The sequence below is a fragment of the Taudactylus pleione genome, unplaced genomic scaffold (assembly GCF_031769625.1).
Source record: "Taudactylus pleione unplaced genomic scaffold, aTauple2 ptg001147l, whole genome shotgun sequence".
Lineage (NCBI taxonomy): Eukaryota > Metazoa > Chordata > Amphibia > Anura > Myobatrachidae > Taudactylus > Taudactylus pleione.
The window spans coordinates 669,242-741,330 of record NW_028285548.1 but is presented as its reverse complement, the minus strand read 5'-3'; positions in this window follow the sequence as shown (position 1 = coordinate 741,330).

The window sequence follows — 72,089 nt, the reverse complement described above, 5'->3', positions numbered from 1 at the left end:
AGAGGCAAAAATGCTTCAGTGAACAACATATAACTATTACATAACAATTTAATATTAAAACAATACTGCGGCAATGTACAAATAATATAGACAATGCACGACGGTAATATAAGCACATTATACTGTGTCATACAGTAAAAAGTGTATAACATATAACAATGTTAAACATAAAGCTAATATGCAGCAGATAACATTTCATAACAGTGATACATGAACATTTTACATAGGGACAAAATGCTATGTCAGATAACATTAGGTAAATATGATGCCAAACAATGTAATAAAGCGTCGTAATGCAGCGGTAAAGTACACCAATTTAGCCGGAATCTTTCATTGACCGCTGTTTGGTCTCCACCATGATGCTGAGAGTTAAATGGCTGGCCTTCTCCACTGCTGATGTTGTCTACAGTCAAGATGGAACGTAGGAGTCTTTTGCTAAGAAGATAGAGACATCAGTCATTTGCAAAGGAATGACACGGTTCACTACATGGGACCCCATGGAGCTCCGAGATCAGTAGGATGAAAGTGCTGGATGATCAAAGCAATATACAGCATTTTGGCAGGAAGTGTCTGCTTGATGACGTCCATTAGTAGCACTTACCTGCCAGAAGAAGGATCATTCCGTGAGGTTTGCCCCATCGCTGGATCTATAGCAGGTACATTTGCAATGTTTCTTCTATTTGGTAAGCCTCAATCTGTAAAGAATGAGACTCAGCTAGTCAGGAAACACCATTTTTAATTTAAACCATTTTCGAGCCAATCAGTGAATCAGGACCCTTTACTCCAACCCAACAATGTATAAACACAATACATAATTTTACTGAACACTATTTTTGCATAAGATAACAGTGTATTAACTTAATATGTAACAATGCTATATACAGAGGCAAAAATGCTTCAGTGAACAACATATAACTATTACATAACAATTTAATATTAAAACAATACTGCGGCAATGTACAAATAATTTAGACAATGCACGACGGTAATATAAGCACATTATACTGTGTCATACAGTAAAAAGTGTATAACATATAACAATGTTAAACATAAAGCTAATATGCAGCAGATAACATTAAATAACAGTGATACATGAACATTTAATATAGGACAAAATGCTATGTCAGATAACATTATGTAAATATGATGCCAAACAATGAAATAAAGCGTCGTAATGCAGCGGTAAAGTACACCAATTTATCCGGAATATTTCTTTGACCGCTGTTTGGTCTCCACCATGATGCTGAGAGTTAAATGGCTGGCCTTCTTCTCCACTGCTCATGTTGTCTACAGTCAAGATGAAACGTAGGAGTCTTTTGCTAAGAAGATAGTGACATCAGTCATTTGCAAAGGAATGACACGGTTCACTACATGGGACCCCATGGAGCTCCAAGATCAGTAGGATGAAAGTGCTGGACGATCAAAGCAATATACAGCATTTTGGCAGGAAGTGTCTGCTTGATGACGTCCAATAGTAGCACTTACCTACCAGAAGAAGGATCATTCCGTGAGGTTTGCCCCATCGCTGGATCTATAGCAGGTACATTTGCAATGTTTCTTCTATTTGGTAAGCCTCAATCTGTTAAGAATGAGGCTCAGCTAGTCTGGAAACACCATTTTTAATTTAAACCATTTTCGAGCCAATCAGTGAATCAGGACCCTTTACTCCAACCCAACAATGTATAAACACAATACATAATTTTACTGAACACTATTTTTGCATAAGATAACAGTGTATTAACTTAATATGTAACAATGCTATATACAGAGGCAAAAATGCTTCAGTGAACAACATATAACTATTACATAACAATTTAATATTAATACAATACTGCGGCAATGTACAAATAATATAGACAATGCAAGACGGTAATATAAGCACATTATACTGTGTCATACAGTAAAAAATGTATAACATATAACAATGTTAAACATAAAGCTAAAATGCAGCAGATAACATTTCATAACAGTGATACATGAACATTTAATATAGGACAAAATGCTATGTCAGATAACATTATGTAAATATGATGCCAAACAATGTAATAATGCTTCGTAATGCAGCTGTAAAGTACACCAATTTAGCCGGAATCTTTCTTTGACTGCTGTTTGGTCTCCACCATGATGCTGAGAGTTAAATGGCTGGCCTTATTCTCCACTGCTGATGTTGTCTACAGTCAAGATGAAACATAGGAGTCTTTTGCTAAGAAGATAGCGACATCAGTCATTTGCAAAGGATTGACACGGTTCACTACATAGGACCCCATGGAGTTCCGGGATCTGTATGATGAAAGTGCTGGATGATCAAAGCAATATACAGCATTTTGGCAGGAAGTGTCTGCTTGATGATGTCCATTAGTAGCACTTACCTGTCAGAAGAAGGATCATTCCGTGAGGTTTGCCCCCATCGCTAGTTCTATAGCAGGTACATTTGCACTGTTTCTTCTTTTTGGTAAGCCTCAATCTGTAAAGACTGAGGCTCAGATAGTCGGGAAACACCATTCTTAGTTTAAACCATTTTCGAGCCAATCAGTGAATCAGGACCCTTTACTCCAACCCAACAATGTATAAACACAATACATAATTTTACTGAACACTATTTTTGCATAAGATAACAGTGTATTAACTTAATATGTAACAATGCTATATACAGAGGCAAAAATGCTTCAGTGAACAACATATAACTATTACATAACAATTCAATTTTAAAACAATACTGCGGCAATGTACAAATAATATAGACAATGCACGATGGTAATATAAGCACATTATACTGTGTCATACAGTAAAAAGTGTATAACATATAACAATGTTAAACATAAAGCTAAAATGCAGCAGATAACATTTCATAACAGTGATACATGAACATTTAATATAGGAGAAAATGCTATGTCAGATAACATTATGTAAATATGATGCCAAACAATGAAATAAAGCGTCGTAATGCAGCGGTAAAGTATACCAATTTAGCCGGAATCTTTCTTTGACCGCTGTTTGGTCTCCACCATGATGCTGAGAGTTAAATGGCTGGCCTTCTTCTCCACTGCTGATGTTGTCTACAGTCAAGATGAAACGTAGGAGTCTTTTGCTAAGAAGATAGCGACATCAGTCATTTGCAAAGGATTGACACGGTTCACTACATAGGACCCCATGGAGTTCCGGGATCTGTAGGATGAAAGTGCTGGATGATCAAAGCAATATACAGCATTTTGGCAGGAAGTGTCTGCTTGATGATGTCCATTAGTAGCACTTACCTGTCAGAAGAAGGATCATTCCGTGAGGTTTGCCCCCATCACTAGTTCTATAGCAGGTACATTTGCACTGTTTCTTCTTTTTGGTAAGCCTCAATCTGTAAAGACTGAGGCTCAGATTGTCGGGAAACACCATTCTTAATTTAAACTATTTTCGAGCCAATCAGTGAATCAGGACCCTTTACTCCAACCCAACAATGTATAAACAAAATACATAATTTTACTGAACACTATTTTTGCATAAGATAACAGTGTATTAACTTAATATGTAACAATGCTATATACAGAGGCAAAAATGCTTCAGTGAACAACATATAACTATTACATAACAATTTAATATTAAAACAATACTGCGGCAATGTACAAATAATATAGACAATGCACGACGGTAATATAAGCACATTATACTGTGTCATACAGTAAAAAGTGTATAACATATAACAATGTTAAACATAAAGCTAATATGCAGCAGATAACATTTCATAACAGTGATACATGAACATTTTACATAGGGACAAAATGCTATCTCAGATAACATTAGGTAAATATGATGCCAAACAATGTAATAAAGTGTCGTAATGCAGCGGTAAAGTACACCAATTTAGCCGGAATCTTTCTTTGACCGCTGTTTGGTCTCCACCATGATGCTGAGAGTTAAATGGCTGGCCTTCTCCACTGCTGATGTTGTCTACAGTCAAGATGGAACGTAGGAGTCTTTTGCTAAGAAGATAGAGACATCAGTCATTTGCAAAGGAATGACACGGTTCACTACATGGGACCCCATGGAGCTCCGAGATCAGTAGGATGAAAGTGCTGGATGATCAAAGCAATATACAGCATTTTGGCAGGAAGTGTCTGCTTGATGACGTCCATTAGTAGCACTTACCTGCCAGAAGAAGGATCATTCCGTGAGGTTTGCCCCATCGCTGGATCTATAGCAGGTACATTTGCAATGTTTCTTCTATTTGGTAAGCCTCAATCTGTAAAGAATGAGGCTCAGCTAGTCAGGAAACACCATTTTTAATGTAAACCATTTTCGAGCCAATCAGTGAATCAGGACCCTTTACTCCAACCCAACAATGTATAAACACAATACATAATTTTACTGAACACTATTTTTGCATAAGATAACAGTGTATTAACTTAATATGTAACAATGCTATATACAGAGGCAAAAATGCTTCAGTGAACAACATATAACTATTACATAACAATTTAATATTAAAACAATACTGCGGCAATGTACAAATAATTTAGACAATGCACGACGGTAATATAAGCACATTATACTGTGTCATACAGTAAAAAGTGTATAACATATAACAATGTTAAACATAAAGCTAATATGCAGCAGATAACATTAAATAACAGTGATACATGAACATTTAATATAGGACAAAATGCTATGTCAGATAACATTATGTAAATATGATGCCAAACAATGAAATAAAGCGTCGTAATGCAGCGGTAAAGTACACCAATTTAGCCGGAATCTTTGTTTGACCGCTGTTTGGTCTCCACCATGATGCTGAGAGTTAAATGGCTGGCCTTCTTCTCCACTGCTGATGTTGTCTACAGTCAAGATGAAACGTAGGAGTCTTTTGCTAAGAAGATAGTGACATCAGTCATTTGCAAAGGATTGACACGGTTCACTACATAGGACCCCATGGAGTTCCGGGATCTGTAGGATGAAAGTGCTGGATGATCAAAGCAATATACAGCATTTTGGCAGGAAGTGTCTGCTTTATGACGTCCATTAGTAGCACTTACCTGCCAGAAGAAGGATCATTCCGTGAGGTTTGCCCCATCGCTGGATCTATAGCAGGTACATTTGCAATGTTTCTTCTATTTGGTAAGCATCAATCTGTAAAGAATGAGGCTCAGCTAGTCAGGAAACACCATTTTTAATTTAAACCATTTTCGAGCCAATCAGTGAATCAGGACCCTTTACTCCAACCCAACAATGTATAAACACAATACATAATTTTACTGAACACTATTTTTGCATAAGATAACAGTGTATTAACTTAATATGTAACAATGCTATATACAGAGGCAAAAATGCTTCAGTGAACAACATATAACTATTACATAACAATTTAATATTAAAACAATACTGCGGCAATGTACAAATAATATAGACAATGCACGACGGTAATATAAGCACATTATACTGTGTCATACAGTAAAAAGTGTATAACATATAACAATGTTAAACATAAAGTTAAAATGCAGCAGATAACATTTCATTACAGTGATACATGAACATTTTACATAGGGACAAAATGCTATGTCAGATAACATTAGGTAAATATGATGCCAAACAATGTAATAAAGTTTCGTAATGCAGCGGTAAAGTACACCAATTTAGCCGGAATCTTTCTTTGACCGCTGTTTGGTCTCCACCATGATGCTGAGAGTTAAATGGCTGGCCTCCTTCACTGCTGATGTTGTCTACAGTCAAGATGGAACGTAGGAGTCTTTTGCTAAGAAGATAGTGACATCAGTCATTTGCAAAGGAATGACACGGTTCACTACATGGGACCCCATGGAGCTCCGAGATCAGTAGGATGAAAGTGCTGGACGATCAAAGCAATATACAGCATTTTGGCAGGAAGTGTCTGCTTGATGACGTCCAATAGTAGCACTTACCTGCCAGAAGAAGGATCATTCCGTGAGGTTTGCCCCATCGCTGGATCTATAGCAGGTACATTTGCAATGTTTCTTCTATTTGGTAAGCCTCAATCTGTTAAGAATGAGGCTCAGCTAGTCAGGAAACACCATTTTTAATTTAAACCATTTTCGAGCCAATCAGTGAATCAGGACCCTTTACTCCAACCCAACAATGTATAAACACAATACATAATTTTACTGAACACTATTTTTGCATAAGATAACAGTGTATTAACTTAATATGTAACAATGCTATATACAGAGGCAAAAATGCTTCAGTGAACAACATATAACTATTACATAACAATTTAATATTAATACAATACTGCGGCAATGTACAAATAATATAGACAATGCAAGACGATAATATAAGCACATTATACTGTGTCATACAGTAAAAAATGTATAACATATAACAATGTTAAACATAAAGCTAAAATGCAGCAGATAACATTTCATAACAGTGATACATGAACATTTAATATAGGACAAAATGCTATGTCAGATAACATTATGTAAATATGATGCCAAACAATGTAATAATGCTTCGTAATGCAGCTGTAAAGTACACCAATTTAGCCGGAATCTTTCTTTGACTGCTGTTTGGTCTCCACCATGATGCTGAGAGTTAAATGGCTGGCCTTATTCTCCACTGCTGATGTTGTCTACAGTCAAGATGAAACATAGGAGTCTTTTGCTAAGAAGATAGCGACATCAGTCATTTGCAAAGGATTGACACGGTTCACTACATAGGACCCCATGGAGTTCCGGGATCTGTATGATGAAAGTGCTGGATGATCAAAGCAATATACAGCATTTTGGCAGGAAGTGTCTGCTTGATGATGTCCATTAGTAGCACTTACCTGTCAGAAGAAGGATCATTCCGTGAGGTTTGCCCCCATCGCTAGTTCTATAGCAGGTACATTTGCACTGTTTCTTCTTTTTGGTAAGCCTCAATCTGTAAAGACTGAGGCTCAGATAGTCGGGAAACACCATTCTTAGTTTAAACCATTTTCGAGCCAATCAGTGAATCAGGACCCTTTACTCCAACCCAACAATGTATAAACACAATACATAATTTTACTGAACACTATTTTTGCATAAGATAACAGTGTATTAACTTAATATGTAACAATGCTATATACAGAGGCAAAAATGCTTCAGTGAACAACATATAACTATTACATAACAATTCAATTTTAAAACAATACTGCGGCAATGTACAAATAATATAGACAATGCACGATGGTAATATAAGCACATTATACTGTGTCATACAGTAAAAAGTGTATAACATATAACAATGTTAAACATAAAGCTAAAATGCAGCAGATAACATTTCATAACAGTGATACATGAACATTTAATATAGGGACAAAATGCTATGTCAGATAACATTAGGTAAATATGATGCCAAACAATGTAATAAAGCGTCGTAATGCAGCTGTAAAGTACACCAATTTAGCCGGAATCTTTCTTTGACTGCTGTTTGGTCTCCACCATGATGCTGAGAGTTAAATGGCTGGCCTTCTTCTCCACTGCTGATGTTGTCTACAGTCAAGATGGAACGTAGGAGTCTTTGGCTAAGAAGATAGAGACATCAGTCATTTGCAAAGGAATGACACGTTTCACTACATGGGACCCCATGGAGCTCCGAGATCAGTAGGATGAAAGTGCTGGACGATCAAAGCAATATATAGCATTTTGGCAGGAAGTGTCTGCTTGATGACGTCCATTAGTAGCACTTACCTGCCAGAAGAAGGATCATTCCGTGAGGTTTGCCCCATCGCTGGATCTATAGCAGGTACATTCGCAATGTTTCTTCTATTTGGTAAGCCTCAATCTGTAAAGATTGAGGCTCAGCTAGTCAGGAAACACCATTTTTAATTTAACCCATTTTCGAGCCAATCAGTGAATCAGGACCCTTTACTCCAACCCAACAATGTATAAACACAATACATAATTTTACTGAACACTATTTTTGCATAAGATAACAGTGTATTAACTTAATATGTAACAATGCTATATACAGAGGCAAAAATGCTTCAGTGAACAACATATAACTATTACATAACAATTTAATATTAAAACAATACTGCGGCAATGTACAAATAATATAGACAATGCACAACGGTAATATAAGCACATTATACTGTGTCATACAGTAAAAAGTGTATAACATAACAATGTTAAACATAAAGCTAATATGCAGCAGATAACATTAAATAACAGTGATACATGAACATTTTACATAGGGACAAAATGCTATGTCAGAAAACATTATGTAAATATGATGCCAAACAATGTAATAAAGTGTCGTAATGCAGCGGTAAAGTACACCAATTTAGCCGGAATCTTTCTTTGACCGCTGTTTGGTCTCCACCATGATGCTGAGAGTTAAATGGCTGGCCTTCTTCACTGCTGATGTTGTCTACAGTCAAGATGGAACATAGGAGTCTTTTGCTAAGAAGATAGAGACATCAGTCATTTGCAAAGGAATGCCACGGTTCACTACATGGGACCCCATGGAGCTCCGAGATCAGTAGGATGAAAGTGCTGGATGATCAAAGCAATATACAGCATTTTGGCAGGAAGTGTCTGCTTGATGACGTCCATTAGTAGCACTTACCTGCCAGAAGAAGGATCATTCCGTGAGGTTTGCCCCATCGCTGGATCTATAGCAGGTACATTTGCAATGTTTCTTCTATTTGGTAAGCCTCAATCTGTAAAGAATGAGGCTCAGCTAGTCAGGAAACACCATTTTTAATGTAAACCATTTTCGAGCCAATCAGTGAATCAGGACCCTTTACTCCAACCCAACAATGTATAAACACAATACATAATTTTACTGAACACTATTTTTGCATAAGATAACAGTGTATTAACTTAATATGTAACAATGCTATATACAGAGGCAAAAATGCTTCAGTGAACAACATATAACTATTACATAACAATTTAATATTAAAACAATACTGCGGCAATGTACAAATAATTTAGACAATGCACGACGGTAATATAAGCACATTATACTGTGTCATACAGTAAAAAGTGTATAACATATAACAATGTTAAACATAAAGCTAATATGCAGCAGATAACATTAAATAACAGTGATACATGAACATTTAATATAGGACAAAATGCTATGTCAGATAACATTATGTAAATATGATGCCAAACAATGAAATAAAGCGTCGTAATGCAGCGGTAAAGTACACCAATTTAGCCGGAATCTTTCTTTGACCGCTGTTTGGTCTCCACCATGATGCTGAGAGTTAAATGGCTGGCCTTCTTCTCCACTGCTGATGTTGTCTACAGTCAAGATGAAACGTAGGAGTCTTTTGCTAAGAAGATAGTGACATCAGTCATTTGCAAAGGATTGACACGGTTCACTACATAGGACCCCATGGAGTTCCGGGATCTGTAGGATGAAAGTGCTGGATGATCAAAGCAATATACAGCATTTTGGCAGGAAGTGTCTGCTTTATGACGTCCATTAGTAGCACTTACCTGCCAGAAGAAGGATCATTCCGTGAGGTTTGCCCCATCGCTGGATCTATAGCAGGTACATTTGCAATGTTTCTTCTATTTGGTAAGCATCAATCTGTAAAGAATGAGGCTCAGCTAGTCAGGAAACACCATTTTTAATTTAAACCATTTTCGAGCCAATCAGTGAATCAGGACCCTTTACTCCAACCCAACAATGTATAAACACAATACATAATTTTACTGAACACTATTTTTGCATAAGATAACAGTGTATTAACTTAATATGTAACAATGCTATATACAGAGGCAAAAATGCTTCAGTGAACAACATATAACTATTACATAACAATTTAATATTAAAACAATACTGCGGCAATGTACAAATAATATAGACAATGCACGACGGTAATATAAGCACATTATACTGTGTCATACAGTAAAAAGTGTATAACATATAACAATGTTAAACATAAAGCTAATATGCAGCAGATAACATTTCATTACAGTGATACATGAACATTTTACATAGGGACAAAATGCTATGTCAGATAACATTAGGTAAATATGATGCCAAACAATGTAATAAAGTTTCGTAATGCAGCGGTAAAGTACACCAATTTAGCCGGAATCTTTCTTTGACCGCTGTTTGGTCTCCACCATGATGCTGAGAGTTAAATGGCTGGCCTTCTTCACTGCTGATGTTGTCTACAGTCAAGATGGAACGTAGGAGTCTTTTGCTAAGAAGATAGTGACATCAGTCATTTGCAAAGGAATGACACGGTTCACTACATGGGACCCCATGGAGCTCCGAGATCAGTAGGATGAAAGTGCTGGACGATCAAAGCAATATACAGCATTTTGGCAGGAAGTGTCTGCTTGATGACGTCCAATAGTAGCACTTACCTGCCAGAAGAAGGATCATTCCGTGAGGTTTGCCCCATCGCTGGATCTATAGCAGGTACATTTGCAATGTTTCTTCTATTTGGTAAGCCTCAATCTGTTAAGAATGAGGCTCAGCTAGTCAGGAAACACCATTTTTAATTTAAACCATTTTCGAGCCAATCAGTGAATCAGGACCCTTTACTCCAACCCAACAATGTATAAACACAATACATAATTTTACTGAACACTATTTTTGCATAAGATAACAGTGTATTAACTTAATATGTAACAATGCTATATACAGAGGCAAAAATGCTTCAGTGAACAACATATAACTATTACATAACAATTTAATATTAATACAATACTGCGGCAATGTACAAATAATATAGACAATGCAAGACGGTAATATAAGCACATTATACTGTGTCATACAGTAAAAAATGTATAACATATAACAATGTTAAACATAAAGCTAAAATGCAGCAGATAACATTTCATAACAGTGATACATGAACATTTAATATAGGACAAAATGCTATGTCAGATAACATTATGTAAATATGATGCCAAACAATGTAATAATGCTTCGTAATGCAGCTGTAAAGTACACCAATTTAGCCGGAATCTTTCTTTGACTGCTGTTTGGTCTCCACCATGATGCTGAGAGTTAAATGGCTGGCCTTATTCTCCACTGCTGATGTTGTCTACAGTCAAGATGAAACATAGGAGTCTTTTGCTAAGAAGATAGCGACATCAGTCATTTGCAAAGGATTGACACGGTTCACTACATAGGACCCCAGGGAGTTCCGGGATCTGTATGATGAAAGTGCTGGATGATCAAAGCAATATACAGCATTTTGGCAGGAAGTGTCTGCTTGATGATGTCCATTAGTAGCACTTACCTGTCAGAAGAAGGATCATTCCGTGAGGTTTGCCCCCATCGCTAGTTCTATAGCAGGTACATTTGCACTGTTTCTTCTTTTTGGTAAGCCTCAATCTGTAAAGACTGAGGCTCAGATAGTCGGGAAACACCATTCTTAGTTTAAACCATTTTCGAGCCAATCAGTGAATCAGGACCCTTTACTCCAACCCAACAATGTATAAACACAATACATAATTTTACTGAACACTATTTTTGCATAAGATAACAGTGTATTAACTTAATATGTAACAATGCTATATACAGAGGCAAAAATGCTTCAGTGAACAACATATAACTATTACATAACAATTCAATTTTAAAACAATACTGCGGCAATGTACAAATAATATAGACAATGCACGATGGTAATATAAGCACATTATACTGTGTCATACAGTAAAAAGTGTATAACATATAACAATGTTAAACATAAAGCTAAAATGCAGCAGATAACATTTCATAACAGTGATACATGAACATTTAATATAGGGACAAAATGCTATGTCAGATAACATTAGGTAAATATGATGCCAAACAATGTAATAAAGCGTCGTAATGCAGCTGTAAAGTACACCAATTTAGCCGGAATCTTTCTTTGACTGCTGTTTGGTCTCCACCATGATGCTGAGAGTTAAATGGCTGGCCTTCTTCTCCACTGCTGATGTTGTCTACAGTCAAGATGGAACGTAGGAGTCTTTGGCTAAGAAGATAGAGACATCAGTCATTTGCAAAGGAATGACACGTTTCACTACATGGGACCCCATGGAGCTCCGAGATCAGTAGGATGAAAGTGCTGGACGATCAAAGCAATATATAGCATTTTGGCAGGAAGTGTCTGCTTGATGACGTCCATTAGTAGCACTTACCTGCCAGAAGAAGGATCATTCCGTGAGGTTTGCCCCATCGCTGGATCTATAGCAGGTACATTTGCAATGTTTCTTCTATTTGGTAAACCTCAATCTGTAAAGAATGAGGCTCAGCTAGTCAGGAAACACCATTTTTAATTTAAACCATTTTCGAGCCAATCAGTGAATCAGGACCCTTTACTCCAACCCAACAATGTATAAACACAATACATAATTTTACTGAACACTATTTTTGCATAAGATAACAGTGTATTAACTTAATATGTAACAATGCTATATACAGAGGCAAAAATGCTTCAGTGAACAACATATAACTATTACATAACAATTTAATATTAAAACAATACTGCGGCAATGTACAAATAATATAGACAATGCACAACGGTAATATAAGCACATTATACTGTGTCATACAGTAAAAAGTGTATAACATAACAATGTTAAACATAAAGCTAATATGCAGCAGATAACATTAAATAACAGTGATACATGAACATTTTACATAGGGACAAAATGCTATGTCAGAAAACATTATGTAAATATGATGCCAAACAATGTAATAAAGTGTCGTAATGCAGCGGTAAAGTACACCAATTTAGCCGGAATCTTTCTTTGACCGCTGTTTGGTCTCCACCATGATGCTGAGAGTTAAATGGCTGGCCTTCTTCACTGCTGATGTTGTCTACAGTCAAGATGGAACATAGGAGTCTTTTGCTAAGAAGATAGAGACATCAGTCATTTGCAAAGGAATGACACGGTTCACTACATGGGACCCCATGGAGCTCCGAGATCAGTAGGATGAAAGTGCTGGACGATCAAAGCAATATACAGCATTTTGGCAGGAAGTGTCTGCTTGATGACGTCCATTAGTAGTACTTACCTGCCAGAAGAAGGATCATTCCGTGAGGTTTGCCCCATCGCTGGATCTATAGCAGGTACATTTGCAATGTTTCTTCTATTTGGTAAACCTCAATCTGTAAAGAATTAGGCTCAGCTAGTCAGGAAACACCATTTTTAATTTAAACCATTTTCGAGCCAATCAGTGAATCAGGACCCTTTACTCCAACCCAACAATGTATAAACACAATACATAATTTTACTGAACACTATTTTTGCATAAGATAACAGTGTATTAACTTAATATGTAACAATGCTATATACAGAGGCAAAAATGCTACAGTGAACAACATATAACTATTACATAACAATTTAATATTAATACAATACTGCGGCAATGTACAAATAATATAGACAATGCAAGACGGTAATATAAGCACATTATACTGTGTCATACAGTAAAAAATGTATAACATATAACAATGTTAAACATAAAGCTAAAATGCAGCAGATAACATTTCATAACAGTGATACATGAACATTTAATATAGGACAAAATGCTATGTCAGTTAACATTATGTAAATATGATGCCAAACAATGTAATAATGCGTTGTAATGCAGCTGTAAAGTACACCAATTTAGCCGGAATCTTTCTTTGACTGCTGTTTGGTCTCCACCATGATCCTGAGAGTTAAATGGCTGGCCTTATTCTCCACTGCTGATGTTGTCTACAGTCAAGATGAAACATAGGAGTCTTTTGCTAAGAAGATAGCGACATCAGTCATTTGCAAAGGATTGACACGGTTCACTACATAGGACCCCATGGAGTTCCGGGATCTGTATGATGAAAGTGCTGGATGATCAAAGCAATATACAGCATTTTGGCAGGAAGTGTCTGCTTGATGATGTCCATTAGTAGCACTTACCTGTAAGAAGACGGATCCTCCGTGAGGTTTGCCCCATCGCTAGTTCTATAGCAGGTACATTTGCACTGTTTCTTCTTTTTGGTAAGCCTCAATCTGTAAAGACTGAGGCTCAGATAGTCGGGAAACACCATTCTTAGTTTAAACCATTTTCGAGCCAATCAGTGAATCAGGACCCTTTACTCCAACCCAACAATGTATAAACACAATACATAATTTTACTGAACACTATTTTTGCATAAGATAACAGTGTATTAACTTAATATGTAACAATGCTATATACAGAGGCAAAAATGCTTCAGTGAACAACATATAACTATTACATAACAATTCAATTTTAAAACAATACTGCGGCAATGTACAAATAATATAGACAATGCACGATGGTAATATAAGCACGTTATACTGTGTCATACAGTAAAAAGTGTATAACATATAACAATGTTAAACATAAAGCTAAAATGCAGCAGATAACATTTCATAACAGTGATACATGAACATTTAATATAGGACAAAATGCTATGTCAGATAACATTATGTAAATATGATGCCAAACAATGAAATAAAGCGTCGTAATGCAGCGGTAAAGTACACCAATTTAGCCGGAATCTTTCTTTGACCGCTGTTTGGTCTCCACCATGATGCTGAGAGTTAAATGGCTGGCCTTCTTCTCCACTGCTGATGTTGTCTACAGTCAAGATGAAACGTAGGAGTCTTTTGCTAAGAAGATAGCGACATCAGTCATTTGCAAAGGATTGACACGGTTCACTACATAGGACCCCATGGAGTTCCGGGATCTGTAGGATGAAAGTGCTGGATGATCAAAGCAATATACAGCATTTTGGCAGGAAGTGTCTGCTTGATGATGTCCATTAGTAGCACTTACCTGTCAGAAGAAGGATCATTCCGTGAGGTTTGCCCCCATCACTAGTTCTATAGCAGGTACATTTGCACTGTTTCTTCTTTTTGGTAAGCCTCAATCTGTAAAGACTGAGGCTCAGATTGTCGGGAAACACCATTCTTAATTTAAACTATTTTCGAGCCAATCAGTGAATCAGGACCCTTTACTCCAACTCAACAATGTATAAACACAATACATAATTTTACTGAACACTATTTTTGCATAAGATAACAGTGTATTAACTTAATATGTAACAATGCTATATACAGAGGCAAAAATGCTTCAGTGAACAACATATAACTATTACATAACAATTTAATATTAAAACAATACTGCGGCAATGTACAAATAATATAGACAATGCACGACGGTAATATAAGCACATTATACTGTGTCATACAGTAAAAAGTGTATAACATATAACAATGTTAAACATAAAGTTAATATGCAGCAGATAACATTTCATAACAGTGATACATGAACATTTTACATAGGGACAAAATGCTATGTCAGATAACATTAGGTAAATATGATGCCAAACAATGTAATAAATCGTCGTAATGCAGCGGTAAAGTACACCAATTTAGCCAGAATCTTTCTTTGACCGCTGTTTGGTCTCCACCATGATGCTGAGAGTTAAATGGCTGGCCTTCTCCACTGCTGATGTTGTCTACAGTCAAGATGGAACGTAGGAGTCTTTGGCTAAGAAGATAGAGACATCAGTCATTTGCAAAGGAATGACACGGTTCACTACATGGGACCCCATGGAGCTCCGAGATCAGTAGGATGAAAGTGCTGGATGATCAAAGCAATATACAGCATTTTGGCAGGAAGTGTCTGCTTGATGACGTCCATTAGTAGCACTTACCTGCCAGAAGAAGGATCATTCCGTGAGGTTTGCCCCATCGCTGGATCTATAGCAGGTACATTTGCAATGTTTCTTCTATTTGGTAAGCCTCAATCTGTAAAGAATGAGGCTCAGCTAGTCAGGAAACACCATTTTTAATTTAAACCATTTTCGAGCCAATCAGTGAATCAGGACCCTTTACTCCAACCCAACAATGTATAAACACAATACATAATTTTACTGAACACTATTTTTGCATAAGATAACAGTGTATTAACTTAATATGTAACAATGCTATATACAGAGGCAAAAATGCTTCAGTGAACAACATATAACTATTACATAACAATTTAATATTAAAACAATACTGCGGCAATGTACAAATAATTTAGACAATGCACGACAGTAATATAAGCACATTATACTGTGTCATACAGTAAAAAGTGTATAACATATAACAATGTTAAACATAAAGCTAATATGCAGCAGATAACATTAAATAACAGTGATACATGAACATTTAATATAGGACAAAATGCTATGTCAGATAACATTATGTAAATATGATGCCAAACAATGAAATAAAGCGTCGTAATGCTCCGGTAAAGTACACCAATTTAGCCGGAATCTTTCTTTGACCGCTGTTTGGTCTCCACCATGATGCTGAGAGTTAAATGGCTGGCCTTCTTCTCCACTGCTGATGTTGTCTACAGTCAAGATGAAACGTAGGAGTCTTTTGCTAAGAAGATAGTGACATCAGTTATTTGCAAAGGATTGACACGGTTCACTACATAGGACCCCATGGAGTTCCGGGATCTGTAGGATGAAAGTGCTGGATGATCAAAGCAATATACAGCATTTTGGCAGGAAGTGTCTGCTTCATGACGTCCATTAGTAGCACTTACCTGCCAGAAGAAGGATCATTCCGTGAGGTTTGCCCCATCGCTGGATCTATAGCAGGTACATTTGCAATGTTTCTTCTATTTGGTAAGCCTCAATCTGTAAAGAATGAGGCTCAGCTAGTCAGGAAACACCATTTTTAATTTAAACCATTTTCGAGCCAATCAGTGAATCAGGACCCTTTACTCCAACCCAACAATGTATAAACACAATACATAATTTTACTGAACACTATTTTTGCATAAGATAACAGTGTATTAACTTAATATGTAACAATGCTATATACAGAGGCAAAAATGCTTCAGTGAACAACATATAACTATTACATAACAATTTAATATTAAAACAATACTGCGGCAATGTACAAATAATATAGACAATGCACGACGGTAATATAAGCACATTATACTGTGTCATACAGTAAAAAGTGTATAACTTATAACAATGTTAAACATAAAGCTAATATGCAGCAGATAACATTTCATTACAGTGATACATGAACATTTTACATAGGGACAAAATGCTATGTCAGATAACATTAGGTAAATATGATGCCAAACAATGTAATAAAGTTTCGTAATGCAGCGGTAAAGTACACCAATTTAGCCGGAATCTTTCTTTGACCGCTGTTTGGTCTCCACCATGATGCTGAGAGTTAAATGGCTGGCCTTCTTCACTGCTGATGTTGTCTACAGTCAAGATGGAACGTAGGAGTCTTTTGCTAAGAAGATAGTGACATCAGTCATTTGCAAAGGAATGACACGGTTCACTACATGGGACCCCATGGAGCTCCGAGATCAGTAGGATGAAAGTGCTGGACGATCAAAGCAATATACAGCATTTTGGCAGGAAGTGTCTGCTTGATGACGTCCAATAGTAGCAATTACCTGCCAGAAGAAGGATCATTCCGTGAGGTTTGCCCCATCGCTGGATCTATAGCAGGTACATTTGCAATGTTTCTTCTATTTGGTAAGCCTCAATCTGTTAAGAATGAGGCTCAGCTAGTCAGGAAACACCATTTTTAATTTAAACCATTTTCGAGCCAATCAGTGAATCAGGACCCTTTACTCCAACCCAACAATGTATAAACACAATACATAATTTTACTGAACACTATTTTTGCATAAGATAACAGTGTATTAACTTAATATGTAACAATGCTATATACAGAGGCAAAAATGCTTCAGTGAACAACATATAACTATTACATAACAATTCAATTTTAAAACAATACTGCGGCAATGTACAAATAATATAGACAATGCACGATGGTAATATAAGCACGTTATACTGTGTCATACAGTAAAAAGTGTATAACATATAACAATGTTAAACATAAAGCTAAAATGCAGCAGATAACATTTCATAACAGTGATACATGAACATTTAATATAGGACAAAATGCTATGTCAGATAACATTATGTAAATATGATGCCAAACAATGTAATAATGCGTCGTAATGCAGCTGTAAAGTACACCAATTTAGCCGGAATCTTTCTTTGACTGCTGTTTGGTCTCCACCATGATGCTGAGAGTTAAATGGCTGGCCTTATTCTCCACTGCTGATGTTGTCTACAGTCAAGATGAAACATAGGAGTCTTTTGCTAAGAAGATAGCGACATCAGTCATTTGCAAAGGATTGACACGGTTCACTACATAGGACCCCATGGAGTTCCGGGATCTGTATGATGAAAGTGCTAGATGATCAAAGCAATATACAGCATTTTGGCAGGAAGTGTCTGCTTGATGATGTCCATTAGTAGCACTTACCTGTCAGAAGAAGGATCATTCCGTGAGGTTTGCCCCCATCGCTAGTTCTATAGCAGGTACATTTGCACTGTTTCTTCTTTTTGGTAAGCCTCAATCTGTAAAGACTGAGGCTCAGATAGTCGGGAAACACCATTCTTAGTTTAAACCATTTTCGAGCCAATCAGTGAATCAGGACCCTTTACTCCAACCCAACAATGTATAAACACAATACATAATTTTACTGAACACTATTTTTGCATAAGATAACAGTGTATTAACTTAATATGTAACAATGCTATATACAGAGGCAAAAATGCTTCAGTGAACAACATATAACTATTACATAACAATTCAATTTTAAAACAATACTGCGGCAATGTACAAATAATATAGACAATGCACGATGGTAATATAAGCACATTATACTGTGTCATACAGTAAAAAGTGTATAACATATAACAATGTTAAACATAAAGCTAAAATGCAGCAGATAACATTTCATAACAGTGATACATGAACATTTAATATAGGGACAAAATGCTATGTCAGATAACATTAGGTAAATATGATGCCAAACAATGTAATAAAGTGTCGTAATGCAGCGGTAAAGTACACCAATTTAGCCGGAATCTTTCTTTGACCGCTGTTTGGTCTCCACCATGATGCTGAGAGTTAAATTGCTGGCCTTCTTCACTGCTGATGTTGTCTACAGTCAAGATGAAACATAGGAGTCTTTTGCTAAGAAGATAGCGACATCAGTCGTTTGCAAAGGATTGACACGGTTCACTACATAGGACCCCATGGAGTTCCGGGATCTGTATGATGAAAGTGCTGGATGATCAAAGCAATATACAGCATTTTGGCAGGAAGTGTCTGCTTGATGATGTCCATTAGTAGCACTTACCTGTAAGAAGAAGGATCCTCCGTGAGGTTTGCCCCCATCGCTAGTTCTATAGCAGGTACATTTGCACTGTTTCTTCTTTTTGGTAAGCCTCAATCTGTAAAGACTGAGGCTCAGATAGTCGGGAAACACCATTCTTAGTTTAAACCATTTTCGAGCCAATCAGTGAATCAGGACCCTTTACTCCAACCCAACAATGTATAAACACAATACATAATTTTACTGAACACTATTTTTGCATAAGATAACAGTGTATTAACTTAATATGTAACAATGCTATATACAGAGGCAAAAATGCTTCAGTGAACAACATATAACTATTACATAACAATTCAATTTTAAAACAATACTGCGGCAATGTACAAATAATATAGACAATGCACGATGGTAATATAAGCACGTTATACTGTGTCATACAGTAAAAAGTGTATAACATATAACAATGTTAAACATAAAGCTAAAATGCAGCAGATAACATTTCATAACAGTGATACATGAACATTTAATATAGGACAAAATGCTATGTCAGATAACATTATGTAAATATGATGCCAAACAATGAAATAAAGCGTCGTAATGCAGCGGTAAAGTATACCAATTTAGCCGGAATCTTTCTTTGACCGCTGTTTGGTCTCCACCATGATGCTGAGAGTTAAATGGCTGGCCTTCTTCTCCACTGCTGATGTTGTCTACAGTCAAGATGAAACGTAGGAGTCTTTTGCTAAGAAGATAGCGACATCAGTCATTTGCAAAGGATTGACACGGTTCACTACATAGGACCCCATGGAGTTCCGGGATCTGTAGGATGAAAGTGCTGGATGATCAAAGCAATATACAGCATTTTGGCAGGAAGTGTCTGCTTGATGATGTCCATTAGTAGCACTTACCTGTCAGAAGAAGGATCATTCCGTGAGGTTTGCCCCCATCACTAGTTCTATAGCAGGTACATTTGCACTGTTTCTTCTTTTTGGTAAGCCTCAATCTGTAAAGACTGAGGCTCAGATTGTCGGGAAACACCATTCTTAATTTAAACTATTTTCGAGCCAATCAGTGAATCAGGACCCTTTACTCCAACCCAACAATGTATAAACACAATACATAATTTTAGTGAACACTATTTTTGCATAAGATAACAGTGTATTAACTTAATATGTAACAATGCTATATACAGAGGCAAAAATGTTTCAGTGAACAACATAAAACTATTACATAACAATTTAATATTAAAACAATACTGCGGCAATGTACAAATAATATAGACAATTCACGACGGTAATATAAGCACATTATACTGTGTCATACAGTAAAAAGTGTATAACATATAACAATGTTAAACATAAAGCTAATATGCAGCAGATAACATTTCATAACAGTGATACATGAACATTTTACATAGGGACAAAATGCTATGTCAGATAACATTAGGTAAATATGATGCCAAACAATGTAATAAAGCGTCGTAATGCAGCGGTAAAGTACACCAATTTAGCCGGAATATTTCTTTGACCGCTGTTTGGTCTCCACCATGATGCTGAGAGTTAAATGGCTGGCCTTTTCCACTGCTGATGTTGTCTACAGTCAAGATGGAATGTAGGAGTCTTTTGCAAAGAAGATAGAGACATCAGTCATTTGCAAAGGAATTACACGGTTCACTACATGGGACCCCATGGAGCTCCGAGATCAGTAGGATGAAAGTGCTGGACGATCAAAGCAATATATAGCATTTTGGCAGGAAGTGTCTGCTTGATGACATCCATTAGTAGCACTTACCTGCCAGAAGAAGGATCATTCCGTGAGGTTTGCCCCATCGCTGGATCTATAGCAGGTACATTTGCAATGTTTCTTCTATTTGGTAAACCTCAATCTGTAAAGAATGAGGTTCAGCTAGTCAGGAAACACCATTTTTAATTTAAACCATTTTCGAGCCAATCAGTGAATCAGGACCCTTTACTCCAAACCAACAATGTATAAACACAATACATAATTTTACTGAACACTATTTTTGCATAAGATAACAGTGTATTAACTTAATATGTAACAATGCTATATACAGAGGCAAAAATGCTTCAGTGAACAACATATAACTATTACATAACAATTTAATATTAATACAATACTGCGGCAATGTACAAATAATATAGACAATGCACGACGGTAATATAAGCACATTATACTGTGTCATACAGTAAAAAATGTATAACATATAACAATGTTAAACATAAAGCTAAAATGCAGCAGATAACATTTCATAACAGTGATACATGAACATTTAATATAGGACAAAATGCTATGTCAGATAACATTATGTAAATATGATGCCAAACAATGTAATAATGCGTCGTAATGCAGCTGTAAAGTACACCAATTTAGCCGGAATCTTTCTTTGACTGCTGTTTGGTCTCCACCATGATGCTGAGAGTTAAATGGCTGGCCTTATTCTCCACTGCTGATGTTGTCTACAGTCAAGATGAAACATAGGAGTCTTTTGCTAAGAAGATAGCGACATCAGTCATTTGCAAAGGATTGACACGGTTCACTACATAGGACCCCATGGAGTTCCGGGATCTGTAGGATGAAAGTGCTGGATGATCAAAGCAATATACAGCATTTTGGCAGGAAGTGTCTGCTTGATGATGTCCATTAGTAGCACTTACCTGTCAGAAGAAGGATCATTTCGTGAGGTTTGCCCCCATCGCTAGTTCTATAACAGGTACATTTGCACTGTTTCTTCTTTTTGGTAAGCCTCAATCTGTAAAGAATGAGGCTCAGATAGTCTGGAAACACCATTCTTAATTTAAACTATTTTCGAGCCAATCAGTGAATCAGGACCCTTTACTCCAACCCAACAATGTATAAACACAATACATAATTTTACTGAACACTATTTTTCCATAAGATAACAGTGTATTAACTTAATATGTAACAATGCTATATACAGAGGCAAAAATGCTTCAGTGAACAACATATAACTATTACATAACAATTTAATATTAAAACAATACTGCGGCAATGTACAAATAATATAGACAATGCACGACGGTAATAAAAGCACATTATACTGTGTCATACAGTAAAAAGTGTATAACATATAACAATGTTAAACATAAAGCTAATATGCAGCAGATAACATTTCATAACAGTGATACATGAACATTTTACATAGGGACAAAATGCTATGTCAGATAACTTTAGGTAAATATGATGCCAAACAATGTAATAAAGCGTCGTAATGCAGCGGTAAAGTACACCAATTTAGCCGGAATCTTTCTTTGACCGCTGTTTGGTCTCCACCATGATGCTGAGAGTTAAATGGCTGGCCTTCTCCACTGCTGATGTTGTCTACAGTCAAGATGGAACGTAGGAGTCTTTTGCTAAGAAGATAGAGACATCAGTCATTTGCAAAGGAATGACACGGTTCACTACATGGGACCCCATGGAGCTCCGAGATCAGTAGGATGAAAGTGCTGGATGATCAAAGCAATATACAGCATTTTGGCAGGAAGTGTCTGCTTGATGACGTCCATTAGTAGCACTTACCTGCCAGAAGAAGGATCATTCCGTGAGGTTTGCCCCATCGCTGGATCTATAGCAGGTACATTTGCAATGTTTCTTCTATTTGGTAAGCCTCAATCTGTAAAGAATGAGGCTCAGCTTGTCAGGAAACACCATTTTTAATTTAAACCATTTTCGAGCCAATCAGTGAATCAGGACCCTTTACTCCAACCCAACAATGTATAAACACAATACATAATTTTACTGAACACTATTTTTGCATAAGATAACAGTGTATTAACTTAATATGTAACAATGCTATATACAGAGGCAAAAATGCTTCAGTGAACAACATATAACTATTACATAACAATTCAATTTTAAAACAATACTGCGGCAATGTACAAATAATATAGACAATGCACGACGGTAATATAAGCACATTATATTGTGTCATACAGTAAAAAATGTATAACATATAACAATGTTAAACATAAAGCTAAAATGCAGCAGATAACATTTCATAACAGTGATACATGAACATTTAATATAGGACAAAATGCTATGTCAGATGACATTATGTAAATATGATGCCAAACAATGAAAAAAAGCGTTGTAATGCAACTGTAAAGTACACCAATTTAGCCGGAATCTTTCTTTGACCGCTGTTTGGTCTCCACCATGATGCTGAGAGTTAAATGGCTGGCCTTCTTCTCCACTGCTGATGTTGTCTACAGTCAAGATGAAACGTAGGAGTCTTTTGCTAAGAAGATAGTGACATCAGTCATTTGCAAAGGATTGACACGGTTCACTACATAGGACCCCATGGAGTTCCGGGATCTGTAGGATGAAAGTGCTGGATGATCAAAGCAATATACAGCATTTTGGCAGGAAGTGTCTGCTTGATGACGTCCATTAGTAGCACTTACCTGCCAGAAGAAGGATCATTCCGTGAGGTTTGCCCCATCGCTGGATCTATAGCAGGTACATTTGCAATGTTTCTTCTATTTGGTAAGCCTCAATCTGTAAAGAATGAGGCTCAGCTAGTCAGGAAACACCATTTTTAATTTAAACCATTTTCGAGCCAATCAGTGAATCAGGACCCTTTACTCCAACCCAACAATGTATAAACACAATACATAATTTTACTGAACACTATTTTTGCATAAGATAACAGTGTATTAACTTAATATGTAACAATGCTATATACAGAGGCAAAAATGCTTCAGTGAACAACATATAACTATTACATAACAATTTAATATTAAAACAATACTGCGGCAATGTACAAATAATATAGACAATGCACGATGGTAATATAAGCACATTATACTGTGTCATACAGTAAAAAGAGAATAAAATATAACAATGTTAAACATAAAGCTAATATGCAGCAGATAACATTTCATAACAGTGATACATGAACATTTTACATAGGGACAAAATGCTATGTCAGATAACATTAGGTAAATATGATGCCAAACAATGTAATAAAGTGTCGTAATGCAGCGGTAAAGTACACCAATTTAGCCGGAATCTTTCTTTGACCGCTGTTTGGTCTCCACCATGATGCTGAGAGTTAAATGGCTGGCCTTATTCTCCACTGCTGATGTTGTCTACAGTCAAGATGGAACGTAGGAGTCTTTTGCTAAGAAGATAGTGACATCAGTCATTTGCAAAGGAATGACACGGTTCACTACATGGGACCCCATGGAGCTCCGAGATCAGTAGGATGAAAGTGCTGGACGATCAAAGCAATATACAGCATTTTGGCAGGAAGTGTCTGCTTGATGACGTCCAATAGTAGCACTTACCTGCCAGAAGAAGGATCATTCCGTGAGGTTTGCCCCATCGCTGGATCTATAGCAGGTACATTTGCAATGTTTCTTCTATTTGGTAAGCCTCAATCTGTTAAGAATGAGGCTCAGCTAGTCAGGAAACACCATTTTTAATTTAAACCATTTTCGAGCCAATCAGTGAATCAGGACCCTTTACTCCAACCCAACAATGTATAAACACAATACATAATTTTACTGAACAGTATTTTTGCATAAGATAACAGTGTATTAACTTAATATGTAACAATGCTATATACAGAGGCAAAAATGTTTCAGTGAACAACATATAACTATTACATAACAATTTAATATTAAAACAATACTGCGGCAATGTACAAATAATATAGACAATGCACGACGGTAATATAAGCACATTATACTGTGTCATACAGTAAAAAGTGTATAACATATAACAATGTTAAACATAAAGCTAATATGCAGCAGATAACATTTCATAACAGTGATACATGAACATTTTACATAGGGACAAAATGCTATGTCAGATAACATTAGGTAAATATGATGCCAAACAATGTAATAAAGCGTCGTAATGCAGCGGTAAAGTACACCAATTTAGCCGGAATATTTCTTTGACCGCTGTTTGGTCTCCACCATGATGCTGAGAGTTAAATGGCTGGCCTTTTCCACTGCTGATGTTGTCTACAGTCAAGATGGAATGTAGGAGTCTTTTGCAAAGAAGATAGAGACATCAGTCATTTGCAAAGGAATGACACGGTTCACTACATGGGACCCCATGGAGCTCCGAGATCAGTAGGATGAAAGTGCTGGACGATCAAAGCAATATATAGCATTTTGGCAGGAAGTGTCTGCTTGATGACGTCCATTAGTAGCACTTACCTGCCAGAAGAAGGATCATTCCGTGAGGTTTGCCCCATCGCTGGATCTATAGCAGGTACATTTGCAATGTTTCTTCTATTTGGTAAACCTCAATCTGTAAAGAATGAGGCTCAGCTAGTCAGGAAACACCATTTTTAATTTAAACCATTTTCGAGCCAATCAGTGAATCAGGACCCTTTACTCCAACCCAACAATGTATAAACACAATACATAATTTTACTGAACACTATTTTTGCATAAGATAACAGTGTATTAACTTAATATGTAACAATGCTATATACAGAGGCAAAAATGCTTCAGTGAACAACATATAACTATTACATAACAATTTAATATTAATACAATACTGCGGCAATGTACAAATAATATAGACAATGCACGACGGTAATATAAGCACATTATACTGTGTCATACAGTAAAAAATGTATAACATATAACAATGTTAAACATAAAGCTAAAATGCAGCAGATAACATTTCATAACAGTGATACATGAACATTTAATATAGGACAAAATGCTATGTCAGATAACATTATGTAAATATGATGCCAAACAATGTAATAATGCGTCGTAATGCAGCTGTAAAGTACACCAATTTAGCCGGAATCTTTCTTTGACTGCTGTTTGGTCTCCACCATGATGCTGAGAGTTAAATGGCTGGCCTTATTCTCCACTGCTGATGTTGTCTACAGTCAAGATGAAACATAGGAGTCTTTTGCTAAGAAGATAGCGACATCAGTCATTTGCAAAGGATTGACACGGTTCACTACATAGGACCCCATGGAGTTCCGGGATCTGTATGATGAAAGTGCTGGATGATCAAAGCAATATACAGCATTTTGGCAGGAAGTGTCTGCTTGATGATGTCCATTAGTAGCACTTACCTGTCAGAAGAAGGATCATTCCGTGAGGTTTGCCCCCATCGCTAGTTCTATAGCAGGTACATTTGCACTGTTTCTTCTTTTTGGTAAGCCTCAATCTGTAAAGACTGAGGCTCAGATAGTCGGGAAACACCATTCTTAGTTTAAACCATTTTCGAGCCAATCAGTGAATCAGGACCCTTTACTCCAACCCAACAATGTATAAACACAATACATAATTTTACTGAACACTATTTTTGCATAAGATAACAGTGTATTAACTTAATATGTAACAATGCTATATACAGAGTCAAAAATGCTTCAGTGAACAACATATAACTATTACATAACAATTCAATTTTAAAACAATACTGCGGCAATGTACAATAATATAGACAATGCACGACGGTAATATAAGCACATTATATTGTGTCATACAGTAAAAAGTGTATAACATATAACAATGTTAAACATAAAGCTAAAATGCAGCAGATAACATTTCATAACAGTGATACATGAACATTTAATATAAGACAAAATGCTATGTCAGATAACATTATGTAAATATGATGCCAAACAATTAAATAAAGCGTCGTAATGCAGCGGTAAAGTACACCAATTTAGCCGGAATCTTTCTTTGACCACTGTTTGGTCTCCACCATGATGCTGAGAGTTAAATGGCTGGCCTTCTTCTCCACTGCTGATGTTGTCTACAGTCAAGATGAAACGTAGGAGTCTTTTGCTAAGAAGATAGTGACATCAGTCATTTGCAAAGGATTGACACGGTTCACTACAAAGGACCCCATGGAGTTCCGGGATCTGTAGGATGAAAGTGCTGGATGATCAAAGCAATATACAGCATTTTGGCAGGAAGTGTCTGCTTGATGATGTCCATTAGTAGCACTTACCTGTCAGAAGAAGGATCATTCCGTGAGGTTTGCCCCCATCGCTAGTTCTATAACAGGTACATTTGCACTGTTTCTTCTTTTTGGTAAGCCTCAATCTGTAAAGAATGAGGCTCAGATAGTCTGGAAACACCATTCTTAATTTAAACTATTTTCGAGCCAATCAGTGAATCAGGACCCTTTACTCCAACCCAACAATGTATAAACACAATACATAATTTTACTGAACACTATTTTTCCATAAGATAACAGTGTATTAACTTAATATGTAACAATGCTATATACAGAGGCAAAAATGCTTCAGTGAACGACATATAACTATTACATAACAATTTAATATTAAAACAATACTGCGGCAATGTACAAATAATATAGACAATGCACGACGGTAATATAAGCACATTATATTGTGTCATACAGTAAAAAATGTGTAACATATAACAATGTTAAACATAAAGCTAAAATGCAGCAGATAACATTTCATAACAGTGATACATGAACATTTAATATAGGACAAAATGCTATGTCAGATGACATTATGTAAATATGATGCCAAACAATTAAATAAAGCGTCGTAATGCAGCGGTAAAGTACACCAATTTAGCCGGAATCTTTCTTTGACCGCTGTTTGGTCTCCACCATGATGCTGAGAGTTAAATGGCTGGCCTTCTTCTCCACTGCTGATGTTGTCTACAGTCAAGATGAAACGTAGGATTCTTTTGCTAAGAAGATAGTGACATCAGTCATTTGCAAAGGATTGACACGGTTCACTACATAGGACCCCATGGAGTTCCGGGATCTGTAGGATGAAAGTGCTGGATGATCAAAGCAATATACAGCATTTTGGCAGGAAGTGTCTGCTTGATGACGTCCATTAGTAGCAATTACCTGCCAGAAGAAGGATCATTCCGTGAGGTTTGCCCCATCGCTGGATCTATAGCAGGTACATTTGCAATGTTTCTTCTATTTGGTAAGCCTCAATCTGTAAAGAATGAGGCTCAGCTAGTCAGGAAACACCATTTTTAATTTAAACCATTTTCGAGCCAATCAGTGAATCAGGACCCTTTACTCCAACCCAACAATGTATAAACACAATACATAATTTTACTGAACACTATTTTTGCATAAGATAACAGTGTATTAACTTAATATGTAACAATGCTATATACAGAGGCAAAAATGCTTCAGTGAACAACATATAACTATTACATAACAATTCAATTTTAAAACAATACTGTGGCAATGTACAAATAATATAGACAATGCACGATGGTAATATAAGCACATTATACTGTGTCATACAGTAAAAAGTGTATAACATATAACAATGTTAAACATAAAGCTAAAATGCAGCAGATAACATTTCATAACAGTGATACATGAACATTTAATATAGGACAAAATGCTATGTCAGATAACATTATGTAAATATGATGCCAAACAATGAAATAAAGCGTCGTAATGCAGCGGTAAAGTACACCAATTTAGCCGGAATCTTTCTTTGACCGCTGTTTGGTCTCCACCATGATGCTGAGAGTTAAATGGCTGGCCTTCTTCTCCACTGCTGATGTTGTCTACAGTCAAGATGAAACGTAGGAGTCTTTTGCTAAGAAGATAGCGACATCAGTCATTTGCAAAGGATTGACACGGTTCACTACATAGGACCCCATGGAGTTCCGGGATCTGTAGGATGAAAGTGCTGGATGATCAAAGCAATATACAGCATTTTGGCAGGAAGTGTCTGCTTGATGATGTCCATTAGTAGCACTTACCTGTCAGAAGAAGGATCATTCCGTGAGGTTTGCCCCCATCGCTAGTTCTATAGCAGGTACATTTTCACTGTTTCTTCTTTTTGGTAAGCCTCAATCTGTAAAGACTGAGGCTCAGATTGTCGGGAAACACCATTCTTAATTTAAACTATTTTTGAGCCAATCAGTGAATCAGGACCCTTTACTCCAACCCAACAATGTATAAACACAATACATAATTTTACTGAACACTATTTTTGCATAAGATAACAGTGTATTAACTTAATATGTAACAATACTATATACAGAGGCAAAAATGCTTCAGTGAACAACATATAACTATTACATAACAATTTAATATTAATACAATACTGCGGCAATGTACAAATAATATAGACAATGCACGACGGTAATATAAGCACATTATACTGTGTCATACAGTAAAAAGTGTATAACATATAACAATGTTAAACATAAAGCTAATATGCAGCAGATAACATTTCATAACAGTGATACATGAACATTTAATATAGGACAAAATGCTATGTCAGATAACATTATGTAAATATGATGCCAATCAATGAAATAAAGCGTCGTAATGCAGCGGTAAAGTGCACCAATTTAGCCGGAATCTTTCTTTGACCGCTGTTTGGTCTCCACCATGATGCTGAGAGTTAAATGGCTGGCCTTCTTCTCCAATGCTGATGTTGTCTACAGTCAAGATGAAACGTAGGAGTCTTTTGCTAAGAAGATAGTGACATCAGTCATTTGCAAAGGATTGACACGGTTCACTACATAGGACCCCATGGAGTTCCGGGATCTGTAGGATGAAAGTGCTGGATGATCAAAGCAATATACAGCATTTTGGCAGGAAGTGTCTGCTTGATGATGTCCATTAGTAGCACTTACCTGTCAGAAGAAGGATCATTCCGTGAGGTTTGCCCCCATCGCTAGTTCTATAACAGGTACATTTGCACTGTTTCTTCTTTTTGGTAAGCCTCAATCTGTAAAGACTGAGGCTCAGATAGTCAGGAAACACCATTCTTAATTTAAACTATTTTCGAGCCAATCAGTGAATCAGGACCCTTTACTCCAACCCAACAATGTATAAACACAATACATAATTTTACTGAACACTATTTTTGCATAAGATAACAGTGTATTAACTTAATATGTAACAATGCTATATACAGAGGCAAAAATGCTTCAGTGAACAACATATAACTATTACATAACAATTCAATTTTAAAACAATACTGTGGCAATGTACAAATAATATAGACAATGCACGATAGTAATATAAGCACATTATACTGTGTCATACAGTAAAAAGTGTATAACATATAACAATGTTAAACATAAAGCTAAAATGCAGCAGATAACATTTCATAACAGTGATACATGAACATTTAATATAGGACAAAGTGCTATGTCAGATAACATTATGTAAATATGATGCCAAACAATGAAATAAAGCGTCGTAATGCAGCGGTAAAGTGCACCAATTTAGCCGGAATCTTTCTTTGACCGCTGTTTGGTCTCCACCATGATGCTGAGAGTTAAATGGCTGGCCTTCTTCTCCACTGCTGATGTTGTCTACAGTCAAGATGAAACGTAGGAGTCTTTTGCTAAGAAGATAGTGACATCAGTCATTTGCAAAGGATTGACACGGTTCACTACATAGGACCCCATGGAGTTCCGGGATCTGTAGGATGAAAGTGCTGGATGATCAAAGCAATATACAGCATTTTGGCAGGAAGTGTCTGCTTGATGATGTCCATTAGTAGCACTTACCTGTCAGAAGAAGGATCATTCCGTGAGGTTTGCCCCCATCGCTAGTTCTATAACAGGTACATTTGCACTGTTTCTTCTTTTTGGTAAGCCTCAATCTGTAAAGACTGAGGCTCAGATAGTCAGGAAACACCATTCTTAATTTAAACTATTTTCGAGCCAATCAGTGAATCAGGACCCTTTACTCCAACCCAACAATGTATAAACACAATACATAATTTTACTGAACACTATTTTTGCATAAGATAACAGTGTATTAACTTAATATGTAACAATGCTATATACAGAGGCAAAAATGCTTCAGTGAACAACATATAACTATTACATAACAATTCAATTTTAAAACAATACTGTGGCAATGTACAAATAATATAGACAATGCACGACGGTAATATAAGCACATTATACTGTGTCATACAGTAAAAAATGTATAACATATAACAATGTTAAACATAAAGCTAAAATGCAGCAGATAACATTTCATAACAGTGATACATGAACATTTAATATAGGACAAAATGCTATGTCAGATAACATTATGTAAATATGATGCCAAACAATGTAATAATGCGTCGTAATGCAGCTGTAAAGTACACCAATTTAGCCGGAATCTTTCTTTGACTGCTGTTTGGTCTCCACCATGATGCTGAGAGTTAAATGGCTGGCCTTATTCTCCACTGCTGATGTTGTCTACAGTCAAGATGAAACATAGGAGTCTTTTGCTAAGAAGATAGCGACATCAGTCATTTGCAAAGGATTGACACGGTTCACTACATAGGACCCCATGGAGTTCCGGGATCTGTATGATGAAAGTGCTGGATGATCAAAGCAATATACAGCATTTTGGCAGGAAGTGTCTGCTTGATGATGTCCATTAGTAGCACTTACCTGTCAGAAGAAGGATCATTCCGTGAGGTTTGCCCCCATCGCTAGTTCTATAGCAGGTACATTTGCACTGTTTCTTCTTTTTGGTAAGCCTCAATCTGTAAAGACTGAGGCTCAGATAGTCGGGAAACACCATTCTTAGTTTAAACCATTTTCGAGCCAATCAGTGAATCAGGACCCTTTACTCCAACCCAACAATGTATAAACACAATACATAATTTTACTGAACACTATTTTTGCATAAGATAACAGTGTATTAACTTAATATGTAACAATGCTATATACAGAGTCAAAAATGCTTCAGTGAACAACATATAACTATTACATAACAATTCAATTTTAAAACAATACTGCGGCAATGTACAATAATATAGACAATGCACGACGGTAATATAAGCACATTATATTGTGTCATACAGTAAAAAGTGTATAACATATAACAATGTTAAACATAAAGCTAAAATGCAGCAGATAACATTTCATAACAGTGATACATGAACATTTAATATAAGACAAAATGCTATGTCAGATAACATTATGTAAATATGATGCCAAACAATTAAATAAAGCGTCGTAATGCAGCGGTAAAGTACACCAATTTAGCCGGAATCTTTCTTTGACCACTGTTTGGTCTCCACCATGATGCTGAGAGTTAAATGGCTGGCCTTCTTCTCCACTGCTGATGTTGTCTACAGTCAAGATGAAACGTAGGAGTCTTTTGCTAAGAAGATAGTGACATCAGTCATTTGCAAAGGATTGACACGGTTCACTACAAAGGACCCCATGGAGTTCCGGGATCTGTAGGATGAAAGTGCTGGATGATCAAAGCAATATACAGCATTTTGGCAGGAAGTGTCTGCTTGATGATGTCCATTAGTAGCACTTACCTGTCAGAAGAAGGATCATTCCGTGAGGTTTGCCCCCATCGCTAGTTCTATAACAGGTACATTTGCACTGTTTCTTCTTTTTGGTAAGCCTCAATCTGTAAAGAATGAGGCTCAGATAGTCTGGAAACACCATTCTTAATTTAAACTATTTTCGAGCCAATCAGTGAATCAGGACCCTTTACTCCAACCCAACAATGTATAAACACAATACATAATTTTACTGAACACTATTTTTCCATAAGATAACAGTGTATTAACTTAATATGTAACAATGCTATATACAGAGGCAAAAATGCTTCAGTGAACAACATATAACTATTACATAACAATTTAATATTAAAACAATACTGCGGCAATGTACAAATAATATAGACAATGCACGACGGTAATATAAGCACATTATATTGTGTCATACAGTAAAAAATGTGTAACATATAACAATGTTAAACATAAAGCTAAAATGCAGCAGATAACATTTCATAACAGTGATACATGAACATTTAATATAGGACAAAATGCTATGTCAGATGACATTATGTAAATATGATGCCAAACAATTAAATAAAGCGTCGTAATGCAGCGGTAAAGTACACCAATTTAGCCGGAATCTTTCTTTGACCGCTGTTTGGTCTCCACCATGATGCTGAGAGTTAAATGGCTGGCCTTCTTCTCCACTGCTGATGTTGTCTACAGTCAAGATGAAACGTAGGATTCTTTTGCTAAGAAGATAGTGACATCAGTCATTTGCAAAGGATTGACACGGTTCACTACATAGGACCCCATGGAGTTCCGGGATCTGTAGGATGAAAGTGCTGGATGATCAAAGCAATATACAGCATTTTGGCAGGAAGTGTCTGCTTGATGACGTCCATTAGTAGCACTTACCTGCCAGAAGAAGGATCATTCCGTGAGGTTTGCCCCATCGCTGGATCTATAGCAGGTACATTTGCAATGTTTCTTCTATTTGGTAAGCCTCAATCTGTAAAGAATGAGGCTCAGCTAGTCAGGAAACACCATTTTTAATTTAAACCATTTTCGAGCCAATCAGTGAATCAGGACCCTTTACTCCAACCCAACAATGTATAAACACAATACATAATTTTACTGAACACTATTTTTGCATAAGATAACAGTGTATTAACTTAATATGTAACAATGCTATATACAGAGGCAAAAATGCTTCAGTGAACAACATATAACTATTACATAACAATTCAATTTTAAAACAATACTGTGGCAATGTACAAATAATATAGACAATGCACGATGGTAATATAAGCACATTATACTGTGTCATACAGTAAAAAGTGTATAACATATAACAATGTTAAACATAAAGCTAAAATGCAGCAGATAACATTTCATAACAGTGATACATGAACATTTAATATAGGACAAAATGCTATGTCAGATAACATTATGTAAATATGATGCCAAACAATGAAATAAAGCGTCGTAATGCAGCGGTAAAGTACACCAATTTAGCCGGAATCTTTCTTTGACCGCTGTTTGGTCTCCACCATGATGCTGAGAGTTAAATGGCTGGCCTTCTTCTCCACTGCTGATGTTGTCTACAGTCAAGATGAAACGTAGGAGTCTTTTGCTAAGAAGATAGCGACATCAGTCATTTGCAAAGGATTGACACGGTTCACTACATAGGACCCCATGGAGTTCCGGGATCTGTAGGATGAAAGTGCTGGATGATCAAAGCAATATACAGCATTTTGGCAGGAAGTGTCTGCTTGATGATGTCCATTAGTAGCACTTACCTGTCAGAAGAAGGATCATTCCGTGAGGTTTGCCCCCATCGCTAGTTCTATAGCAGGTACATTTTCACTGTTTCTTCTTTTTGGTAAGCCTCAATCTGTAAAGACTGAGGCTCAGATTGTCGGGAAACACCATTCTTAATTTAAACTATTTTCGAGCCAATCAGTGAATCAGGACCCTTTACTCCAACCCAACAATGTATAAACACAATACATAATTTTACTGAACACTATTTTTGCATAAGATAACAGTGTATTAACTTAATATGTAACAATACTATATACAGAGGCAAAAATGCTTCAGTGAACAACATATAACTATTACATAACAATTTAATATTAATACAATACTGCGGCAATGTACAAATAATATAGACAATGCACGACGGTAATATAAGCACATTATACTGTGTCATACAGTAAAAAGTGTATAACATATAACAATGTTAAACATAAAGCTAATATGCAGCAGATAACATTTCATAACAGTGATACATGAACATTTAATATAGGACAAAATGCTATGTCAGATAACATTATGTAAATATGATGCCAATCAATGAAATAAAGCGTCGTAATGCAGCGGTAAAGTGCACCAATTTAGCCGGAATCTTTCTTTGACCGCTGTTTGGTCTCCACCATGATGCTGAGAGTTAAATGGCTGGCCTTCTTCTCCAATGCTGATGTTGTCTACAGTCAAGATGAAACGTAGGAGTCTTTTGCTAAGAAGATAGTGACATCAGTCATTTGCAAAGGATTGACACGGTTCACTACATAGGACCCCATGGAGTTCCGGGATCTGTAGGATGAAAGTGCTGGATGATCAAAGCAATATACAGCATTTTGGCAGGAAGTGTCTGCTTGATGATGTCCATTAGTAGCACTTACCTGTCAGAAGAAGGATCATTCCGTGAGGTTTGCCCCCATCGCTAGTTCTATAACAGGTACATTTGCACTGTTTCTTCTTTTTGGTAAGCCTCAATCTGTAAAGACTGAGGCTCAGATAGTCAGGAAACACCATTCTTAATTTAAACTATTTTCGAGCCAATCAGTGAATCAGGACCCTTTACTCCAACCCAACAATGTATAAACACAATACATAATTTTACTGAACACTATTTTTGCATAAGATAACAGTGTATTAACTTAATATGTAACAATGCTATATACAGAGGCAAAAATGCTTCAGTGAACAACATATAACTATTACATAACAATTCAATTTTAAAACAATACTGCGGCAATGTACAAATAATATAGACAATGCACGACGGTAATATATATAAGCACATTATATTGTGTCATACAGTAAAAAGTGTATAACATATAACAATGTTAAACATAAAGCTAATATGCAGCAGATAACATTTCATAACAGTGATACATGAACATTTTACATAGGGACAAAATGCTATGTCAGATAACATTATGTAAATATGATGCCAAACAATGAAATAAAGCGTCGTAATGCAGCGGTAAAGTGCACCAATTTAGCCGGAATCTTTCTTTGACCGCTGTTTCATCTCCACCATAATGCTGAGAGTTAAATGGCTGGCCTTCTTCTCCACTGCTGATGTTGTCTACAGTCAAGATGAAAAGTAGGAGTCTTTTGCTAAGAAGATAGTGACATCAGTCATTTGCAAAGGATTGACACGGTTCACTACATAGGACCCCATGGAGTTCCGGGATCTGTAGGATGAAAGTGCTGGATGATCAAAGCAATATACAGCATTTTGGCAGGAAGTGTCTGCTTGATGACGTCCATTAGTAGCACTTACCTGCCAGAAGAAGGATCATTCCGTGAGGTTTGCCCCATCGCTGGATCTATAGCAGGTACATTTGCAATGTTTCTTCTATTTGGTAAGCCTCAATCTGTAAAGAATGAGGCTCAGCTAGTCAGGAAACACCATTTTTAATTTAAACCATTTTCGAGCCAATCAGTGAATCAGGACCCTTTACTCCAACCCAACAATGTATAAACACAATACATAATTTTACTGAACACTATTTTTGCATAAGATAACAGTGTATTAACTTAATATGTAACAATGCTATATACAGAGGCAAAAATGCTTCAGTGAACAACATATAACTATTACATAACAATTCAATTTTAAAACAATACTGTGGCAATGTACAAATAATATAGACAATGCACGATAGTAATATAAGCACATTATACTGTGTCATACAGTAAAAAGTGTATAACATATAACAATGTTAAACATAAAGCTAAAATGCAGCAGATAACATTTCATAACAGTGATACATGAACATTTAATATAGGACAAAGTGCTATGTCAGATAACATTATGTAAATATGATGCCAAACAATGAAATAAAGCGTCGTAATGCAGCGGTAAAGTGCACCAATTTAGCCGGAATCTTTCTTTGACCGCTGTTTGGTCTCCACCATGATGCTGAGAGTTAAATGGCTGGCCTTCTTCTCCACTGCTGATGTTGTCTACAGTCAAGATGAAACGTAGGAGTCTTTTGCTAAGAAGATAGTGACATCAGTCATTTGCAAAGGATTGACACGGTTCACTACATAGGACCCCATGGAGTTCCGGGATCTGTAGGATGAAAGTGCTGGATGATCAAAGCAATATACAGCATTTTGGCAGGAAGTGTCTGCTTGATGATGTCCATTAGTAGCACTTACCTGTCAGAAGAAGGATCATTCCGTGAGGTTTGCCCCCATCGCTAGTTCTATAACAGGTACATTTGCACTGTTTCTTCTTTTTGGTAAGCCTCAATCTGTAAAGACTGAGGCTCAGATAGTCAGGAAACACCATTCTTAATTTAAACTATTTTCGAGCCAATCAGTGAATCAGGACCCTTTACTCCAACCCAACAATGTATAAACACAATACATAATTTTACTGAACACTATTTTTGCATAAGATAACAGTGTATTAACTTAATATGTAACAATGCTATATACAGAGGCAAAAATGCTTCAGTGAACAACATATAACTATTACATAACAATTCAATTTTAAAACAATACTGTGGCAATGTACAAATAATATAGACAATGCACGATAGTAATATAAGCACATTATACTGTGTCATACAGTAAAAAGTGTATAACATATAACAATGTTAAACATAAAGCTAAAATGCAGCAGATAACATTTCATAACAGTGATACATGAACATTTAATATAGGACAAAGTGCTATGTCAGATAACATTATGTAAATATGATGCCAAACAATGAAATAAAGCGTCGTAATGCAGCGGTAAAGTGCACCAATTTAGCCGGAATCTTTCTTTGACCGCTGTTTGGTCTCCACCATGATGCTGAGAGTTAAATGGCTGGCCTTCTTCTCCAATGCTGATGTTGTCTACAGTCAAGATGAAACGTAGGAGTCTTTTGCTAAGAAGATAGTGACATCAGTCATTTGCAAAGGATTGACACGGTTCACTACATAGGACCCCATGGAGTTCCGGGATCTGTAGGATGAAAGTGCTGGATGATCAAAGCAATATACAGCATTTTGGCAGGAAGTGTCTGCTTGATGATGTCCATTAGTAGCACTTACCTGTCAGAAGAAGGATCATTCCGTGAGGTTTGCCCCCATCGCTAGTTCTATAACAGGTACATTTGCACTGTTTCTTCTTTTTGGTAAGCCTCAATCTGTAAAGACTGAGGCTCAGATAGTCAGGAAACACCATTCTTAATTTAAACTATTTTCGAGCCAATCAGTGAATCAGGACCCTTTACTCCAACCCAACAATGTATAAACACAATACATAATTTTACTGAACACTATTTTTGCATAAGATAACAGTGTATTAACTTAATATGTAACAATGCTATATACAGAGGCAAAAATGCTTCAGTGAACAACATATAACTATTACATAACAATTCAATTTTAAAACAATACTGTGGCAATGTACAAATAATATAGACAATGCACGATGGTAATATAAGCACATTATACTGTGTCATACAGTAAAAAGTGTATAACATATAACAATGTTAAACATAAAGCTAAAATGCAGCAGATAACATTTCATAACAGTGATACATGAACATTTAATATAGGACAAAATGCTATGTCAGATAACATTATGTAAATATGATGCCAAACAATGAAATAAAGCGTCGTAATGCAGCGGTAAAGTACACCAATTTAGCCGGAATCTTTCTTTGACCGCTGTTTGGTCTCCACCATGATGCTGAGAGTTAAATGGCTGGCCTTCTTCTCCACTGCTGATGTTGTCTACAGTCAAGATGAAACGTAGGAGTCTTTTGCTAAGAAGATAGCGACATCAGTCATTTGCAAAGGATTGACACGGTTCACTACATAGGACCCCATGGAGTTCCGGGATCTGTAGGATGAAAGTGCTGGATGATCAAAGCAATATACAGCATTTTGGCAGGAAGTGTCTGCTTGATGATGTCCATTAGTAGCACTTACCTGTCAGAAGAAGGATCATTCCGTGAGGTTTGCCCCCATCGCTAGTTCTATAGCAGGTACATTTTCACTGTTTCTTCTTTTTGGTAAGCCTCAATCTGTAAAGACTGAGGCTCAGATTGTCGGGAAACACCATTCTTAATTTAAACTATTTTTGAGCCAATCAGTGAATCAGGACCCTTTACTCCAACCCAACAATGTATAAACACAATACATAATTTTACTGAACACTATTTTTGCATAAGATAACAGTGTATTAACTTAATATGTAACAATACTATATACAGAGGCAAAAATGCTTCAGTGAACAACATATAACTATTACATAACAATTTAATATTAATACAATACTGCGGCAATGTACAAATAATATAGACAATGCACGACGGTAATATAAGCACATTATATTGTGTCATACAGTAAAAAATGTATAACATATAACAATGTTAAACATAAAGCTAAAATGCAGCAGAAAACATTTCATAACAGTGATACATGAACATTTAATATAGGACAAAATGCTATGTCAGATAACATTATGTAAATATGATGCCAAACAATGAAATAAAGCGTCGTAATGCAGCGGTAAAGTGCACCAATTTAGCCGGAATCTTTCTTTGACCGCTGTTTGGTCTCCACCATGATGCTGAGAGTTAAATGGCTGGCCTTCTTCTCCAATGCTGATGTTGTCTACAGTCAAGATGAAACGTAGGAGTCTTTTGCTAAGAAGATAGTGACATCAGTCATTTGCAAAGGATTGACACGGTTCACTACATGGGACCCCATGGAGTTCCGGGATCTGTAGGATGAAAGTGCTGGATGATCAAAGCAATATACAGCATTTTGGCAGGAAGTGTCTGCTTGATGATGTCCATTAGTAGCACTTACCTGTCAGAAGAAGGATCATTCCGTGAGGTTTGCCCCCATCGCTAGTTCTATAACAGGTACATTTGCACTGTTTCTTCTTTTTGGTAAGCCTCAATCTGTAAAGACTGAGGCTCAGATAGTCAGGAAACACCATTCTTAATTTAAACTATTTTCGAGCCAATCAGTGAATCAGGACCCTTTACTCCAACCCAACAATGTATAAACACAATACATAATTTTACTGAACACTATTTTTGCATAAGATAACAGTGTATTAACTTAATATGTAACAATGCTATATACAGAGGCAAAAATGCTTCAGTGAACAACATATAACTATTACATAACAATTCAATTTTAAAACAATACTGCGGCAATGTACAAATAATATAGACAATGCACGACGGTAATATAAGCACATTATATTGTGTCATACAGTAAAAAGTGTATAACATATAACAATGTTAAACATAAAGCTAATATGCAGCAGATAACATTTCATAACAGTGATACATGAACATTTTACATAGGGACAAAATGCTATGTCAGATAACATTATGTAAATATGATGCCAAACAATGAAATAAAGCGTCGTAATGCAGCGGTAAAGTGCACCAATTTAGCCGGAATCTTTCTTTGACCGCTGTTTGGTCTCCACCATAATGCTGAGAGTTAAATGGCTGGCCTTCTTCTCCACTGCTGATGTTGTCTACAGTCAAGATGAAACGTAGGAGTCTTTTGCTAAGAAGATAGTGACATCAGTCATTTGCAAAGGATTGACACGGTTCACTACATAGGACCCCATGGAGTTCCGGGATCTGTAGGATGAAAGTGCTGGATGATCAAAGCAATATACAGCATTTTGGCAGGAAGTGTCTGCTTGATGACGTCCATTAGTAGCACTTACCTGCCAGAAGAAGGATCATTCCGTGAGGTTTGCCCCATCGCTGGATCTATAGCAGGTACATTTGCAATGTTTCTTCTATTTGGTAAGCCTCAATCTGTAAAGAATGAGGCTCAGCTAGTCAGGAAACACCATTTTTAATTTAAACCATTTTCGAGCCAATCAGTGAATCAGGACCCTTTACTCCAACCCAACAATGTATAAACACAATACATAATTTTACTGAACACTATTTTTGCATAAGATAACAGTGTATTAACTTAATATGTAACAATGCTATATACAGAGGCAAAAATGCTTCAGTGAACAACATATAACTATTACATAACAATTCAATTTTAAAACAATACTGTGGCAATGTACAAATAATATAGACAATGCACGATGGTAATATAAGCACATTATACTGTGTCATACAGTAAAAAGTGTATAACATATAACAATGTTAAACATAAAGCTAAAATGCAGCAGATAACATTTCATAACAGTGATACATGAACATTTAATATAGGACAAAGTGCTATGTCAGATAACATTATGTAAATATGATGCCAAACAATGAAATAAAGCGTCGTAATGCAGCGGTAAAGTGCACCAATTTAGCCGGAATCTTTCTTTGACCGCTGTTTGGTCTCCACCATGATGCTGAGAGTTAAATGGCTGGCCTTCTTCTCCACTGCTGATGTTGTCTACAGTCAAGATGAAACGTAGGAGTCTTTTGCTAAGAAGATAGTGACATCAGTCATTTGCAAAGGATTAACACGGTTCACTACATAGGACCCCATGGAGTTCCGGGATCTGTAGGATGAAAGTGCTGGATGATCAAAGCAATATACAGCATTTTGGCAGGAAGTGTCTGCTTGATGATGTCCATTAGTAGCACTTACCTGTCAGAAGAAGGATCATTCCGTGAGGTTTGCCCCCATCGCTAGTTCTATAACAGGTACATTTGCACTGTTTCTTCTTTTTGGTAAGCCTCAATCTGTAAAGACTGAGGCTCAGATAGTCAGGAAACACCATTCTTAATTTAAACTATTTTCGAGCCAATCAGTGAATCAGGACCCTTTACTCCAACCCAACAATGTATAAACACAATACATAATTTTACTGAACACTATTTTTGCATAAGATAACAGTGTATTAACTTAATATGTAACAATGCTATATACAGAGGCAAAAATGCTTCAGTGAACAACATATAACTATTACATAACAATTCAATTTTAAAACAATACTGCGGCAATGTACAAATAATATAGACAATGCACGACGGTAATATAAGCACATTATATTGTGTCATACAGTAAAAAGTGTATAACATATAACAATGTTAAACATAAAGCTAATATGCAGCAGATAACATTTCATAACAGTGATACATGAACATTTTACATAGGGACAAAATGCTATGTCAGATAACTTTAGGTAAATATGATGCCAAACATTGTAATAAAGCGTCGTAATGCAGCGGTAAAGTACACCAATTTAGTCGGAATCTTTCTTTGACCGCTGTTTGGTCTCCACCATGATGCTGAGAGTTAAATGGCTGGCCTTCTCCACTGCTGATGTTGTCTACAGTCAAGATGGAACGTAGGAGTCTTTTGCTAAGAAGATAGAGACATCAGTCATTTGCAAAGGAATGACACGGTTCACTACATGGGACCCCATGGAGCTCCGAGATCAGTAGGATGAAAGTGCTGGATGATCAAAGCAATATACAGCATTTTGGCAGGAAGTGTCTGCTTGATGACGTCCATTAGTAGCACTTACCTGCCAGAAGAAGGATCATTCCGTGAGGTTTGCCCCATCGCTGGATCTATAGCAGGTACATTTGCAATGTTTCTTCTATTTGGTAAGCCTCAATCTGTAAAGAATGAGGCTCAGCTAGTCAGGAAACACCATTTTTAATTTAAACCATTTTTGAGCCAATCAGTGAATCAGGACCCTTTACTCCAACCCAACAATGTATAAACACAATACATAATTTTACTGAACACTATTTTTGCATAAGATAACAGTGTATTAACTTAATATGTAACAATGCTATAGACAGAGGCAAAAATGCTTCAGTGAACAACATATAACTATTACATAACAATTCAATTTTAAAACAATACTGTGGCAATGTACAAATAATATAGACAATGCACGACGGTAATATAAGCACATTATATTGTGTCATACAGTAAAAAATGTATAACATATAACAATGTTAAACATAAAGCTAAAATGCAGCAGATAACATTTCATAACAGTGATACATGAACATTTAATATAGGACAAAATGCTATGTCAGATGACATTATGTAAATATGATGCCAAACAATGAAATAAAGCGTCGTAATGCAGCGGTAAAGTACACCAATTTAGCCGGAATCTTTCTTTGACCGCTGTTTGGTCTCCACCATGATGCTGAGAGTTAAATGGCTGGCCTTCTTCTCCACTGCTGATGTTGTCTACAGTCAAGATGAAACGTAGGAGTCTTTTGCTAAGAAGATAGTGACATGAGTCATTTGCAAAGGATTGACACGGTTCACTACATAGGACCCCATGGAGTTCCGGGATCTGTAGGATGAAAGTGCTTGATGATCAAAGCAATATACAGCATTTTGGCAGGAAGTGTCTGCTTGATGACGTCCATTAGTAGCACTTACCTGCCAGAAGAAGGATCATTCCGTGAGGTTTGCCCCATCGCTGGATCTATAGCAGGTACATTTGCAATGTTTCTTCTATTTGGTAAGCCTCAATCTGTAAAGAATGAGGCTCAGCTAGTCAGGAAACACCATTTTTAATTTAAACCATTTTCGAGCCAATCAGTGAATCAGGACCCTTTACTCCAACCCAACAATGTATAAACACAATACATAATTTTACTGAACACTATTTTTGCATAAGATAACAGTGTATTAACTTAATATGTAACAATGCTATATACAGAGGCAAAAATGCTTCAGTGAACAACATATAACTATTACATAACAATTCAATTTTAAAACAATACTGTGGCAATGTACAAATAATATAGACAATGCACGATGGTAATATAAGCACATTATACTGTGTCATACAGTAAAAAGTGTATAACATATAACAATGTTAAACATAAAGCTAAAATGCAGCAGATAACATTTCATAACAGTGATACATGAACATTTAATATAGGACAAAATGCTATGTCAGATAACATTATGTAAATATGATGCCAAACAATGAAATAAAGCGTCGTAATGCAGCGTTAAAGTACACCAATTTAGCCGGAATCTTTCTTTGACCGCTGTTTGGTCTCCACCATGACGCTGAGAGTTAAATGGCTGGCCTTCTTCTCCACTGCTGATGTTGTCTACAGTCAAGATGAAACGTAGGAGTCTTTTGCTAAGAAGATAGCGACATCAGTCATTTGCAAAGGATTGACACGGTTCACTACATAGGACCCCATGGAGTTCCGGGATCTGTAGGATGAAAGTGCTGGATGATCAAAGCAATATACAGCATTTTGGCAGGAAGTGTCTGCTTGATGATGTCCATTAGTAGCACTTACCTGTCAGAAGAAGGATCATTCCGTGAGGTTTGCCCCCATCGCTAGTTCTATAGCAGGTACATTTTCACTGTTTCTTCTTTTTGGTAAGCCTCAATCTGTAAAGACTGAGACTCAGATTGTCGGGAAACACCATTCTTAATTTAAACTATTTTCGAGCCAATCAGTGAATCAGGACCCTTTACTCCAACCCAACAATGTATAAACACAATACATAATTTTACTGAACACTATTTTTGCATAAGATAACAGTGTATTAACTTAATATGTAACAATACTATATACAGAGGCAAAAATGCTTCAGTGAACAACATATAACTATTACATAACAATTTAATATTAATACAATACTGCGGCAATGTACAAATAATATAGGCAATGCACGACGGTAATATAAGCACATTATACTGTGTCATACAGTAAAAAGTGTATAACATATAACAATGTTAAACATAAAGCTAATATGCAGCAGATAACATTTCATAACAGTGATACATGAACATTTTACATAGGGACAAAATGCTATGTCAGATAACATTATGTAAATATGATGCCAAACAATGAAATAAAGCGTCGTAATGCAGCGGTAAAGTGCACCAATTTAGCCGGAATCTTTCTTTGACCGCTGTTTGGTCTCCACCATAATGCTGAGAGTTAAATGGCTGGCCTTCTTCTCCACTGCTGATGTTGTCTACAGTCAAGATGAAACGTAGGAGTCTTTTGCTAAGAAGATAGTGACATCAGTCATTTGCAAAGGATTGACACGGTTCACTACATAGGACCCCATGGAGTTCCGGGATCTGTAGGATGAAAGTGCTGGATGATCAAAGCAATATACAGCATTTTGGCAGGAAGTGTCTGCTTGATGACGTCCATTAGTAGCACTTACCTGCCAGAAGAAGGATCATTCCGTGAGGTTTGCCCCATCGCTGGATCTATAGCAGGTACATTTGCAATGTTTCTTCTATTTGGTAAGCCTCAATCTGTAAAGAATGAGGCTCAGCTAGTCAGGAAACACCATTTTTAATTTAAACCATTTTCGAGCCAATCAGTGAATCAGGACCCTTTACTCCAACCCAACAATGTATAAACACAATACATAATTTTACTGAACACTATTTTTGCATAAGATAACAGTGTATTAACTTAATATGTAACAATGCTATATACAGAGGCAAAAATGCTTCAGTGAACAACATATAACTATTACATAACAATTCAATTTTAAAACAATACTGTGGCAATGTACAAATAATATAGACAATGCACGATGGTAATATAAGCACATTATACTGTGTCATACAGTAAAAAGTGTATAACATATAACAATGTTAAACATAAAGCTAAAATGCAGCAGATAACATTTCATAACAGTGATACATGAACATTTAATATAGGACAAAGTGCTATGTCAGATAACATTATGTAAATATGATGCCAAACAATGAAATAAAGCGTCGTAATGCAGCTTTAAAGTGCACCAATTTAGCCGGAATCTTTCTTTGACCGCTGTTTGGTCTCCACCATGATGCTGAGAGTTAAATGGCTGGCCTTCTTCTCCACTGCTGATGTTGTCTACAGTCAAGATGAAACGTAGGAGTCTTTTGCTAAGAAGATAGTGACATCAGTCATTTGCAAAGGATTAACACGGTTCACTACATAGGACCCCATGGAGTTCCGGGATCTGTAGGATGAAAGTGCTGGATGATCAAAGCAATATACAGCATTTTGGCAGGAAGTGTCTGCTTGATGATGTCCATTAGTAGCACTTACCTGTCAGAAGAAGGATCATTCCGTGAGGTTTGCCCCCATCGCTAGTTCTATAACAGGTACATTTGCACTGTTTCTTCTTTTTGGTAAGCCTCAATCTGTAAAGACTGAGGCTCAGATAGTCAGGAAACACCATTCTTAATTTAAACTATTTTCGAGCCAATCAGTGAATCAGGACCCTTTACTCCAACCCAACAATGTATAAACACAATACATAATTTTACTGAACACTATTTTTGCATAAGATAACAGTGTATTAACTTAATATGTAACAATGCTATATACAGAGGCAAAAATGCTTCAGTGAACAACATATAACTATTACATAACAATTCAATTTTAAAACAATACTGCGGCAATGTACAAATAATATAGACAATGCACGACGGTAATATAAGCACATTATATTGTGTCATACAGTAAAAAGTGTATAACATATAACAATGTTAAACATAAAGCTAATATGCAGCAGATAACATTTCATAACAGTGATACATGAACATTTTACATAGGGACAAAATGCTATGTCAGATAACTTTAGGTAAATATGATGCCAAACATTGTAATAAAGCGTCGTAATGCAGCGGTAAAGTACACCAATTTAGTCGGAATCTTTCTTTGACCGCTGTTTGGTCTCCACCATGATGCTGAGAGTTAAATGGCTGGCCTTCTCCACTGCTGATGTTGTCTACAGTCAAGATGGAACGTAGGAGTCTTTTGCTAAGAAGATAGTGACATGAGTCATTTGCAAAGGATTGACACGGTTCACTACATAGGACCCCATGGAGTTCCGGGATCTGTAGGATGAAAGTGCTTGATGATCAAAGCAATATACAGCATTTTGGCAGGAAGTGTCTGCTTGATGACGTCCATTAGTAGCACTTACCTGCCAGAAGAAGGATCATTCCGTGAGGTTTGCCCCATCGCTGGATCTATAGCAGGTACATTTGCAATGTTTCTTCTATTTGGTAAGCCTCAATCTGTAAAGAATGAGGCTCAGCTAGTCAGGAAACACCATTTTTAATTTAAACCATTTTCGAGCCAATCAGTGAATCAGGACCCTTTACTCCAACCCAACAATGTATAAACACAATACATAATTTTACTGAACACTATTTTTGCATAAGATAACAGTGTATTAACTTAATATGTAACAATGCTATATACAGAGGCAAAAATGCTTCAGTGAACAACATATAACTATTACATAACAATTCAATTTTAAAACAATACTGTGGCAATGTACAAATAATATAGACAATGCACGATGGTAATATAAGCACATTATACTGTGTCATACAGTAAAAAGTGTATAACATATAACAATGTTAAACATAAAGCTAAAATGCAGCAGATAACATTTCATAACAGTGATACATGAACATTTAATATAGGACAAAATGCTATGTCAGATAACATTATGTAAATATGATGCCAAACAATGAAATAAAGCGTCATAATGCAGCGTTAAAGTACACCAATTTAGCCAGAATCTTTCTTTGACCACTGTTTGGTCTCCACCATGATGCTGAGAGTTAAATGGCTGGCCTTCTTCTCCACTGCTGATGTTGTCTACAGTCAAGATGAAACATAGGAGTCTTTTGCTAAGAAGATAGCGACATCAGTCATTTGCAAAGGATTGACACGGTTCACTACATAGGACCCCATGGAGTTCCGGGATCTGTAGGATGAAAGTGCTGGATGATCAAAGCAATATACAGCATTTTGGCAGGAAGTGTCTGCTTGATGATGTCCATTAGTAGCACTTACCTGTCAGAAGAAGGATCATTCCGTGAGGTTTGCCCCCATCGCTAGTTCTATAGCAGGTACATTTTCACTGTTTCTTCTTTTTGGTAAGCCTCAATCTGTAAAGACTGAGACTCAGATTGTCGGGAAACACCATTCTTAATTTAAACTATTTTCGAGCCAATCAGTGAATCAGGACCCTTTACTCCAACCCAACAATGTATAAACACAATACATAATTTTACTGAACACTATTTTTGCATAAGATAACAGTGTATTAACTTAATATGTAACAATACTATATACAGAGGCAAAAATGCTTCAGTGAACAACATATAACTATTACATAACAATTTAATATTAATACAATACTGCGGCAATGTACAAATAATATAGGCAATGCACGACGGTAATATAAGCACATTATACTGTGTCATACAGTAAAAAGTGTATAACATATAACAATGTTAAACATAAAGCTAATATGCAGCAGATAACATTTCATAACAGTGATACATGAACATTTTACATAGGGACAAAATGCTATGTCAGATAACATTAGGTAATTATGATGCCAAACAATGTAATAAAGCGTCGTAATGCAGCGGTAAAGTACACCAATTTAGCCGGAATCTTTCTTTGACCGCTGTTTGGTCTCCACCATGATGCTGAGAGTTAAATGGCTGGCCTTCTCCACTGCTGATGTTGTCTACAGTCAAGATGTAACGTAGAAGTCTTTTGCTAAGAAGATAGAGACATCAGTCATTTGCAAAGGAATGACACGGTTCACTACATGGGACCCCATGGAGCTCCGAGATCAGTAGGATGAAAGTGCTGGATGATCAAAGCAATATACAGCATTTTGGCAGGAAGTGTCTGCTTGATGACGTCCATTAGTAGCACTTACCTGCCAGAAGAAGGATCATTCCGTGAGGTTTGCCCCATCGCTGGATCTATAGCAGGTACATTTGCAATGTTTCTTCTATTTGGTAAGCCTCAATCTGTAAAGAATGAGGCTCAGCTAGTCAGGAAACACCATTTTTAATTTAAACCATTTTCGAGCCAATCAGTGAATCAGGACCCTTTACTCCAACCCAACAATGTATAAACACAATACATAATTTTACTGAACACTATTTTTGCATAAGATAACAGTGTATTAACTTAATATGTAACAATGCTATATACAGAGGCAAAAATGCTTCAGTGAACAACATATAACTATTACATAACAATTCAATTTTAAAACAATACTGCGGCAATGTACAAATAATATAGACAATGCACGACTGTAATATAAGCACATTATATTGTGTCATACAGTAAAAAATGTATAACATATAACAATGTTAAACATAAAGCTAAAATGCAGCAGATAACATTTCATAACAGTGATACATGAACATTTAATATAGGACAAAATGCTATGTCAGATAACATTATGTAAATATGATGCCAAACAATGAAATAAAGCGTCGTAATGCAGCGGTAAAGTACACCAATTTAGCCGGAATCTTTCTTTGACCGCTGTTTGGTCTCCACCATGATGCTGAGAGTTAAATGGCTGGCCTTCTTCTCCACTGCTGATGTTGTCTACAGTCAAGATGAAACGTAGGAGTCTTTTGCTAAGAAGATAGTGACATGAGTCATTTGCAAAGGATTGACACGGTTCACTACATAGGACCCCATGGAGTTCCGGGATCTGTAGGACGAAAGTGCTGGATGATCAAAGCAATATACAGCATTTTGGCAGGAAGTGTCTGCTTGATGACGTCCATTAGTAGCACTTACCTGCCAGAAGAAGGATCATTCCGTGAGGTTTGCCCCATCGCTGGATCTATAGCAGGTACATTTGCAATGTTTCTTCTATTTGGTAAGCCTCAATCTGTAAAGAATGAGGCTCAGCTAGTCAGGAAACACCATTTTTAATTTAAACCATTTTCGAGCCAATCAGTGAATCAGGACCCTTTACTCCAACCCAACAATGTATAAACACAATACATAATTTTACTGAACACTATTTTTGCATAAGATAACAGTGTATTAACTTAATATGTAACAATGCTATATACAGAGGCAAAAATGCTTCAGTGAGCAACATATAACTATTACATAACAATTCAATTTTAAAACAATACTGTGGCAATGTACAAATAATATAGACAATGCACGATGGTAATATAAGCACATTATACTGTGTCATACAGTAAAAAGTGTATAACATATAACAATGTTAAACATAAAGCTAAAATGCAGCAGATAACATTTCATAACAGTGATACATGAACATTTAATATAGGACAAAATGCTATGTCAGATAACATTATGTAAATATGATGCCAAACAATGAAATAAAGCGTCGTAATGCAGCGGTAAAGTACACCAATTTAGCCAGAATCTTTCTTTGACCGCTGTTTGGTCTCCACCATGATGCTGAGAGTTAAATGGCTGGCCTTCTTCTCCACTGCTGATGTTGTCTACAGTCAAGATGAAACGTAGGAGTCTTTTGCTAAGAAGATAGCGACATCAGTCATTTGCAAAGGATTGACACGGTTCACTACATAGGACCCCATGGAGTTCCGGGATCTGTAGGATGAAAGTGCTGGATGATCAAAGCAATATACAGCATTTTGGCAGGAAGTGTCTGCTTGATGATGTCCATTAGTAGCACTTACCTGTCAGAAGAAGGATCATTCCGTGAGGTTTGCCCCCATCGCTAGTTCTATAGCAGGTACATTTTCACTGTTTCTTCTTTTTGGTAAGCCTCAATCTGTAAAGACTGAGACTCAGATTGTCGGGAAACACCATTCTTAATTTAAACTATTTTCGAGCCAATCAGTGAATCAGGACCCTTTACTCCAACCCAACAATGTATAAACACAATACATAATTTTACTGAACACTATTTTTGCATAAGATAACAGTGTATTAACTTAATATGTAACAATACTATATACAGAGGCAAAAATGCTTCAGTGAACAACATATAACTATTACATAACAATTTAATATTAATACAATACTGCGGCAATGTACAAATAATATAGACAATGCACGACTGTAATATAAGCACATTATATTGTGTCATACAGTAAAAAATGTATAACATATAACAATGTTAAACATAAAGCTAAAATGCAGCAGATAACATTTCATAACAGTGATACATGAACATTTAATATAGGACAAAATGCTATGTCAGATAACATTATGTAAATATGATGCCAAACAATGAAATAAAGCGTCGTAATGCAGCGGTAAAGTACACCAATTTAGCCGGAATCTTTCTTTGACCGCTGTTTGGTCTCCACCATGATGCTGAGAGTTAAATGGCTGGCCTTCTTCTCCACTGCTGATGTTGTCTACAGTCAAGATGAAACGTAGGAGTCTTTTGCTAAGAAGATAGTGACATCAGTCATTTGCAAAGGATTGACACGGTTCACTACATAGGACCCCATGGAGTTCCGGGATCTGTAGGATGAAAGTGCTGGATGATCAAAGCAATATACAGCATTTTGGCAGGAAGTGTCTGCTTGATGATGTCCATTAGTAGCACTTACCTGTCAGAAGAAGGATCATTCCGTGAGGTTTGCCCCCATCGCTAGTTCTATAACAGGTACATTTGCACTGTTTCTTCTTTTTGGTAAGCCTCAATCTGTAAAGACTGAGGCTCAGATAGTCAGGAAACACCATTCTTAATTTAAACTATTTTCGAGCCAATCAGTGAATCAGGACCCTTTACTCCAACCCAACAATGTATAAACACAATACATAATTTTACTGAACACTATTTTTGCATAAGATAACAGTGTATTAACTTAATATGTAACAATGCTATATACAGAGGCAAAAATGCTTCAGTGAACAACATATAACTATTACATAACAATTCAATTTTAAAACAATACTGCGGCAATGTACAAATAATATAGACAATGCACGACGGTAATATAAGCACATTATATTGTGTCATACAGTAAAAAGTGTATAACATATAACAATGTTAAACATAAAGCTAATATGCAGCAGATAACATTTCATAACAGTGATACATGAACATTTTACATAGGGACAAAATGCTATGTCAGATAACTTTAGGTAAATATGATGCCAAACAATGAAATAAAGCGTCGTAATGCAGCGGTAAAGTACACCAATTTAGCCGGAATCTTTCTTTGACCGCTGTTTGGTCTCCACCATGATGCTGAGAGTTAAATGGCTGGCCTTCTTCTCCACTGCTGATGTTGTCTACAGTCAAGATGAAACGTAGGAGTCTTTTGCTAAGAAGATAGTGACATGAGTCATTTGCAAAGGATTGACACGGTTCACTACATAGGACCCCATGGAGTTCCGGGATCTGTAGGATGAAAGTGCTGGATGATCAAAGCAATATACAGCATTTTGGCAGGAAGTGTCTGCTTGATGACGTCCATTAGTAGCACTTACCTGCCAGAAGAAGGATCATTCCGTGAGGTTTGCCCCATCGCTGGATCTATAGCAGGTACATTTGCAATGTTTCTTCTATTTGGTAAGCCTCAATCTGTAAAGAATGAGGCTCAGCTAGTCAGGAAACACCATTTTTAATTTAAACCATTTTCGAGCCAATCAGTGAATCAGGACCCTTTACTCCAACCCAACAATGTATAAACACAATACATAATTTTACTGAACACTATTTTTGCATAAGATAATAGTGTATTAACTTAATATGTAACAATGCTATATACAGAGGCAAAAATGCTTCAGTGAACAACATATAACTATTACATAACAATTCAATTTTAAAACAATACTGTGGCAATGTACAAATAATATAGACAATGCACGATGGTAATATAAGCACATTATACTGTGTCATACAGTAAAAAGTGTATAACATATAACAATGTTAAACATAAAGCTAAAATGCAGCAGATAACATTTCATAACAGTGATACATGAACATTTAATATAGGACAAAATGCTATGTCAGATAACATTATGTAAATATGATGCCAAACAATGAAATAAAGCGTCGTAATGCAGCGGTAAAGTACACCAATTTAGCCAGAATCTTTCTTTGACCGCTGTTTGGTCTCCACCATGATGCTGAGAGTTAAATGGCTGTCCTTCTTCTCCACTGCTGATGTTGTCTACAGTCAAGATGAAACGTAGGAGTCTTTTGCTAAGAAGATAGCGACATCAGTCATTTGCAAAGGATTGACACGGTTCACTACATAGGACCCCATGGAGTTCCGGGATCTGTATGATGAAAGTGCTGGATGATCAAAGCAATATACAGCATTTTGGCAGGAAGTGTCTGCTTGATGATGTCCATTAGTAGCACTTAACTGTCAGAAGAAGGATCATTCCGTGAGGTTTGCCCCCATCGCTAGTTCTATAGCAGGTACATTTTCACTGTTTCTTCTTTTTGGTAAGCCTCAATCTGTAAAGACTGAGGCTCAGATTGTCGGGAAACACCATTCTTAATTTAAACTATTTTCGAGCCAATCAGTGAATCAGGACCCTTTACTCCAACCCAACAATGTATAAACACAATACATAATTTTACTGAACACTATTTTTGCATAAGATAACAGTGTATTAACTTAATATGTAACAATACTATATACAGAGGCAAAAATGCTTCAGTGAGCAACATATAACTATTACATAACAATTTAATATTAATACAATACTGCGGCAATGTACAAATAATATAGACAATGCACGATGGTAATATAAGCACATTATACTGTGTCATACAGTAAAAAGTGTATAACATATAACAATGTTAAACATAAAGCTAATATGCAGCAGATAACATTTCATAACAGTGATACATGAACATTTTACATAGGGACAAAATGCTATGTCAGATAACATTAGGTAAATATGATGCCAAACAATGTAATAAAGCGTCGTAATGCAGCGGTAAAGTACACCAATTTAGCCGGAATCTTTCTTTGACCGCTGTTTGGTCTCCACCATGATGCTGAGAGTTAAATGGCTAGCCTTCTCCACTGCTGATGTTGTCTACAGTCAAGATGTAACGTAGGAGTCTTTTGCTAAGAAGATAGAGACATCAGTCATTTGCAAAGGAATGACACGGTTCACTACATGGGACCCCATGGAGCTCCGAGATCAGTAGGATGAAAGTTCTGGATGATCAAAGCAATATACAGCATTTTTGCAGGAAGTGTCTGCTTGATGACGTCCATTAGTAGCACTTACCTGTCAGAAGAAGGATCATTCCGTGAGGTTTGCCCCCATCGCTAGTTCTATAACAGGTACATTTGCACTGTTTCTTCTTTTTGGTAAGCCTCAATCTGTAAAGACTGAGGCTCAGATAGTCAGGAAACACCATTCTTAATTTAAACTATTTTCGAGCCAATCTGTGAATCAGGACCCTTTACTCCAACCCAACAATGTATAAACACAATACATAATTTTACTGAACACTATTTTTGCATAAGATAACAGTGTATTAACTTAATATGTAACAATGCTATATACAGAGGCAAAAATGCTTCAGTGAGCAACATATAACTATTAGATAACAATTCAATTTTAAAACAATACTGTGGCAATGTACAAATAATATAGACAATGCACGATGGTAATATAAGCACATTATACTGTGTCATACAGTAAAAAGTGTATAACATATAACAATGTTAAACATAAAGCTAAAATGCAGCAGATAACATTTCATAACAGTGATACATGAACATTTAATATAGGACAAAATGCTATGTCAGATAACATTATGTAAATATGATGCCAAACAATGAAATAAAGCGTCGTAATGCAGCGGTAAAGTACACCAATTTAGCCGGAATCTTTCTTTGACCGCTGTTTGGTCTCCACCATGATGCTGAGAGTTAAATGGCTGGCCTTCTTCTCCACTGCTGATGTTGTCTACAGTCAAGATGAAACGTAGGAGTCTTTTGCTAAGAAGATAGCGACATCAGTCATTTGCAAAGGATTGACACGGTTCACTACATAGGACCCCATGGAGTTCCGGGATCTGTAGGATGAAAGTGCTGGATGATCAAAGCAATATACAGCATTTTGGCAGGAAGTGTCTGCTTGATGATGTCCATTAGTAGCACTTACCTGTCAGAAGAAGGATCATTCCGTGAGGTTTGCCCCCATCGCTAGTTCTATAGCAGGTACATTTTCACTGTTTCTTCTTTTTGGTAAGCCTCAATCTGTAAAGACTGAGACTCAGATTGTCGGGAAACACCATTCTTAATTCAAACTATTTTCGAGCCAATCAGTGAATCAGGACCCTTTACTCCAACCCAACAATGTATAAACACAATACATAATTTTACTGAACACTATTTTTGCATAAGATAACAGTGTATTAACTTAATATGTAACAATACTATATACAGAGGCAAAAATGCTTCAGTGAACAACATATAACTATTACATAACAATTTAATATTAATACAATACTGCGGCAATGTACAAATAATATAGGCAATGCACGACGGTAATATAAGCACATTATACTGTGTCATACAGTAAAAAGTGTATAACATATAACAATGTTAAACATAAAGCTAATATGCAGCAGATAACATTTCATAACAGTGATACATGAACATTTTACATAGGGACAAAATGCTTTGTCAGATAACATTAGGTAAATATGATGCCAAACAATGTAATAAAGCGTCGTAATGCAGCGGTAAAGTACACCAATTTAGCCGGAATCTTTCTTTGACCGCTGTTTGGTCTCCACCATGATGCTGAGAGTTAAATGGCTAGCCTTCTCCACTGCTGATGTTGTCTACAGTCAAGATGTAACGTAGGAGTCTTTTGCTAAGAAGATAGAGACATCAGTCATTTGCAAAGGAATGACACGGTTCACTACATGGGACCCCATGGAGCTCCGAGATCAGTAGGATGAAAGTGCAGGATGATCAAAGCAATATACAGCATTTTGGCAGGAAGTGTCTGCTTGATGACGTCCATTAGTAGCACTTACCTGCCAGAAGAAGGATCATTCCGTGAGGTTTGCCCCATCGCTGGATCTATAGCAGGTACATTTGCAATGTTTCTTCTATTTGGTAAGCCTCAATCTGTAAAGAATGAGGCTCAGCTAGTCAGGAAACACCATTTTTAATTTAAACCATTTTCGAGCCAATCAGTGAATCAGGACCCTTTACTCCAACCCAACAATGTATAAACACAATACATAATTTTACTGAACACTATTTTTGCATAAGATAACAGTGTATTAACTTAATATGTAACAATGCTATATACAGAGGCAAAAATGCTTCAGTGAACAACATATAACTATTACATAACAATTCAATTTTAAAACAATACTGCGGCAATGTACAAATAATATAGACAATGCACGACTGTAATATAAGCACATTATATTGTGTCATACAGTAAAAAATGTATAACATATAACAATGTTAAACATAAAGCTAAAATGCAGCAGATAACATTTCATAACAGTGATACATGAACATTTAATATAGGACAAAATGCTATGTCAGATAACATTATGTAAATATGATGCCAAACAATGAAATAAAGCGTCGTAATGCAGCGGTAAAGTACACCAATTTAGCCGGAATCTTTCTTTGACCGCTGTTTGGTCTCCACCATGATGCTGAGAGTTAAATGGCTGGCCTTCTTCTCCACTGCTGATGTTGTCTACAGTCAAGATGAAACGTAGGAGTCTTTTGCTAAGAAGATAGTGACATCAGTCATTTGCAAAGGATTGACACGGTTCACTACATAGGACCCCATGGAGTTCCGGGATCTGTAGGATGAAAGTGCTGGATGATCAAAGCAATATACAGCATTTTGGCAGGAAGTGTCTGCTTGATGATGTCCATTAGTAGCACTTACCTGTCAGAAGAAGGATCATTCCGTGAGGTTTGCCCCCATCGCTAGTTCTATAACAGGTACATTTGCACTGTTTCTTCTTTTTGGTAAGCCTCAATCTGTAAAGACTGAGGCTCAGATAGTCAGGAAACACCATTCTTAATTTAAACTATTTTCGAGCCAATCAGTGAATCAGGACCCTTTACTCCAACCCAACAATGTATAAACACAATACATAATTTTACTGAATACTATTTTTGCATAAGATAACAGTGTATTAACTTAATATGTAACAATGCTATATACAGAGGCAAAAATGCTTCAGTGAACAACATATAACTATTACATAACAATTCAATTTTAAAACAATACTGTGGCAATGTACAAATAATATAGACAATGCACGACGGTAATATAAGCACATTATATTGTGTCATACAGTAAAAAGTGTATAACATATAACAATGTTAAACATAAAGCTAATATGCAGCAGATAACATTTCATAACAGTGATACATGAACATTTTACATAGGGACAAAATGCTATGTCAGATAACTTTAGGTAAATATGATGCCAAAAAATGTAATAAAGCGTCGTAATGCAGCTGTAAAGTACACCAATTTAGCCGGAATCTTTCTTTGACCGCTGTTTGGTCTCCACCATGATGCTGAGAGTTAAATGGCTGGCCTTCTCCACTGCTGATGTTGTCTACAGTCAAGATGGAACGTAGGAGTCTTTTGCTAAGAAGATAGAGACATCAGTCATTTGCAAAGGAATGACACGGTTCACTACATGGGACCCCATGGAGCTCCGAGATCAGTAGGATGAAAGTGCTGGATGATCAAAGCAATATACAGCATTTTGGCAGGAAGTGTCTGCTTGATGACGTCCATTAGTAGCACTTACCTGCCAGAAGAAGGATCATTCCGTGAGGTTTGCCCCATCGCTGGATCTATAGCAGGTACATTTGCAATGTTTCTTCTATTTGGTAAGCCTCAATCTGTAAAGAATGAGGCTCAGCTAGTCAGGAAACACCATTTTTAATTTAAACCATTTTCGAGCCAATCAGTGAATCAGGACCCTTTACTCCAACCCAACAATGTATAAACACAATACATAATTTTACTGAACACTATTTTTGCATAAGATAACAGTGTATTAACTTAATATGTAACAATGCTATATACAGAGGCAAAAATGCTTCAGTGAACAACATATAACTATTACATAACAATTCAATTTTAAAACAATACTGCGGCAATGTACAAATAATATAGACAATGCACGACGGTAATATAAGCACATTATATTGTGTCATACAGTAAAAAATGTATAATTATAACAATGTTAAACATAAAGCTAAAATGCAGCAGATAACATTTCATAACAGTGATACATGAACATTTAATATAGGACAAAATGCTATGTCAGATGACATTATGTAAATATGATGCCAAACAATGAAATAAAGCGTCGTAATGCAGCGGTAAAGTACACCAATTTAGCCGGAATCTTTCTTTGACCGCTGTTTGGTCTCCACCATGATGCTGAGAGTTAAATGGCTGGCCTTCTTCTCCACTGCTGATGTTGTCTACAGTCAAGATGAAACGTAGGAGTCTTTTGCTAAGAAGATAGTGACATGAGTCATTTGCAAAGGATTGACACGGTTCACTACATAGGACCCCATGGAGTTCCGGGATCTGTAGGATGAAAGTGCTGGATGATCAAAGCAATATACAGCATTTTGGCAGGAAGTGTCTGCTTGATGACGTCCATTAGTAGCACTTACCTGCCAGAAGAAGGATCATTCCGTGAGGTTTGCCCCATCGCTGGATCTATAGCAGGTACATTTGCAATGTTTCTTCTATTTGGTAAGCCTCAATCTGTAAAGAATGAGGCTCAGCTAGTCAGGAAACACCATTTTTAATTTAAACCATTTTCGAGCCAATCAGTGAATCAGGACCCTTTACTTCAACCCAACAATGTATAAACACAATACATAATTTTACTGAACACTATTTTTGCATAAGATAATAGTGTATTAACTTAATATGTAACAATGCTATATACAGAGGCAAAAATGCTTCAGTGAACAACATATAACTATTACATAACAATTCAATTTTAAAACAATACTGTGGCAATGTACAAATAATATAGACAATGCACGATGGTAATATAAGCACATTATACTGTGTCATACAGTAAAAAGTGTATAACATATAACAATGTTAAACATAAAGCTAAAATGCAGCAGATAACATTTCATAACAGTGATACATGAACATTTAATATAGGACAAAATGCTATGTCAGATAACATTATGTAAATATGATGCCAAACAATGAAATAAAGCGTCGTAATGCAGCGGTAAAGTACACCAATTTAACCGGAATCTTTCTTTGACCGCTGTTTGGTCTCCACCATGATGCTGAGAGTTAAATGGCTGGCCTTCTTCTCCACTGCTGATGTTGTCTACAGTCAAGATGAAACGTAGGAGTCTTTTGCTAAGAAGATAGCGACATCAGTCATTTGCAAAGGATTGACACGGTTCACTACATAGGACCCCATGGAGTTCCGGGATCTGTATGATGAAAGTGCTGGATGATCAAAGCAATATACAGCATTTTGGCAGGAAGTGTCTGCTTGATGATGTCCATTAGTAGCACTTAACTGTCAGAAGAAGGATCATTCCGTGAGGTTTGCCCCCATCGCTAGTTCTATAGCAGGTACATTTTCACTGTTTCTTCTTTTTGGTAAGCCTCAATCTGTAAAGACTGAGGCTCAGATTGTCGGGAAACACCATTCCTAATTTAAACTATTTTCGAGCCAATCAGTGAATCAGGACCCTTTACTCCAACCCAACAATGTATAAACACAATACATAATTTTACTGAACACTATTTTTGCATAAGATAACAGTGTATTAACTTAATATGTAACAATACTATATACAGAGGCAAAAATGCTTCAGTGAGCAACATATAACTATTACATAACAATTTAATATTAATACAATACTGCGGCAATGTACAAATAATATAGACAATGCACGATGGTAATATAAGCACATTATACTGTGTCATACAGTAAAAAGTGTATAACATATAACAATGTTAAACATAAAGCTAATATGCAGCAGATAACATTTCATAACAGTGATACATGAACATTTTACATAGGGACAAAATGCTATGTCAGATAACATTAGGTAAATATGATGCCAAACAATGTAATAAAGCGTCGTAATGCAGCGGTAAAGTACACCAATTTAGCCGGAATCTTTCTTTGACCGCTGTTTGGTCTCCACCATGATGCTGAGAGTTAAATGGCTAGCCTTCTCCACTGCTGATGTTGTCTACAGTCAAGATGTAACGTAGGAGTCTTTTGCTAAGAAGATAGAGACATCAGTCATTTGCAAAGGAATGACACGGTTCACTACATTGGACCCCATGGAGTTCCGAGATCAGTAGGATGAAAGTTCTGGATGATCAAAGCAATATACAGCATTTTTGCAGGAAGTGTCTGCTTGATGACGTCCATTAGTAGCACTTACCTGTCAGAAGAAGGATCATTCCGTGAGGTTTGCCCCCATCGCTAGGTCTATAACAGGTACATTTGCACTGTTTCTTCTTTTTGGTAAGCCTCAATCTGTAAAGACTGAGGCTCAGATAGTCAGGAAACACCATTCTTAATTTAAACTATTTTCGAGCCAATCTGTGAATCAGGACCCTTTACTCCAACCCAACAATGTATAAACACAATACATAATTTTACTGAACACTATTTTTGCATAAGATAACAGTGTATTAACTTAATATGTAACAATGCTATATACAGAGGCAAAAATGCTTCAGTGAACAACATATAACTATTACATAACAATTCAATTTTAAAACAATACTGCGGCAATGTACAAATAATATAGACAATGCACGACGGTAATATAAGCACATTATATTGTGTCATACAGTAAAAAGTGTATAACATATAACAATGTTAAACATAAAGCTAATATGCAGCAGATAACATTTCATAACAGTGATACATGAACATTTTACATAGGGACAAAATGCTATGTCAGATAACTTTAGGTAAATATGATGCCAAACAATGTAATAAAGCGTCGTAATGCAGCTGTAAAGTACACCAATTTAGCCGGAATCTTTCTTTGACCGCTGTTTGGTCTCCACCATGATGCTGAGCGTTAAATGGCTGGCCTTCTCCACTGCTGATGTTGTCTACAGTCAAGATGTAACGTAGGAGTCTTTTGCTAAGAAGATAGAGACATCAGTCATTTGCAAAGGAATGACACGGTTCACTACATGGGACCCCATGGAGCTCCGAGATCAGTAGGATGAAAGTGCTGGATGATCAAAGCAATATACAGCATTTTGGCAGGAAGTGTCTGCTTGATGACGTCCATTAGTAGCACTTACCTGCCAGAAGAAGGATCATTCCGTGAGGTTTGCCCCATCACTGGATCTATAGCAGGTACATTTGCAATGTTTCTTCTATTTGGTAAGCCTCAATCTGTAAAGAATGAGGCTCAGCTAGTCAGGAAACACCATTTTTAATTTAAACCATTTTCGAGCCAATCAGTGAATCAGGACCCTTTACTCCAACCCAACAATGTATAAACACAATACATAATTTTACTGAACACTATTTTTGCATAAGATAACAGTGTATTAACTTAATATGTAACAATGCTATATACAGAGGCAAAAATGCTTCAGTGAACAACATATAACTATTACATAACAATTCAATTTTAAAACAATACTGCGGCAATGTACAAATAATATAGACAATGCACGACTGTAATATAAGCACATTATATTGTGTCATACAGTAAAAAATGTATAACATATAACAATGTTAAACATAAAGCTAAAATGCAGCAGATAACATTTCATAACAGTGATACATGAACATTTAATATAGGACAAAATGCTATGTCAGATAACATTATGTAAATATGATGCCAAACAATGAAATAAAGCGTCGTAATGCAGCGGTAAAGTACACCAATTTAGCCGGAATCTTTCTTTGACCGCTGTTTGGTCTCCACCATGATGCTGAGAGTTAAATGGCTGGCCTTCTTCTCCACTGCTGATGTTGTCTACAGTCAAGATGAAACGTAGGAGTCTTTTGCTAAGAAGATAGTGACATCAGTCATTTGCAAAGGATTGACACGGTTCACTACATAGGACCCCATGGAGTTCCGGGATCTGTAGGATGAAAGTGCTGGATGATCAAAGCAATATACAGCATTTTGGCAGGAAGTGTCTGCTTGATGATGTCCATTAGTAGCACTTACCTGTCAGAAGAAGGATCATTCCGTGAGGTTTGCCCCCATCGCTAGTTCTATAACAGGTACATTTGCACTGTTTCTTCTTTTTGGTAAGCCTCAATCTGTAAAGACTGAGGCTCAGATAGTCAGGAAACACCATTCTTAATTTAAACTATTTTCGAGCCAATCAGTGAATCAGGACCCTTTACTCCAACCCAACAATGTATAAACACAATACATAATTTTACTGAACACTATTTTTGCATAAGATAACAGTGTATTAACTTAATATGTAACAATGCTATATACAGAGGCAAAAATGCTTCAGTGAACAACATATAACTATTACATAACAATTCAATTTTAAAACAATACTGCGGCAATGTACAAATAATATAGACAATGCACGACGGTAATATAAGCACATTATATTGTGTCATACAGTAAAAAGTGTATAACATATAACAATGTTAAACATAAAGCTAATATGCAGCAGATAACATTTCATAACAGTGATACATGAACATTTTACATAGGGACAAAATGCTATGTCAGATAACTTTAGGTAAATATGATGCCAAAAAATGTAATAAAGCGTCGTAATGCAGCTGTAAAGTACACCAATTTAGCCGGAATCTTTCTTTGACCGCTGTTTGGTCTCCACCATGATGCTGAGAGTTAAATGGCTGGCCTTCTCCACTGCTGATGTTGTCTACAGTCAAGATGGAACGTAGGAGTCTTTTGCTAAGAAGATAGAGACATCAGTCATTTGCAAAGGAATGACACGGTTCACTACATGGGACCCCATGGAGCTCCGAGATCAGTAGGATGAAAGTGCTGGATGATCAAAGCAATATACAGCATTTTGGCAGGAAGTGTCTGCTTGATGACGTCCATTAGTAGCACTTACCTGCCAGAAGAAGGATCATTCCGTGAGGTTTGCCCCATCGCTGGATCTATAGCAGGTACATTTGCAATGTTTCTTCTATTTGGTAAGCCTCAATCTGTAAAGAATGAGGCTCAGCTAGTCAGGAAACACCATTTTTAATTTAAACCATTTTCGAGCCAATCAGTGAATCAGGACCCTTTACTCCAACCCAACAATGTATAAACACAATACATAATTTTACTGAACACTATTTTTGCATAAGATAACAGTGTATTAACTTAATATGTAACAATGCTATATACAGAGGCAAAAATGCTTCAGTGAACAACATATAACTATTACATAACAATTCAATTTTAAAACAATACTGCGGCAATGTACAAATAATATAGACAATGCACGACGGTAATATAAGCACATTATATTGTGTCATACAGTAAAAAATGTATAATTATAACAATGTTAAACATAAAGCTAAAATGCAGCAGATAACATTTCATAACAGTGATACATGAACATTTAATATAGGACAAAATGCTATGTCAGATGACATTATGTAAATATGATGCCAAACAATGAAATAAAGCGTCGTAATGCAGCGGTAAAGTACACCAATTTAGCCGGAATCTTTCTTTGACCGCTGTTTGGTCTCCACCATGATGCTGAGAGTTAAATGGCTGGCCTTCTTCTCCACTGCTGATGTTGTCTACAGTCAAGATGAAACGTAGGAGTCTTTTGCTAAGAAGATAGTGACATGAGTCATTTGCAAAGGATTGACACGGTTCACTACATAGGACCCCATGGAGTTCCGGGATCTGTAGGATGAAAGTGCTGGATGATCAAAGCAATATACTGCATTTTGGCAGGAAGTGTCTGCTTGATGACGTCCATTAGTAGCACTTACCTGCCAGAAGAAGGATCATTCCGTGAGGTTTGCCCCATCGCTGGATCTATAGCAGGTACATTTGCAATGTTTCTTCTATTTGGTAAGCCTCAATCTGTAAAGAATGAGGCTCAGCTAGTCAGGAAACACCATTTTTAATTTAAACCATTTTCGAGCCAATCAGTGAATCAGGACCCTTTACTCCAACCCAACAATGTATAAACACAATACATAATTTTACTGAACACTATTTTTGCATAAGATAATAGTGTATTAACTTAATATGTAACAATGCTATATACAGAGGCAAAAATGCTTCAGTGAACAACATATAACTATTACATAACAATTCAATTTTAAAACAATACTGTGGCAATGTACAAATAATATAGACAATGCACGATGGTAATATAAGCACATTATACTGTGTCATACAGTAAAAAGTGTATAACATATAACAATGTTAAACATAAAGCTAAAATGCAGCAGATAACATTTCATAACAGTGATACATGAACATTTAATATAGGACAAAATGCTATGCCAGATAACATTATGTAAATATGATGCCAAACAATGAAATAAAGCGTCGTAATGCAGCGGTAAAGTACACCAATTTAGCCGGAATCTTTCTTTGACCGCTGTTTGGTCTCCACCATGATGCTGAGAGTTAAATGGCTGGCCTTCTTCTCCACTGCTGATGTTGTCTACAGTCAAGATGAAACGTAGGAGTCTTTTGCTAAGAAGATAGCGACATCAGTCATTTGCAAAGGATTGACACGGTTCACTACATAGGACCCCATGGAGTTCCGGGATCTGTATGATGAAAGTGCTGGATGATCAAAGCAATATACAGCATTTTGGCAGGAAGTGTCTGCTTGATGATGTCCATTAGTAGCACTTAACTGTCAGAAGAAGGATCATTCCGTGAGGTTTGCCCCCATCGCTAGTTCTATAGCAGGTACATTTTCACTGTTTCTTCTTTTTGGTAAGCCTCAATCTGTAAAGACTGAGGCTCAGATTGTCGGGAAACACCATTCTTAATTTAAACTATTTTCGAGCCAATCAGTGAATCAGGACCCTTTACTCCAACCCAACAATGTATAAACACAATACATAATTTTACTGAACACTATTTTTGCATAAGATAACAGTGTATTAACTTAATATGTAACAATACTATATACAGAGGCAAAAATGCTTCAGTGAGCAACATATAACTATTACATAACAATTTAATATTAATACAATACTGCGGCAATGTACAAATAATATAGACAATGCACGATGGTAATATAAGCACATTATACTGTGTCATACAGTAAAAAGTGTATAACATATAACAATGTTAAACATAAAGCTAATATGCAGCAGATAACATTTCATAACAGTGATACATGAACATTTTACATAGGGACAAAATGCTATGTCAGATAACATTAGGTAAATATGATGCCAAACAATGTAATAAAGCGTCGTAATGCAGCGGTAAAGTACACCAATTTAGCCGGAATCTTTCTTTGACCGCTGTTTGGTCTCCACCATGATGCTGAGAGTTAAATGGCTAGCCTTCTCCACTGCTGATGTTGTCTACAGTCAAGATGTAACGTAGGAGTCTTTTGCTAAGAAGATAGAGACATCAGTCATTTGCAAAGGAATGACACGGTTCACTACATGGGACCCCATGGAGCTCCGAGATCAGTAGGATGAAAGTTCTGGATGATCAAAGCAATATACAGCATTTTTGCAGGAAGTGTCTGCTTGATGACGTCCATTAGTAGCACTTACCTGTCAGAAGAAGGATCATTCCGTGAGGTTTGCCCCCATCGCTAGTTCTATAACAGGTACATTTGCACTGTTTCTTCTTTTTGGTAAGCCTCAATCTGTAAAGACTGAGGCTCAGATAGTCAGGAAACACCATTCTTAATTTAAACTATTTTCGAGCCAATCTGTGAATCAGGACCCTTTACTCCAACCCAACAATGTATAAACACAATACATAATTTTACTGAACACTATTTTTGCATAAGATAACAGTGTATTAACTTAATATGTAACAATGCTATATACAGAGGCAAAAATGCTTCAGTGAACAACATATAACTATTACATAACAATTCAATTTTAAAACAATACTGCGGCAATGTACAAATAATATAGACAATGCACGACGGTAATATAAGCACATTATATTGTGTCATACAGTAAAAAGTGTATAACATATAACAATGTTAAACATAAAGCTAATATGCAGCAGATAACATTTCATAACAGTGATACATGAACATTTTACATAGGGACAAAATGCTATGTCAGATAACTTTAGGTAAATATGATGCCAAACAATGTAATAAAGCGTCGTAATGCAGCTGTAAAGTACACCAATTTAGCCGGAATCTTTCTTTGACCGCTGTTTGGTCTCCACCATGATGCTGAGCGTTAAATGGCTGGCCTTCTCCACTGCTGATGTTGTCTACAGTCAAGATGGAACGTAGGAGTCTTTTGCTAAGAAGATAGAGACATCAGTCATTTGCAAAGGAATGACACGGTTCACTACATGGGACCCCATGGAGCTCCGAGATCAGTAGGATGAAAGTGCTGGATGATCAAAGCAATATACAGCATTTTGGCAGGAAGTGTCTGCTTGATGACGTCCATTAGTAGCACTTACCTGCCAGAAGAAGGATCATTCCGTGAGGTTTGCCCCATCGCTGGATCTATAGCAGGTACATTTGCAATGTTTCTTCTATTTGGTAAGCCTCAATCTGTAAAGAATGAGGCTCAGCTAGTCAGGAAACACCATTTTTAATTTAAACCATTTTCGAGCCAATCAGTGAATCAGGACCCTTTACTCCAACCCAACAATGTATAAACACAATACATAATTTTACTGAACACTATTTTTGCATAAGATAACAGTGTATTAACTTAATATGTAACAATGCTATATACAGAGGCAAAAATGCTTCAGTGAACAACATATAACTATTACATAACAATTCAATTGTAAAACAATACTGCGGCAATGTACAAATAATATAGACAATGCACGACGGTAATATAAGCACATTATATTGTGTCATACAGTAAAAAATGTATAACATATAACAATGTTAAACATAAAGCTAAAATGCAGCAGATAACATTGCATAACAGTGATACATGAACATTTAATATAGGACAAAATGCTATGTCAGATGACATTATGTAAATATGATGCCAAACAATGAAATAAAGCGTCGTAATGCAGCGGTAAAGTACACCAATTTAACCGGAATCTTTCTTTGACCGCTGTTTGGTCTCCACCATGATGCTGAGAGTTAAATGGCTGGCCTTCTTCTCCACTGCTGATGTTGTCTACAGTCAAGATGAAACGTAGGAGTCTTTTGCTAAGAAGATAGTGACATGAGTCATTTGCAAAGGATTGACACGGTTCACTACATAGGACCCCATGGAGTTCCGGGATCTGTAGGATGAAAGTGCTGGATGATCAAAGCAATATACAGCATTTTGGCAGGAAGTGTCTGCTTGATGACGTCCATTAGTAGCACTTACCTGCCAGAAGAAGGATCATTCCGTGAGGTTTGCCCCATCGCTGGATCTATAGCAGGTACATTTGCAATGTTTCTTCTATTTGGTAAGCCTCAATCTGTAAAGAATGAGGCTCAGCTAGTCAGGAAACACCATTTTTAATTTAAACCATTTTCGAGCCAATCAGTGAATCAGGACCCTTTACTCCAACCCAACAATGTATAAACACAATACATAATTTTACTGAACACTATTTTTGCATAAGATAACAGTGTATTAACTTAATATGTAAAAATGCTATATACAGAGGCAAAAATGCTTCAGTGAACAACATATAACTATTACATAACAATTCAATTTTAAAACAATACTGTGGCAATGTACAAATAATATAGACAATGCACGATGGTAATATAAGCACATTATACTGTGTCATACAGTAAAAAGTGTATAACATATAACAATGTTAAACATAAAGCTAAAATGCAGCAGATAACATTTCATAACAGTGATACATGAACATTTAATATAGGACAAAATGCTATGTCAGATAACATTATGTAAATATGATGCCAAACAATGAAATAAAGCGTCGTAATGCAGCGGTAAAGTACACCAATTTAGCCGGAATCTTTCTTTGACCGCTGTTTGGTCTCCACCATGATGCTGAGAGTTAAATGGCTGGCCTTCTTCTCCACTGCTGATGTTGTCTACAGTCAAGATGAAACGTAGGAGTCTTTTGCTAAGAAGATAGCGACATCAGTCATTTGCAAAGGATTGACACGGTTCACTACATAGGACCCCATGGAGTTCCGGGATCTGTAGGATGAAAGTGCTGGATGATCAAAGCAATATACAGCATTTTGGCAGGAAGTGTCTGCTTGATGATGTCCATTAGTAGCACTTACCTGTCAGAAGAAGGATCATTCCGTGAGGTTTGCCCCCATCGCTAGTTCTATAGCAGGTACATTTTCACTGTTTCTTCTTTTTGGTAAGCCTCAATCTGTAAAGACTGAGGCTCAGATTGTCGGGAAACACCATTCTTAATTTAAACTATTTTCGAGCCAATCAGTGAATCAGGACCCTTTACTCCAACCCAACAATGTATAAACACAATACATAATTTTACTGAACACTATTTTTGCATAAGATAACAGTGTATTAACTTAATATGTAACAATACTATATACAGAGGAAAAAATGCTTCAGTGAACAACATATAACTATTACATAACAATTTAATATTAATACAATACTGCGGCAATGTACAAATAATATAGACAATGCACGACGGTAATATAAGCACATTATACTGTATCATACAGTAAAAAGTGTATAACATATAACAATGTTAAACATAAAGCTAATATGCAGCAGATAACATTTCATAACAGTGATACATGAACATTTTACATAGGGACAAAATGCTATGTCAGATAACATTAGGTAAATATGATGCCAAACAATGTAATAAAGCGTCGTAATGCAGCGGTAAAGTACACCAATTTAGCCGGAATCTTTCTTTGACCGCTGTTTGGTCTCCACCATGATGCTGAGAGTTAAATGGCTGGCCTTCTCCACTGCTGATGTTGTCTACAGTCAAGATGAAACGTAGGAGTCTTTTGCTAAGAAGATAGTGACATCAGTCATTTGCAAAGGATTGACACGGTTCACTACATAGGACCCCATGGAGTTCCGGGATCTGTAGGATGAAAGTGCTGGATGATCAAAGCAATATACAGCATTTTGGCAGGAAGTGTCTGCTTGATGATGTCCATTAGTAGCACTTACCTGTCAGAAGAAGGATCATTCCGTGAGGTTTGCCCCCATCGCTAGTTCTATAACAGGTACATTTGCACTGTTTCTTCTTTTTGGTAAGCCTCAATCTGTAAAGACTGAGGCTCAGATAGTCAGGAAACACCATTCTTAATTTAAACTATTTTCGAGCCAATCAGTGAATCAGGACCCTTTACTCCAACCCAACAATGTATAAACACAATACATAATTTTACTGAACACTATTTTTGCATAAGATAACAGTGTATTAACTTAATATGTAACAATGCTATATACAGAGGCAAAAATGCTTCAGTGAACAACATATAACTATTACATAACAATTAAATTTTAAAACAATACTGCGGCAATGTACAAATAATATAGACAATGCACGACGGTAATATAAGCAAGTTATATTGTGTCATACAGTAAAAAGTGTATAACATATAACAATGTTAAACATAAAGCTAAAATGCAGCAGATAACATTTCATAACAGTGATACATGAACATTTAATATAGGACAAAATGCTATGTCAGATAACATTATGTAAATATGATGCCAAACAATGAAATAAAGCGTCGTAATGCAGCGGTAAAGTACACCAATTTAGCCGGAATCTTTCTTTGACCGCTGTTTGGTCTCCACCATGATGCTGAGAGTTAAATGGCTGGCCTTCTTCTCCACTGCTGATGTTGTCTACAGTCAAGATGAAACGTAGGAGTCTTTTGCTAAGAAGATAGTGACATCAGTCATTTGCAAAGGATTGACACGGTTCACTACATAGGACCCCATGGAGTTCCGGGATCTGTATGATGAAAGTGCTGGATGATCAAAGCAATATACAGCATTTTGGCAGGAAGTGTCTGCTTGATGACGTCCATTAGTAGCACTTACCTGTCAGAAGAAGGATCATTCCGTGAGGTTTGCCCCCGTCGCTAGTTCTATAGCAGGTACATTTGCACTGTTTCTTCTTTTTGGTAAGCCTCAATCTGTAAAGACTGAGGCTCAGATAGTCGGGAAACACCATTCTTAGTTTAAACCATTTTCGAGCCAATCAGTCAATCAGGACCCTTTACTCCAACCCAACAATGTATAAACACAATACATAATTTTACTGAACACTATTTTTGCATAAGATAACAGTGTATTAACTTAATATGTAACAATGCTATATACAGAGGCAAAAATGCTTCAGTGAACAACATATAACTATTACATAACAATTCAATTTTAAAACAATACTGTGGCAATGTACAAATAATATAGACAATGCACGATGGTAATATAAGCACATTATACTGTGTCATAAAGTAAAAAGTGTATAACATATAACAATGTTAAACATAAAGCTAAAATGCAGCAGATAACATTTCATAACAGTGATACATGAACATTTAATATAGGACAAAATGCTATGTCAGATAACATTATGTAAATATGATGCCAAACAATGAAATAAAGCGTCGTAATGCAGCGGTAAAGTACACCAATTTAGCCGGAATCTTTCTTTGACCGCTGTTTGGTCTCCACCATGATGCTGAGAGTTAAATGGCTGGCCTTCTTCTCCACTGCTGATGTTGTCTACAGTCAAGATGAAACGTAGGAGTCTTTTGCTAAGAAGATAGCGACATCAGTCATTTGCAAAGGATTGACACGGTTCACTACATAGGACCCCATGGAGTTCCGGGATCTGTAGGATGAAAGTGCTGGATGATCAAAGCAATATACAGCATTTTGGCAGGAAGTGTCTGCTTGATGATGTCCATTAGTAGCACTTACCTGTCAGAAGAAGGATCATTCCGTGAGGTTTGCCCCCATCGCTAGTTCTATAGCAGGTACATTTGCACTGTTTCTTCTTTTTGGTAAGCCTCAATCTGTAAAGACTGAGGCTCAGATTGTCGGGAAACACCATTCTTAATTTAAACTATTTTCGAGCCAATCAGTGAATCAGGACCCTTTACTCCAACCCAACAATGTATAAACACAATACATAATTTTACTGAACACTATTTTTGCATAAGATAACAGTGTATTAACTTAATATGTAACAATGCTATATACAGAGGCAAAAATGCTTCAGTGAACAACATATAGCTATTACATAACAATTTAATATTAAAACAAAACTGCGGCAATGTACAAATAATATAGACAATGCACGACGGTAATATAAGCACATTATACTGTGTCATACAGTAAAAAAAGTATAAAATATAACAATGTTAAACATAAAGCTAATATGCAGCAGATATCATTTCATAACAGTGATACATGAACATTTTACATAGTGACAAAATGCTATGTCAGATAACATTAGGTAAATATGATGCCAAACAATGTAATAAAGTGTCGTAATGCAGCGGTAAAGTACACCAATTTAGCCGGAATCTTTCTTTGACCGCTGTTTGGTCTCCACCATGATGCTGAGAGTTAAATGGCTGGCCTTATTCTCCACTGCTGATGTTGTCTACAGTCAAGATGGAACGTAGGAGTCTTTTGCTAAGAAGATAGAGACATCAGTCATTTGCAAAGGAATGACACGGTTCACTACATGGGACCCCATGGAGCTCCGAGATCAGTAGGATGAAAGTGCTGGATGATCAAAGCAATATACAGCATTTTGGCAGGAAGTGTCTGCTTGATGACGTCCATTAGTAGCACTTACCTGCCAGAAGAAGGATCATTCCGTGAGGTTTGCCCCATCGCTGGATCTATAGCAGGTACATTTGCAATGTTTCTTCTATTTGGTAAGCCTCAATCTGTAAAGAATGAGGCTCAGCTAGTCAGGAAACACCATTTTTAATTTAAACCATTTTCGAGCCAATCAGTCAATCAGGACCCTTTACTCCAACCCAACAATGTATAAACACAATACATAATTTTACTGAACACTATTTTTGCATAAGATAACAGTGTATTAACTTAATATGTAACAATGCTATATACAGAGGCAAAAATGCTTCAGTGAACAACATATAACTATTACATAACAATTCAATTTTAAAACAATACTGCGGCAATGTACAAATAATATAGACAATGCACGACGGTAATATAAGCACATTATATTGTGTCATACAGTAAAAAATGTATAACATATAACAATGTTAAACATAAAGCTAAAATGCAGCAGATAACATTTCATAACAGTGATACATGAACATTTAATATAGGACAAAATGCTATGTCAGATGACATTATGTAAATATGATGCCAAACAATGAAATAAAGCGTCGTAATGCAGCGGTAAAGTACACCAATTTAGCCGGAATCTTTCTTTGACCGCTGTTTGGTCTCCACCATGATGCTGAGAGTTAAATGGCTGGCCTTCTTCTCCACTGCTGATGTTGTCTACAGTCAAGATGAAACGTAGGAGTCTTTTGCTAAGAAGATAGTGACATGAGTCATTTGCAAAGGATTGACACGGTTCACTACA